The sequence below is a fragment of the Pituophis catenifer genome, unplaced genomic scaffold (assembly GCF_029215685.1).
Source record: "Pituophis catenifer annectens isolate HBS135680 unplaced genomic scaffold, rPitCat1.0.hap2 SCAF_1, whole genome shotgun sequence".
Taxonomy (NCBI): Eukaryota; Metazoa; Chordata; class Lepidosauria; order Squamata; family Colubridae; genus Pituophis; species Pituophis catenifer.
The window spans coordinates 125,034,674-125,095,621 of NW_027256881.1; the positions used below are offsets into that span (position 1 = coordinate 125,034,674).

At 35.9% G+C, this 60,948-nt stretch overlaps 2 protein-coding genes across 5 annotated transcripts in view; both read left to right on the forward strand.

Moving 5' to 3' along the window:
- The window catches only part of KLHL31 (kelch like family member 31), a 19,550-nt gene extending 17,830 nt beyond the window's left edge, over positions 1-1,720 (forward strand). Inside the window, exon 5 of one of the 2 annotated variants that reach the window (XM_070932938.1) lies at positions 824-1,720. Coding sequence is in view for 1 of the 2 variants with exons in the window: in XM_070932940.1 (XP_070789041.1) it covers positions 824-838 (15 nt within the window). In the remaining variant the exon portion in view is untranslated. The remainder of the gene's footprint in view (positions 1-823) is intronic. The other variant, XM_070932940.1, reaches the window with a different exon arrangement.
- A 26,634-nt stretch (positions 1,721-28,354) lies between these two features.
- GCLC (glutamate-cysteine ligase catalytic subunit) lies at positions 28,355-60,744 on the forward strand. 3 transcript variants are annotated; one of them, XM_070932942.1, is made up of 16 exons: positions 28,355-28,610; positions 37,229-37,341; positions 38,332-38,514; positions 44,613-44,726; positions 46,460-46,518; positions 46,608-46,744; positions 48,268-48,342; positions 49,231-49,347; positions 50,860-50,998; positions 51,383-51,495; positions 52,721-52,813; positions 53,632-53,736; positions 55,000-55,081; positions 55,198-55,301; positions 57,677-57,797; positions 59,094-60,744. In XM_070932942.1, exons 1-16 carry the CDS (start codon positions 28,461-28,463, stop codon positions 59,297-59,299), a joined length of 1,911 nt encoding a protein of 636 aa, XP_070789043.1. In that variant the 5' UTR covers positions 28,355-28,460; the 3' UTR covers positions 59,300-60,744. The 3 variants fall into 3 exon arrangements, with proteins under 3 accessions (XP_070789043.1, XP_070789044.1, XP_070789045.1); XM_070932944.1 differs by lacking the exon at positions 28,355-28,610 and adding an exon at positions 28,704-28,743; XM_070932943.1 differs by lacking the exon at positions 49,231-49,347.
- Positions 60,745-60,948: the final 204 nt, after the last annotated feature.

A 60,948-nucleotide genomic window follows, 5' to 3' on the forward strand; every position in this document is an offset into this window, starting at 1 on the left:
TGGCTGAACTCTTATTTTCTTAAGACTACATTGTTTTTATCAGTCCTAGATAACAAGAGTTCCTTTAAAAGTCATTGAAGCATCCTTAAGTAACTCTTGGAAAATGTTTTGATGAAGTTTACAAATGCACTAAGAAAAGAGCAATCTAGTTCTCTCTAGTTTTACAAAGGTTTACAAGTAGATGGAGAACGAGGTGTGCATTCAATCCCTCTCCTATTCTTATGTCAAACATTCAGCTTTGGGGGTTTTATGAAAGGTTGAACTTGCATTTGCTTTGAAGACAAGCACAGGTTCCTGGTTGTATAGAGAAATGTACTTCAGTTCAGCTAATTGAAAATGGAACCCTTTCTCAGATTTTCCAGCTGGGCGTTGCAAGCCCAGGTGCATAATCCCATTTTCTAGCTACTTTCAAGCCCTTATGCATTCAGGCAAACACGTGAAGAGTTTTTTCAAAGTCACCGGCTTTAGGAATTTTGTAATACTTCTATAGCAATCTATGCATGATTGCAGTTGTGAGTAATCCCATTGATTTCAATAGGAATTATAAATAGTGCACAATTTCTTACTTGCGAGCTAGACATTTCCAAATTTATGGTTTCCTAGCAAAATATTTCCAGGTGAAGACACTGGAACTAACGATAATGAAACAATTTAAATATTGCAGATATGCAGAAACATCACACTTTTTGCTAAGGGTTATTATAATTAGAGCTGTGCAGACTTTTGGATTTAATTCCAAAGAGCGAATTACAAGTGAGATTGCAAATGGAGCAGTTACCAGCAATTCTAAAGCAGTCGTGTTTTTCTCCCAAATCCACTGCAGAGAACAGAAGCATGACCCTGGGAAAAGATATCTACAGATAGACACTACATTATTCAAAGCACCTCTTCTAATATGTATCACTTCTGACACAAGTTCTCAACACTTATTACTAACTCATCTGTGCTACTACCGGAAGCCTGACTTATAGAAACTGGGCAAGTTAAGCTTTTCCAGGCATGAAGAATGAGGTTGTCTGTTTAAAGGAGGGATGTCAAACTTGCAGCCATTGGCTGGATGCATCATGCATTAGTCACGCCCACCCCTGGTTTAGCGAAGGAGGAAAAAAAGTTGTGATATGTCACGTGACAACGACGTGACGACCCAAGTTTGACACCCCTGGTTTAAAGGCAGGGAATGAAAGGAGCTTCTGTCTGTTAATTTGTATATAATAGGAAGCAGCTAACCAGCACACAAAAGATAGTAGGCCTTACACCAGGAATGGATCATATGCTGACTTTAGCTCGCATTTTTGCTTCCAGTGATATAAAAATGTTCAGTACTGTAACTGCAATTACTTAAGTTGCTCATCCCTGCCTTAATAACAGAGAAGCTTCAAAATATTGAACGAAGGTAATAAATACTGAAAATAAACAGGAATTACAAGACAATGTAATAATATTCACATGATTATATCCCTCCAGTCTTGAATGAACAAAGAAAAATGAATGTCAGGCAAAGGTACATGTTATGTGATAACAGAAAGAGAAAGAAGTAATTGTTACTGGAGATTGAAAATTATGCTAATAAACTTACTGAGGATTTCCTGACTTGTACTGTATTGGATTGCAGGAAAAGGCTTATATATTTGTTAATGAGAATGTGAATGAGAAAAATACAGTATTGTGTGTAATACTTTCTGGTAATCATCTATTCCACCACAGTTATGCAACCAAGTAATTATAACTACCTGTATTAAATACTTTTCTAGTTTGTGAGGCACAAAACCTAGCTTAAAGAAGTATGCTTATTAAAAATAAATAGAAAAAAAATCTAGAATGCAGAATGCAAAAGCTTAAAGGAATATTATTTTTTATAGAATGGAGTATAAATTCAGTGTAAGATTCCTACTTTCTGCTGTATAAAATAGAGCTGTGGAAATATATGATGCAGTGATTTGATTCAGAGATTCAGATGAATCTATGAGCTGAATTGGTTTATTCAAAACAACTATTTAGTTCAGTGCAAACAGTTCAAACAAATCAGGAATCTTTTAATCAATTAATACTAATTTGGATGGTTTTCTATTTTTTTTATATATTTTGAAAGAATATAAGAAAGAATATAAGAAAAAATATATAGCAGCAATATATAAAGATACTGAAAGCAGATTTTGTTCAATGGCATCCTTTCATATGAAAGTAATGATAAATCACTCCTACACAGGTAGTTCTCAACTTACGACCACAATTGAGCCCAATATTTTTGTTGCTAAAACAGACAGTTGTTAAGTGAGTTTTGCCCTATTTTACGATTTTTCTTGCCACAATTGTTAAGTAAATCACTGCAGTTCTTAAATTAATAATACGGTTGTTAAATGAATCTGGTTTCCCGATTGAGTTAGTAGGTCGCAAATGGTGATCTCATGACAAGGACCAGGCACTGCAACAGTCATAAGAGTCAGTTGCCAAGCATCTGAATTTTTATCACAACCATGGGGATGCCATAATGGTTTGTGAAAAATGGTCATAAGTCACTTTTTTTCAGTGCCATTGTAATTTTGAACGGTCACTAAATGAACTGTTGTAAATCAGAACTACCTGTATTTTACCAAGAAAAATACATGAATAGGCAAGATAAAGTGATTGATGATATAGTGTTAGATAATGAACCCCTCATATGAAATGGCACTTAACAAGCTATAGAAGAAGAATAGAGGATATTTTAGAGTATTTACGTTTATGATCTACCAGACTACCTGGCAAATTTTTGGAGAGTCTAGTTGCTGATGTTGCCATGCAGGGAAAGAAAACCAGAAGCTGTAAAAACAGAATCACAAAGGAACAAAGAATGTCAACACAGTGAGAAATAAATTGTTGGGTGGCATATATTTACTTAATGATAATAATGGATTGACACTTGATCTGAAAAAAAAATGGGCCCTGCACTTATAAGTGCTAAGAAGTAGAAAGAAAGAAATTAATAAACTATGCATACGCATCTTAAGCATCAGCAAATTGAAATTTCAGTCAAGAGATCATACTGTTTCCTATTCATGGCATCAAAACAAAACAAATCAAGAGCCTTGATAGTACAGTGGTTTAGTGCACCCTGTTATTAACACAGCTGCCTGCAATTTCTGCTGGTTCGAATCTCTCCAAGGCTCAAGGTTGACTCAGCCTTCCATCCTTTCTAAGGTAGGTGAAATGAGGACCCAGTTTGTGGGGGCAATAAGCTGACTTTGTATAAAATATACAAAAGAATGAAGGCTATTGCTTAACGCATTGTAAGCCGCCCTGAGTCTCCGGAGAAGGGCGGCATATAAATCAAATTAAAAAAAAAAAAAATTCATAGTTAGGAAAGATATAGCAAAGATATGGCTTGGGTATATATTTTTTCTTTTTTGTTTTTTAAATAATTTTTATTAAACAGTTTGTCTTTCAAAAACAACACAAAAAACAATCAGACACATATAAAAAAAACAAGTCAAAACATAACATATTGAACATTACATACCGTCAATGGTAATTTTACAGCATTCCATATCGACATATGTATTTTGCTTTTGTAGTTCTCTGTTCAATCATTTCTATTTACTTTTCAATAGTAGTATAATTGCATTATTCCAATGAATATATTCATACATTATAATATTCATTGTTCTTATCTACACATTTATATTCATTTATATTTACATCTCTTTATTTAATGTTATTCAGTTACTCCAATTTAAGTTTTATCAGTATTAAGTTAAACATTTTCTGTTCTGGTTTCTATTTTCAAGCCAAATGTACATTTTATTCCATGTTTCATAATAGTCCGAATCTTCTCTCTCTTTTAACTCCATAGTCATTTTATCCATCTCTGCGCATTCTAGAATTTTCCTAATTACTGTTTCGTCTGAGGGTACATTGTTTTGTTTCCAATTTTTTGCTAATGTGATTCTTGCTGCAGTGAGTATGTGTAGTATAATATATTGAAGGTTTTTGTTCATTTTCGGGTCCAGTATTCCAGCTTGGGTATATTTCAATCTATGACCAAACAATATCAATTAGTCTTCCCAGACAATCCTTTAATAATAATTGTTATCTAACTTCATGCTCCAACTATTGATGCAGAAAAAGAAGGAAATGATGGGCTTTTGGGTCAAATTCAACCCGAAATTGTCAGAACGTACAAACAAATAAGATGTGCTGTTTATGGTTAGAGTCTAGAATGCCAGAGCTGGAAATAGCAAGCAGGAAAATGTAACTGGACTGTGTGGCCTAGTTTTTCCACACAGCATGATTTACTACTTTTTGCTAATGATTTCTTCATTGCTAACAATGAATATCTTTTTAATTTAGACCACAAAGTAATGGCTTACCTGGACACTTCTTAGGAAAGAAGTCTTTCTTCATGGCAAATATTAATTGATATTATATAACCTTTTACTGTATTGTCAGTACAAATTTTCCTATTCCAGAAATTAGAATGCACTAACGTATCATTATGTAAAGGAACACTAGAGGCCAGTAATGAGATTAGAGCCGTCTATTGTTGCACTTGCAGATTTTGTTCCAGTGGTATGGCAAGGAATGTTCAGTTGCTATTAAATCAAACGAAAGTTAATCTTCTTCTGATATTAGGCTGTCACTGTGGTTATAATTAGAGCCTTTCAGAGACATACAGCGGTGAAAATTTCTGGAGAAAGTAGGAAAGCTAGACAAAAAATTCAGGAACGACATAAAAAGTATTTTAAAACTGAATGTTAGGACTAGGTTTGTGCCAGCAGGATGAAAAGAAAAAAATCCCGTAGGATTTAATTCCTTTCATCAAAATGACAAAATCAGCATCAAAGCATTGTACTGTACATTCAGACTCCGGTGGGCACGCACGCAATCCAGTAAGTGTGTGTGTGATACTTTTATAAGACTGACCCTCCTTCCTCTTTACGTACAGATACCACTGAAATGGCTCTGCAAGTTGCAATAGTACAGGTAGTCCTTAGCGAACAACCACAATTGAGCCCAAAATTTCTGTTATTAAGTGAGACATTTGTTAAGTGAGTTTTGTCCCATTTTACGATCTTTCTTGCCACAGTCATTAAGTGAAACACTGCTGTGGTTTAGTAACATGGTTGTTGAATGAATCCGGTTTTCCCCATTGACTTGCTTGTCGGAAAGTCACACAACATGATCTCATGACAATGACCAAGACACAACAACAGTCATAAACATGAACCAGTTGCCCAGCATCTGAATTTTGATCACGTGACCATGGGGATGCTGCAAAGGTCATAACTGTGAAAAACTGTCATAAGTCACATTATTCAGTGCTGTTGTAACTTTGAAGGGTCACTAAATGAACTGTTGTAAGTCGAGGACTACCTGTAGTATAATGTCACTTCTTGTAATTTTTATTATATTTTGTACCACTGTTTAGAGATTTTTTAAAAAAATGATGAACTATTGTTAAAGGACTTTTAAAGTCCTTATATTAAAATGGGGGGAAAGTGAATAAAATGGTAGGGGGACAGCTATGCATCTGTAACTATGTTGTTCATCACATTGCAATACAATAGTACTCAGTCCTTCTCTGTACCAAAATACCTATGAAAAACAGTAAACTTCTCTTTCACAATTTCTCTGTAGCAGTTCATTTCTCTTCCACCCAAATCTCTCTCAGCTGCCTTTACAAATGCTATCATTTTAAATCAATTGCACAAATTGATGTCCCCAAGGGTTACTGGCTTCCAGACAAGACTATGTCAAATTACTGGAAATGAGGAAAGTTGCAATAGGCACATCTACACAGAGATATGCTACTAATTTGTTAGTAAAGGATTAATTTTGCAAACTATTACAGGGAACTTTATGCATTAAAACAAGTATTTCCTTCAAAAGCCAAATACTGATACAAAAATATTTATTCATAAATTAGATTCAACCAGTTTTTAATGTGTAAAATTAGAAAATGAGTAACAAATTGTGTTTTGCAGTATACGTTACATATAAATCCAGAACTATGTGTTTTGTTGAGAATGTTCCATATAGTTAGCATATTCCCTAATAGTTCTTTGGAAGATCTATTGTGGTTGATAATGATGTTGCCAGTGTCAAGCCTTCTGCATCCCGATTTGTCAAAAGCTTTGTCAATGTTCACTAAGTCAGATTTATGGCCAATAGTTAACTTACTCTTTGCATATGGAATAATATCATTTAAAGCAGGCACATTCAACCGAAACCAACCTTTTGCCTTGCCTGGACCACCTAGCTCCCAGCAACCGGTAAGATCCCACAGAGTTGGTCTCCTCCGGGTCCCGTCAGCTAAACAATGCCAGCTGGTGGGCCCGTGGGGGAGGGCCTTCTCTGTGGCTGCCCCAGCTCTCTGGAGACAGTTACCTCCTGAGATCCGGACTACCCCCACCCTATTGGCCTTCCGGAAAGTGGTGAAGACCTGGCTTTTCCGGCAGGCCTGGGGCCGTTGATCTCGCTGTTGCAATCTTGCGAGATCCGGCCATGAATGGTGTGCATGGGCTTTTAATGTTTTTAAAATGTTTTTATAATGTTTTTTTAATAATTTTTCTATATTCATTGTTTGCATTATTTTTGCTGTAAGCCGCCCAGAGTCCCTTGGGAGTTGGGCGGCATAGAAATGTGATAAATTAAATTAAATTAAATTAAATTAAATTAAATTAAATTAAATTAAATTAAATTAAATTAAATTAAATTAAATTAAATTAAATTAAATTAAATTAAATTAAATTAAATTAAATTAAATTAAATTAAATTAAATTAAATTAAATTAAATTAAATTAAATTAAATTAAATTAAATTAAATTAAATTAAATTAAATTATAGACTTATAGATTTATATACCGCTTCACAGTGCTTTACAGTCCTCCCTAAGTGGTTAAATGCAATTTTAGCAATTGTGGGTGGAACAGGAATAGTTTTGATTCAAGATTTATATCTACAAATCCTTGAAGCCATTAAGCCTTATTTCTTATTTTAATAACGCATTAAGTATGCTCATTTGCTTTCATCCTCAAGCCATAATAAAAGCATTTCATCAAATTTGCATGTACTTGGGTCAAATACATTCAGGACTAAATTTTCTTGAACTTGTTGATTTTTTTCATGTTAATTAAATCTAAGTTTATTGAAAACATTTTGTTCATACACTGCTCCATGCGTTGAATAGGTTGTTTCTGTTGTTGTGCACCCAGATTGTAATATATGCTTTATCCAGACATGACTAAGACACTCAAATTTGATCTGGATACAGACCAGATGCTCACATGAAGCCTACCCAGAGGCACTTGTAGGGGTGAAATGCTACTGGTTCGCACCGGTTCAGGTAAACCGGTAGTAATAAATACCGGGCGAACCGGTATTTCTGACGATCAGCTGTCCTGCGCGATTTATGTTCTAAATTGCGTGGCACAGCTGTTCCCCCCTCGCTGTTCTACTTACCTTCGTAAGCCTCCTTTTTCTGCGCAAAGCGTACATTTGGCACGCATTGCGCATGCATGCACATGCAGCATGCATTTGTTGCGCACTGTGCATGCACGCATGCAGCATGCGTTTGGCGCGCACCGCATATGCAAGTGTAGCGAACTGGTGATAAACCTCGGAGGATTTCACCACTGGGCACTTGCTCTGGGCAGAGAGTTTCTGGCCTGTTGGCAGAGCTATTGAACTATTGAGAAGGGGGTGGATAAGTAACTTGTATAAGCCATGGTTTGTGATGGTACAAGCCAATAAAAAGAGAAGAAATGAGCCATACAGAAGTGGGATGGGAGGAGAGGGGGCAAATAATTCTATTCTTGCATTATTTGCCCCACAGCATTACCTCAAGAATTTCTCAGCCAAAATCCAGAACACTCATATTCTAGATTTTTTTCTCAGCCAGATTTCCAGATTTGGCTCTGCCCCACTCAACAACTAGAAAAAATATGTTTTATATATATGGAACAATAGATGATTTTTTCATTTTCTCCATAAGCTCAATTGTTTCCCATTTTTAAAATAAAACAATCTGCTGTTAAATATGGCTGTACCCATTCTTAGCAGTGTTAATGACTGTTGTCTTTCTTTCAGCTACTGTAATTTAATTTTTATAGATGCAACTATTTTTATTTGTACAATGATTCGATTCACCATCTAGAGTTATTTGTTGGTTAAATTGATTGATTGATTGATTAAAGGGGGCTTTATTCCCAGTTAAACAAATCTATTAAATCGTATTAAACTATGTTTTAAGCAAGGGGGGTTGAATATTTTTCCCAAATTTAATAAGGGGAAAATCAAGTATTTTCCAAATCCCCTCCAATACGCTCTTGGGGATCAGCTTGGGGAAACCTGATTTAGACCTATGTATGTGCCCTGCCATCATGATCTTGAAATTAGCAGGAGAGAAATTTATAGGGAAAAATATTCCCTCTAAATAACCCTCATATTATTTCTCCATAGCATCCTACAAGGTGAGGACTTGCTTGCATGTACATATTTTATCTGAGTCCCTCAGTTGCCACCAATTTTTGGTAAGTAAATTAAAATGAAAATTAGTAGCTTCAATTATGAAAAAGGCAGATAGGAGGAGGATAGATAAAGAAGAATCAACCTCTAGATAGGATTTAAGAAAAATGTGCCTTTTATTCTGAGCCCAGTGCTGTTTGCACTGATTTCCTCTAACCCGCCTGACATAGAGCCTCCAGTAAACTCCACAAGACTCAAGAGCTCTTGGTTCAGAGAAAAAAGTACACCAAGATTTTCCTATATACAGCTGTAACATAGCCTGTAATTTGATTCTAAATGGCATGTTCAAAAATATGCTAGGTACATTCTTAGTGAGTGAACAAATGCAAACAATTTTAAATAATAGGGCAATTATTTCTGTTTCCAAAACTTTCCTAAAGGCATTTGCAATCAGAAGTACAGCACAAGCAAAAGATTAATCCTTAATTACTGTGAACAAAGTTGCTGCATACCATCTTAGGAAAATTACATATACATGTACATTTTCCATGGGGAAATATCTGAAGTGGTTCCTCTCTCAACATTGTTATCTATCAAGATTCCTGTATGAAGGGATCCCCATTATCACCTCAAAGCTCTAAGAAAATTTTAAAATCTCAACAATCCTGTTTGAGTTGCATAGAAAGTGTCAGAATTGCCAATCACAAGGCAAGGAAATATTATTTCCGTTTTGTAATTTTTTGCTTTGTCATACTCACGTGGCACAAGATCATAAATTAATGACTCTGTATTGCACAATCAAGAGAAAAGATGACAATCATTCTCGTCTCAATGTCATATGAGGTAAGAAATATCATGTATCATTCTGCACAGCATATTTTTTCTGTTCTATTTGCGTACCATTTTAAACTTCTTGATCATTTTATGTGGACCTTTCTATAATAGTTCTGTAAAAGAGAAGCCACTACTAAGAAGTCTCTTAATTTTGTAAATGAACTATTGAAACCCCTCCCCCCCATCAGAGGTACAATGTCAGATTTTCAATGACTGTGATAGGAAACAAGGGTTTTTCTTGTTTTCTCCTTACAAAATGTCTAATTAACATCATTATTGGAACTACTACTCATTTACAGCCTTAGCTGCTTCAGAATTATATAGTCTTTTATTTACTGATTAGATTGCCAATATTAAGGTGAAAGTGGCAATACATAGGATCTAGTAGATACTAGATGTAGAATTTGATATTTGGAAAATTAAAAAACAGGTTGACAGAAGTCACGGTGAGTAGACATTGTACAGTATTATCGTTAGTGATCATGAATGAACTTTCAGAAACTGAGAAGCAGTTCCTGACAGTCCTGGTGAAATGATGTACAAAGGTCACAGAAAGTAAGAAGTGACAAACAACCAAAAAGGTCACAATGAGTTAGAAATCATAAGCAAATGAATAACCACCACTGGTGTTTTACTGCATAACTCCCAGTAAAAAGCATTTGTTCTTCTATTCTTGTTGAATAATATACTAGTGTATTAATTAGCATATTCGCATTTAAACAGAATTATTTTGACAGATTTATCCATAACATTAATTTGTTGTGACCATGCAACATAATGAACCACACATTAGGCATTCATATTATAACCCGATGTGTTGAGTGAATTCAGGCTGCATAGCTATACTTCATAATGTTGTAATAACCTCAAAAATGGGATGTGTAAACTATGTTCAGTTATGTTTCTCATGCAGACCTAGCCAGTATAGTTATGACCCATATCATAAATCCAAGTATTCTGTCCATGAATTTATATACATTGATTTTAAATAAAATGTTTAGCTATTCCAATACCTGGAATAGGTATTGATTAGCCACATGAAAGTAATCAAAGTTACCTTCTACCTACATTCTTAGTATCACCTTTGGTCTTACATTTAAATCAGTTGTTCTGTCAACTACGCAAAGTCAAACTGTTCTGAAATGATTATCATGTGGCATTGCCTAGAAAGTAATATAATTGAGAATATAAACTATTTAACCCAGTCCTAAGATTTCACTCATGGGACATGAAATATAAGATATAAGATAACATTGGATTTAAAAAGAAATAAACTTTTTTTTATATTCATCAATAGTGAAGTTTATTGTTGTGTAAGCCAGTTATATTAACTTTAAATCAAAATATCTGCCAATTCAAATATGTGTGTGTGTGTGTGTGTGTGTGTGTGTGTGTGTGTGTGTGTGTGTAGAGGAAGAGACCAAAAACACGCTGGCCTTCCTGGATGTGCTGGTCAACTGCAACCAAGACAGGAGTCTTGACACACGTGTGTATCGGAAAACCATGAACACGGACCATATTTTACATAATGAGAGCAATAACCCCATGGCACATAAAATCAGTTGTATTCGGGCATTGTTCAGTAAGATAGACACTCACTGTAGTAAACCAGCAGCTAAAGCCAAGGAGCCGGCATATCTTTATCAGATCTGCAAGCTCAACGGATATTCAATGGACTTTATCCGAAGGTGTGCTACATCTAGGGTTCAGCAGCCTATTGAAGGTGCCAGTGGAACTGCTATGTGGAGGGTGCTCCCATATGTACAGGGGGTATCCGAAACTGCTGCACGTATCCTCTCGGCACATGGAGTCAAAGTGGCGCATAAGCCGGACCAGACACTGAGAATGAGAGTGATGCACTCAAAGGAAGCATTACCCAAGGAGGAGACATTTTCACTAGTTTACCGCATCAACTGTAGTAATTGTGCAAGCAATTGCATAGGGGAAACAGCCAAGCGGTTACGGACCAGAGTACACGAACACGAACTGGCTGTCCGATGCAAGGAACAGCGCTCCCAGATCTGGACGCATATGAAGGAGCACAACCACACATTTGATTTTCAAGAAGCTGAGGTTATTGCCCAAGATAGGACTAAAGGAGGACGCCTACTAAAAGAAGCCTGGTTCTCCAATAACAATTCCATCAACAGGCATATCGACCTACCAGGCTTTGAGACACCAGGAAAGACCCTGCAGGATGAGCAGAAACAGTTTTCCATCAGTGAGCAGGGACCAATGGCACCCACCCCCCACCTCTGAGCATGCAGACTCAGCCTGTGAAGGCTGAGCAACCCGGTAGGGCTGTCTCAAACTGTAACAGATAGGATTAATGAGAAACGACCACAAAGTCACGGACAAGGCAGCAAATTGCAATAGTTGATAGGCTAACATCATCCTCCACTGATAAGCAAGCTAGGAGGGAGGAAACAGTAGGAATTAAGCCTCCATCATCCAGCATGATGACAGCAAAAACAACACAGCTAATTACAAGTGGGAGACAGCTGGAAGGGCCTATTACACATGCAATGGCCAAATTGATTAATGGCATATAAAGGCAGAGATCTCTGTAATGGTAGTTTAATACTCTGACAATGTCAGCAGATAGCTGACGAAAGCTTAGTAAAATATCCACCATCCTAAGAAACCCCAAAGACAAAATTGAGTTAGAAAATCAAGGAGTATATGAAATCCCATGCACCGCCTGCCCCACCACATACATCGGACAAACCAACAGAAGAATAAGTGCACGCATTGAAGAACACAAGAACTCAGTCAGAAAAGAGGAACCAACTTCTTCCCTGGTCCAACACCTCAAAGCCACAGGACATGATATTGACTTTAAAAAGACCAGAATTATCGCCAAAACTGAACACTTTAACAACAGAATAATCAGAGAAGCCATCGAGATAGAAAAACGTCCACACAGCATGAATAAACGAGATGATACCTCCCGCCTACCAGCCATTTGGAAACCCGCCCTTATTGACAAACAAGTCCCTAACACAAAGAATGACACCAGACCCGCACTCACGAGAGCCACACAGATGTAGCCACCACACATCCACGCAGAAAGCAGACTCGAACCCACACTGATGATGAAGCACGACCCCGGACCAGAAGCCAGACACAGCTGCATCATTAGCCACCTCAAACCCCTCCAATCCATACATGAAGCAGACTGACACCCACCATGAAGATATAGCACGGCCACGAACACGAAGCCAAACAACAACAACACAGTTCATGAGCTCAAATCCCCCTGCTACTCAGACTGACCCGAGCACAACCAAGCCCCCACCTAAACAGAACACACACCCAACCAATCAGAACACAGCCAACTCCCCATCCAATCAGAGCACAGCCAAACCCCCAACCAATCAGAACACACCTCTGCCCAATCAGAACGCAGCCAAGCTCCCACCCAATCAGTTCACACCCCCACTGGCAGTTAAAAGGAAGAAACAGCTGCGATCACACACATTGCTCCTAGAAGCACGAAGCCGAGAACACCAGCCTGACGATGACGAATGAGACTTCGTCGAAACGTTGCCAAGAAACCTCCAATTTTACGCGGGAGAAAACCCGAATAACCAAAGACATATATATATATATATATATACACACACACACACACACACACACACACACACACACACACACACACCCCGTATTTTTCAGAATATAAGACGCACCTTAGTTTTTGGGGAGGAAAACAAGAAAAAAGCTGATTGGCAGGTGGATGGCCTCCCAGAATACCCCCAATCAGCTGTTCCCAGAAGTGAATTTTAGCAACAGGTTCCTTGGTTGTGAGCTCGGTGCCTTGCTTTTTTTTTGCTTTTTTTTCTGCCTCTGAAACTTCTGAAACTCCATTTCAGAAAAAACTTTTTTTCCTGCCTCTGAAAGCCTTTGAAACAGAGCTTCAGGAAAAAAAGCCTCTGAAGCTCAGTTTGGGGGCTTCTTTTCTGAAGCTCTGTTTGGGGGCTTTGTTTTTTCTGAAGCTCTGTTTGGGGGCTTCTTTTCTGAAGCTTTGTTTCTGATGCTTTTTTCAGCCTCTGGAACCTCTGTTTGAGAAGCTGGGCCCGGCTACATTCGGAATATAAAACGCACCCAGATTTTCACCCTCTTTTTTTGGGGGGGAAAGGTGCGTCTTATACTCCAAAAAATATGGTATACACACACACACACACACACACACACACACACACACACACATTATCCTTAGTCATTACTAAGAGAAAAATTTAAAATGTGTTTCAGAAACAGACATTAATACATGTTGGGCATAAACTTACTTTAGCTAATTAGATTTTCTTGTGGATAAATTCTGTTCACTCTTATATATTTTTATTGTAAAAAAAAAGATTTTTAAAACACATAAAACATTGTAGCATAGAAATAAACTATAACTGCCAAAATGAATAGATATGAACATTAGCTATGAATAATACAAATATTTAGCATTCTATACTTCAGTCTGAAACGGCTTAAGTTATATCTACAGAAAATAAATATTTAATTATTATGTTTTCCATTGGATGTTACCAGAATTTTGGACAATGACCAGACACCTTTCAGTATTTGGTATTGAATGGTGATTTTTTTCCCCCATGATTTTTCAATGGGCAATACAGATTTCTCTCTGGCGTTACATATGGTAATGCAGTTGTTTTGACCACTGAGCATGTTTGTAATTTTGAGAAGGTATGAGGGGGACTACCATAACTTCAGAGTATAGGCTTCATACAAAATGACTACCACACAGAGGGTTGCTATTTGCAAAGTAAACATGCTATCTCCCCATAGAACAAATCTAATATTTATCTTCCCCTTCAACAATTTACTTAAATTAAAATTCCATATGCCTTTCATATCATAACTAGAACTATTTATGAAAGGAGTTATAATGAAAAACAATGCAAATTGAGTGAAGCAGTTTGGATGGATGGATGGATGGATGGATGGATAGATAGATAGATAGATAGATAGATAGATAGATAGATAGATAATGAAAACAATGTTAAGCCTACTACAGGATTTATATTACTAACTTCATCTTATTTCCTGCTTCAAGAAGGAACACAACAGTTCCATCAGTTTTCAGCAATAGCAGTCAGATGTTCTGGAAGCTGAGAAACTAGGTTCAGAGATTATTTTCCTCAAAATTTTATCTTCATGAATGAAAAAAATTGCACCAGTTAAAGAACTCTGTGTTAGCTACCAATACTATGAACAAATGCAAGATCTGCCATGCTCAATTAAAGCAGATTATCAGCACTAGTCAGTAGCAATGAGAAAAGGTACTCTTTTTGTTGGCATGTCTCATCCTCTTACTCACTTGTGTCAGTGCTAATGAAAACCACTTAGTTACTGTGGAAACAATATATTATTATTGAGACTCCTGTTTTGTTTACTGAGATACACAGTGATGTCTTTTAGGCTGGAATTAAAAACATGATGCTAAAGGCAAGGATTAATCATTGCATGATTTAGCAAGGTGGAAGTGCTGGAAGATTCTTCTACTCATTAAGTCATGCGTGCGATAGTAAAGAAAAACTTGACTTGAGTCATCATACTTTCCTACTCTGTTGTTATATACAGGATGCCAGGTGTGGTAACAGCAAGAAGCATATCACAACATTAGAAAGCTTTGATTTTAGGCAAAGTATAATTATTTATATACAGTGCTTTTGAGGTTTGTCAGCATTAGTATTCAAGTTATAGACCTCAAATGAGAATCAGGAGCATCAAAACCAAGTTCATAGTTTATTTTTTTGGTAATGTTTCTTTATAAATTAAAGGTGAGATACTCATGGATAGAAGTAGACTGAAATAAATTCTCAAATTGCACTAACATGATTCATCTTGCTTTAATGTTTCACAAACCTTTGTGATTTAGACTTTAGTGTTATGGTCTACAGAGTGAATTTTATCACCTTGGCTCTTTCAACAAATCATGAAATGAAACAAAGACTACCTATATTCTTTGTTTCTAAAACATTTAGAAAATGAAAGTCGTTGTATAGCCCAAATATTGCTCCCATTTCAAAGGTTACTAGAGTTTTGAAAATTTCAGCTATTGCTAATGATTGACTTATTTTCTACCAGGTTAATATCACTTTATCCTTTTGTGTTGTATAATCTGTGTTCTTGAAAACTTTTTAAAATGTTATAGGAAATTTAAAAAACTGCAATTAAAAGGCAGTCCTGAGCACTGTAACCTGCTTTACAACTGAAGTCAAATGCCCATAGTTGGTGTGCTCCAAATCTACTTTCTTCTATACTCCCATTTTCCAATACATTGACTTCTAGTTATTATTATTTTATAAGAAAGCCCCTCACCTGGCAAGGGTTTTTGAGCCTAAACTGAAGTCAGCCTGTAGTATTTTGAACTACTGTTACATACCCAGTGTCCTGGCAAGACATGTTTTTCTAAGATGATGATACTTCTACAGCAAGATCATGGCAGTTCTCTAGCAACTTGTGCTAATTTGAATATTGTTGTGGCTAGGGAAGTCCAATTGGCTATAAATGTTGGAGAGAAACCCACCCCGCATTTAAATAGAAGGTTTTAAAAACAACAACCGCAGAATCATCTTGGTTCCCAGGATACACTAATTAACTACAGAGTTTATGATGCAGTATGTAACTTGGTTCCATAAAACTGGGTTAGGAAAATGGTAAAATTAACTAGTGAACTACTTCACTGCAGGCCTATAAAGGTATGCAGCTGGGTTTTTTACTCTTCCATTTAAATATTGTGGTTTCAAGAAGACATCATTTTCCCTGCCCTCAAGCTAATCTGACATAGTAGGGAGGTTCCAAATTCCCTATAATTACAGGTAAATCAATGAGGCAATAATGAGCAGGAAGTTCATGGGTTGGATAAGATAAGAAGTCTGAAAACAAATTAGCACAGAAAACAAGAGCTAAAATGAATTGCTCTGTAAGAATGGTGGCTAGCTTTATGAATGGAATTGGTACCTTATTAAAAAAAAATCAAAGCTGTCCAGACCTGAGACATCTTGGAAAATATAGGCACAGATTCATCTCTTGTCTCATGGGAGGTGATGCAGATAAAGTAGAGCCTCTAATTCCTGAAGCCCAGAAGTGAGCAACCTGTGGCACTCCAGATATTGAATTACAACTTTCAACTGCCTTAACAACTGTGGCAAATAGTTCTGCCCCAGCCCATTTATTAACTGTAATCTACTTGTATAGACAGACAAGAGTAAACTTTGGCCCACAACAAGAATAGGAAGAAGGATAAACAATGGATAAGAGAAGGGTAGAAAAATTCCCAGCTGCTCCTCTTATTTTGGAGGCACTGCTAAGGTATCTGCCACACTTTCAAACTGCAACAGCGCTAGTAAGCTGCTTTAAGTGTCTATTGCAATTTAGAAAGACAAAAGAACTGTGAAAAAAACTTCCAGTTTTCAAGACAACACAATGAAAAAAGCATGTATGAATCTTTCAGATACAGTAAGTAAAGGGGCTCATATTTCCAGTCCTCCTCTTGTGACCACCTGCATGTTAACTAAATCAAAGAGTGTTTACTATCAGGTCAGGGTATATAGGATGTCAACATAAAATGTCTTAAAAATACACTCTTATCTGGTTCAAATTAATAAAGTCTCTATTTGCTTAAGTAACCACAAAGGGTGGAGTAAACCTAAACCATAACCCATAATTACCAACCATCTTTAGTTTTATCTTAGCATAATGTGTAAGTCCAGTTACTGTGATTTATTAAAAACCACAACTGCACAACACTGAGATGCAATGTGCAGTGTGTTCATATAAATATGAACACACTGAGCTTTATTCATATAACACAATTACAGAAACTGCAATGGCTGCCATATAAACTCAATTCAAGAATCCAACTTCTAGATACTTCCGGTTGGCACCGCAGGGATACAGAAGGAGAAATGGTGAGCTCCGTGGAGCTCCGCCAAAACCCTGTCTGCCAAGCTGCCGCCGACAGGTCTTCGGACCTCCCCTGTCTTGAAGGGACAGGGGGACAAGAAGGGACCCCTTGGGCAGCTGAGAGGAATGGGCAGGTTCATCGGGGCCGGAGGCTTTCCCTTCACGCCGGCGGAAGTGGAACGACAGCCATGGCGGCTGTCCTGAAACCATGGCAACCGGGAACAAAGATCGTGCTGGAGGAGAGGAGAAGAAGCAAGAAGTGGAGAGCAGAGCAGGGAGTTTGAAAGCCGGGTGAGTTGACTTCTGCCCAGGTGAGAACTGTCCATAAATTCTGGATTACAAAAAGTGTGCCCCAGCCTTAACAGCAGCTGAGAAACATCGGGGCAAAAAGACTCAAATGAATGGTGGAGAAAAGACCTGTTGAATCTTTTGAGAAAAGACAGTGTTAATTACAGACTTTTTGGAAATGACTTTATTACAGATTTGGATTTCTTTTTTTATTTTTCTGGCTATTTCTTGTGGCTAAACGAGATTGGATTATGTTTGAGAGAGAGGAAGGAGAAGAGGAAATAAATATGCTTTTAAAAGTAAAGATAAAAGACAAACGGAGATGGAAAAGATGGCTGCCAGCTGAAAAATGAAAGTGTAAATTCCAGACTGCTTGTTACTTGAAAGAGAAACTTTGTTGCTTGTTACTTAAAGTGGATTATTTTGAGAAAAATTTCAAGAGGCTTGACTTTGGACATATAATCTGTGTATTGGAAGATATTGAAGACCAGAAAGAAGAAATTAAATGGAATAATGAAAACTGATTTATTAAGCGTGGCAACAAGAGAAAAAGGGAAAGCAGATGGCCTTAGTCTTTGTAGATGCCCAGAAGGCATTTGACAATTTAAATTGGAATTTCATGATTAAACAAATTAAGATAATGGGATTTGGAGCAAATTTTGAAAAGATGATAAAAACTATTTATGACAACCAAAGGGCGAGCATCTTATTAAATGGAGACAGGACCAAAACATTCCAGATCAGAAAGGAATACGACAAGGTTGCCCCCTATCACCACTATTATTTATTTTGGCCTTAGAAGTTCTGCTACGGAAAATCAGGAATAATGGGGAAATTAAAGGATTAACACTCAGGAAAGAGGTATATAAAACGCAAGCATTTGCAGATGATTGGCCTTGATTTTGGAAAACCCATTAGAATCCGGACCAAAATTTTTAGAGGAGTTGGGTAAATACGGAGAAGTAGCAGGATTCAAATTGAATAAAACTAAAACCAAAATACTAACTAAGAATGTGACTGAGGTACAGAAGAAAGAGATAGAAGAAAAATTGGGATTACAGGTTGTTAAAAAAATAAAGTATCTAGGAATCTGGATAACTTCAAGGTGTTCATCTCTAAAGGAAGACAACTATATCCCCTTAACCAAGAAAATAAAACAAGATTTGGATAGATGGAAGAAAATACAATTGTCACTTCTAGGCAAAATAGCCTCGATTAAAATGAACATCCTCCCAAAATTATTGTATTTGTATCAAACGATACCTGTAAATCTGGATAAGAAATTCTTTTTAGATCTTAACAAAAACATTAAGAAATTTATATGGGGTGGGAAAAGACCAAGGATTTCACTTAAAATCTTACAAGGAAAAAGGGATTTAGGAGGATTTGGACTCCCGGATTTGGAAAGATATTACAGGGCAGCCAAGCTAGTACGGATAAGGGAGTGGGTCACTCTGGAAAATGAAAGGATTCTAACATTGGAAGGCCACGACCTACAGAAAGGGCGGCACGCATATTTATGGGACACAGAGAAGAAAAAGAAAACATATTTTCATAGGCATAAAATTAGAGATACTTTAATACAAACATGGACCGCAATTAAACAGCGATATTATAAAAAAGTCCCAAAGTGGCTCTCCACGATGGAGGCCCTAATTTATCCTAATAGATGGGGAATGAAGAAAATGTGTAGATACAAAGACATACTAGATGAAGGAGGAAATCTTAAGTCTAACGATGCCTTGAGAGATCAAGATATCAATTTAGACTGGTGGACTTATCTACAAATAAAGTCTAGATACCAGAAAGACAAGGAAGAATGTGGCTTAGAACTAGGATCTAGTGGATTCGATAAGGTTTTGATGGGAACAGAAAAAAAGATTTTGGCCAAACTATATAACTACCTACTAGATGAAGATAGAACAGAGGACACAATTAAAAACCAAATGGGAGCATGGGAGAAGAATATTGGACGCAGTATAAATTTTAACGAGTGGGAAGAGGCATGGAATAGGAATTATAAATTGACCAGAGCAGTGACTTATAAGGAAAACCAGTATAAAATGTTACACAGGTGGCATCTAGCCCCTGCTAGGCTAACAAAGATGTATCCAAATATTCACCCAAACTGTTGGAAATGTGGTCATGGGCAGGGCACCTTCTTCCAAATGTAGTGGGCATGCCCTGATGCAAAAAGGTATTGGAGCAAGATTTGGAGATGGTTAAAAGAAATAATTGGAGAAGATATTGAATTGACACTTGAAATATTTCTCCTGGGAATAGTAAAGAGGAATTATGGAAAGAAAAAGATTTATTTAATTATACATATCACCACTGCTGTGAGACTGGTATACGCACAATACTGGAAAGAGAAAGATCTGCCAACAGAAGAACATATAATTAGGAAAATACTGGAGTGCGCAGAGATGAGCAGTCAATTCAGAATTAACTTTATAGAACTTATAACTTTGAGGACATTGAAATGGAAAATAAATATACTCAGATAGATTGGAGAAGGAAAAAAAATGGAATATAAAGTAACAAGATAACAAAATACCATAGTTTGAATTAAATGGATGTAATGGTGTCTAGGAGTTTGATCTTTGAATAATTTTAGGAGATACTTTCCTTCTTCTCTGGGCTCTCTCTCAATTCTATTTTATTTTTATTTTTTCTTTCTTTTTTTTTCTTTCCTTTGTCCCTTTCCCCCTCTCAATTTTTTCTAATTCTCTTTTCAATTTCTTTTGTTATATTTCTATTCTCCTTCCTATTTGTATTGTTTTTTTCTTTTGTTTTTATCTTAACTATTATTAATATTGTTACTATTCTCTCTCTTTTTTCACTATTATTTTTATTTAAATTGATTTTATGAATATACAACAATTTGATTTGGAAAAAATGAGTATAAATGATTGAAAATTATGATTTTTGGATGTTTTAATACTTTTTTAAACTTGGAATTTTTAAGCTCTATTTATAGACCTAATAATTTAGAAGAAAATGTTCTCTAAGGTGCTGGATACTAAGAAGAATTAATTACAGATTTAATAATTATAGAAAATTGATTTTAAAGTGATTTAAAATGTTGATATTCACTGGAAATAAATATGGCACGGGAGAAAGGCTAGGAGAGAATAGGAGCTAAGATATTTGTCGATATACTTTTTTATTTTTAATCAGTTAAAAACATGGAGGACAATGGATTTAAAAATGAATATTTTTAAGGAAAATTTGTAAGGAGGAAAATATTCTTTGTTAAGATTATGGATATTAGTTGTCATTTAAAAGAGGTACAAACTCGATGTAATGGGTCTTAGAAATGAGGAATATATATGAAATATTGATTATTAAAATGACAAAGATTTGGAATGATGTCTATTTGGAAATAATTGTTTAAAATTTAGGGTGACATAGTAGAATGTTTAAAATCTAAATGTTTAGAATAAGATTTCTTTTTCTTTTCTTTTTTTTCTTTTTTTCCTTTTTTTTTTTTAAAGAGATAAATGGATAAAATTTGGAACAAAATTGGTTGAGGGAATGTATTTACTTTATACCAGATCAAATCCTTGCTCTAAAAAGATGTATTTTATGTTTCATGTTTTTTTTTTAAAAAAAAAACTTTTCGGAAAAAAAAAAGAATCCAACTTCTTAAAAACCTAAATACTGATAGTTTTGGATCCAGATAGCCCTCTGACCATTTCACCTTTTCAGAATTTAATCAGCAGATCCAGTAACATCTGGGAGATTGTTGTAGATCCTACCACTGAAGGAAATGTTCTGTTCCAAGACCCTGAACTCAAGCCTTCTCACAATGGCTTTGGAACAGTTTATCCCTTGATACCTAGAACTCCCCTTCCATACCACATTTTCAGAGAGGCATAAAAACATAGAACTTTGAAAAAGCATTTGCTATCCCAAATAGTGGCACATTAGACTAATTGTATTTTTTTTTACTTACAATCAAGGATCAGCTATATAAATAATCAAATAAAATGAGACAAGTAAAAAAGAAAATTTGGTCAGGTTGTCTTTGATGTTAACTGTTTCCTTGTTTTGACCACTGCAAGAATACATTTGGCTCCCATGTACATGACTGATTTTGTGCCATCAAGTCACAGTCAGCTCTTAGCAACCACATATATAGAAGTTCTCTGAAATTGGCCTTTCGGATCTTCCAATATGCCACTTGTAACTGTAACTGGTTGTCCCGTCTTTTCTTTCCTTCTACCAGTATTAGAACCTTCTCCAGAGAGCGAGATCTTTGTATAATACGTCCCATGGACAATTTGTGCTTGAATTACTATGAACTACTTTTCAGCCTGGGTATAAAACGTATCTATTCTCTCATGTGCACTTGGTAAAAAAAGGGGGGGGGATTATCATGTCCCTTCAAAGATTCTTATAAAAGTTACAATTAAAAAGGTCCCAGTGGATTGTTTTGTCTTCCATGGAATCATAAAATAAAGAAATATTGGTATACCTGCCAAATAATAATGCATATGGATGTTGTACCTGGCTTGAGAAATCCTTTTCTTGAGTTAGAGGAAATACTTGTAAGGGCAAATATCTTGTAGATTCCCAGAAGCCTGCATCTAGCATACTTTTGAAACTGAGTAAACTGAATACAGACTGGTATTTCACATCATCCAATGTTTGTAACACCAGCTTTTTTACTTGAACATAGTTCAAAGTTAATAGGGAATCTGTAGGCACCTCCAATGTTCTTAATTTCTACTTTACTGCCTTTGTTCATAGTGAGAGATAATTATCAGCTAAGATTAGCAGTAGCAAGCCTATCGAAAAAATTGAATATACAATCAGTAAGACACTAATAGTCTCCAAGACCCGTGTTCAATTTTGGGTACCCAAGAATTGAGGTTGAGCGATCCAGAGTGTGACAAATAAAAATCTTAAAAATTTAGTTTGTGTTGTCTCCAGAGTGTTTTCTTCATATATAGGCCACCCTGAGCTAGATAGTGTTTTAACATCAAGAAAACTTTAATTTCTGAGGGAGTAAAAAAAAAACACACCTATGGATAGCTAATGTAGATTTTCAGCCACTTGTTTTATATATACATAATGGGCTTTTCGGGATCCCATCATGAAATACTACTCCTAGATGTATAAAGCGGTATACATGTTCAATCTTGTTCTGTTCAATTATTCAGCTTTGTTGTTTTTCTTTGGCAAAAACCATGATTTCAGATTTCTGGTAATTGAGTATAGCAATGTACAATGATTCTCATTTTATGCTTAAACTCAATAGGTGTAGAAGAACTGCAGTTTCATCTTCATAGAGTAATATTGATCTAAATTTTTAAGTATGTGAAAATCTGGAGAGTCCAAAAATTCAACCATAGAGTTTAAAATTGAATAAAATGAATACCAAAATACATCCCAAAATACACACCCTTTCTCAATGGGCATGATGCTAGAGAAAATTCCTTGAGCAGTATATCTTACTTTGAGTGAAGCTCTCTGATTAAAAAACAACAAAATCTTAATAATAGTACCTAGAAGCTTAACCCGTAACAATGTCTGAGAGATGGAATCAAATGGTGCTCTCAAGTTGTAAAAAAAAACATAAAGAGCAGTCTGCGTTTTCAAGGTATGTTTCTCAATCAAATGAAGTAATGCAAAAACATGATCCACCCTTAAGCATCCAGTTCAGAAACTACTTTGATTACCGCTCATCAAGCCTTCAGATTTGATTTAATCAAATAATTGTTCGATTTAGGTGTTCTGCATATAATTTAGGCAAAGGTAAAGGTAAAGATTCCCCTCGCACATACGTGCTAGTCATTCCCAACTTTAGGGGGCGGTGCTCATCTCCATTTCTAAGCCGAAGAGCCATCACTGTCTGATCACAATTTCATGGACATGTGGCCGGCATGACTGAACACCGAAGGTGCACGGAATGCTGTTACCTTCCCACCAAGGTGGTTCCTATTTTGGTACTTGCATTTTTACATGCTTTTGAACTGCTAGGTTGGCAGAAGCTGGGGCAAGTAACAGGAGCTCACTCCGTTATGCAGCACTAGGGATTCGAACCACCCGAACTACTAATAATTTACTCATATAATTTACTTATACTAAATATAATTTAGTATATATAAATATATATATATATTTCTTTTTCTTTTTCGTAGGCTTTTATGTGCATATTCTTTCTAGCCAGGTTTTACCTACGTAAGCTAAGATGTTCTACAGCCCTGGTTCTGTGAAATCTCATTCACAAGTTTCTGGGCTTTTTGTTTCTTGCTGACAAACAGCAACTCTGTGCTGCTGTGTGCTATCTGAGTCTCCCAAAGAGCAGCACAGAGTTGCTGTTTGTCAGCAAGAAACAAAAAGCCCAGAAACTTGTGAATGAGATTTCACAGAACCAGGGCTGTAGAACATCTTAGCTTACGTAGGTAAAACCTGGCTAGAAAGAATATGCATATATATATAATTATATATATATATAATTTGCATATAATTTACTTATACTAAAATGCCTAATAACTTATCTGCCAGGTCCTCTTTGTTGCCTTCCTTATAAATTGGATCTGTTATTGCCAATCTTCAATCTTTGAGGGGATCAATATGCATAAAAGGGAAGACAAGAAAAGGTGCTCACCATCAGTTCAGTTTAGGAAGGATACAGTCTACCAGTGGCTTTTCCTGTTTGACACCTTCAGAGAACTGGTGGCCACCCATCAATCTATTTTTGTTACTAGTGGTTGCTCAGAATGGTGTGGTATATAAGTAATAATAAATAAATAAAAGTAGAATGTATATATGAACTCTACAGTTCATGTGGTAGCCAGAGAAAGCAATGCACAAGCTGTTTTATGATAGCACTCCTCACAAACTGTAACCTCATTTAGAGCTGTAGTATTATTCTAGTCATGTGAATACCAGACATGTCAGAGAATTGTTAACCTAAATACAAGGGAGCTTATCAGCATTAACAGTTCCCAGCGACTACTATTCTAAAATCCAAATCACAGAAAGATCCTCACCGGGAAGGGAAAGCAGTGCTGGCAGCTAACAAAAGCCTGTTATATAATGAATTTAGCAGACAAACAAAGGCGCAAACAGTGCAAATCCCAACCTTCAATATGTCCCCCGTATATCAGATGACAGTGAAAACATGTGTTGGGCCCATTTCCTTTTGTTCTTAGATTACTTGTGGCTCACAAGCTCTTGCACTATTCTAGACCACTGAAAGATTAAATTGGCCAAACGCCATGCCCAGAGAACCTGACTCTTCAAAATTAATCATTTCCTGAAACAGAGAACCCCCATCTTAGCTGTGAGTACAGAAAAAAAAAGAAAGAATATAATCTCTTTCTAATAGACACAGAATATGATGGCCAGAAAAATGATGTTAGTTACTTCTGAATTCAATTTCTCACTGATAGGATATGACAAAAATTATAACCAAAATAGCTGGGTTTTCATAGACACAAAGACTGGATTTATACTTGATGCTACACCATTAAGGGTTCTGTTTGTCTTTGGTTTAGAATGTTGCATGAAACTAGACATGTGGTTTAATAGATTAAATAAACTACAACTTGACAAAATATGTGAATTCAGCCAATGGGTTTAGTTGTACAGGTTTTGATACAGGTTTCATCCTAGTAATTGCTGGGTAAAATACACAGTATCAGAATACTCTGTGCAGCTATTAAAACTATACCATTCTGATGGGGGGGGCTATTTTGAGTTAAAAAACACATAATAATTGCTAATGGGAAATAATACTCCATTTCCCCCAAAATAAGACATTCCCTGATAATAAGCCCAATTGGGCTTTTGAGTGCATGGCAATAAGGCCAAGCGGTTATTTCAGGGTTCAAAAAAATATAAGACAGTGTCTTATTTTCAGGGAAACATGGTACTTCCAGATAGGCCAGTCATCATACCATCAATTTCCCGTATTACTGGAGTTTTATGAAGAATTCAGATTATTGTATCTTCAATTTTTCTTTTGTCTTTGATTGGTGATCTGGGAACCCTTTATTAAGTATATCCAATTCCCCTCCATAAAATTCATTAAAAAAAGAGAATAATCATATAATCAATCAATCTCTTTAAGTGACTTCATCAAACTAGATACATTCATATTTATAAACTGCTCATTATAGGTCCCAATGTTGGTCAATAGCTTAAAAGATTAAAAGAACCAGTTCTTCTAAAACCACCCCGTCATATTGTCTCGAGGTAAATCATATTATGACCTTCTAGTTTTGATTTGCCACCTTGCACGTTATAAGAAACAGTGTTATGGTGGTACAGTATAAATTCCACTTTTGCAGATGGAACGATGTATTTGGCACCTTCCTCCTCTTATTTTCCGTGTAACAACATCCATGAGGTGGATTGGGTTGAGACCTGAGTGACTGGCCCAAAGCCCCCCAGCTGCTTTCATGGCTAAATTGGGACTTAAACTCACAGTTTCCTGCTTTCTAGCTTTATACCTTAACCACTAGACCAAACTGGCTTAAATATACCAGCAAATGTGAAGAAGAAAACATGCTAATGGCTTCACTTAAGTATGTTGATTTGACCACAATTTCCTCAAACCAAAAGATTCATGAATTGAAATTAAGATCTACCTTAAGGCAATGAACTTTAATGCAATGAAGGTGACTTTAAGCATTCTGCAGATTCAGTGACTGTTGCTTCTGAGCAGTGGTAGAATTCACATTTTTTTACTACCAGTTCTGTGGGCGTGGCTTGGTGGGCATGGCTTGGTGGGCATGGCAGGAGGATACTGCAAAATCTCCATTCCCACCCCATTCCAGGAGAAGGATACTGCAAAATCCCCATTCTTTCCCCACTCTGGGGCCAACCATTATTTTAATGCAATCTGGTTAATCACACACAGAAGCACACTTCCAATTTGCAAAAGTGCAAAGGGCATGAATTTATTCTAGTACAGCAGCCTTTATAGTTTTAATTTTATTCTCAGAATAAAGAATATTCTCAGGTAATGTTGAAGAATCTTTGTGTATTGTCTGTTTTGTAGCATCTATTTCCCATCCTTTTTCCAGCAGTTTGTTGTTGACTTGGAGGCATTATTTATTTTGAATCCTCTTAAGGAAATTATTTGAAAAAGATTGTCACAATTTAAATAGTTCCTTCACACACACACACAAAGAGGAAGGGAGGGGTTGTATTTGGAGAATACAGGTAATTGGAACTTCCAAGTTACCTAACCTAGTTACCATCATTCACAATCTGATCTAGGAATCAGATTTTGTTTACAATTATACAAAGGGAGGGCAGCACTATCTTTCCCATATTTTGTTTTCTGAGAAAAAAAGGGAATTACCTGTATTCTCCAAATGGTCTTGTCAAGAGACTTTTTACATTTAGGGGAGGTAAAACAAAAAGGATATAAATTAAATCTTTTAGAAAGGCTTTACAATATGGGACCTTTATTGCAGCTGACTGTAAAATATAGCCTCAACTTTTGGGGGGGGGGGGTGTGAATCTATAGCCTTAAATAGAGTGGGGTCTGCTTGAAACTAAAATTACCCCTTTGGGTTACCTATTTGGATAAATTGGCTGTAGTCACTCCCTACCGTGACTACAGTTAAGCATGCCCTGAGAACTGTAAACATACCAGGTTGTAAGTCAACTTGAACATACGTATACATCTTGTGTGCACGTATACACACACACAATTGCATCATTATTGTTTGTTGCACATCATCCAGAAATTATTTAGACTGGGTTTGGCAGTTTTGTCTGCCTATCAAGGACCTGGGATGGGCAAGATACGGATTGTTTATTATGGCTTGTTGCAGTCACCCAGATGTCTAGACTGGGTTTGGCATCTCTGTCCACCTATGGGGTCCTTCCCAAGGACCTGGGATAGGCAGGTGTGGATGTTTGATGTAGTTACAAGCATCACCGAGTAAAGCTGCCTTTTGCAATTGACTGATGGTGAATTTGTCAATATCGGTGTTCAAGTGGTGCTCCAGTTGTTTTGGGATTGCTCCCAAGCCGCCTGTGACTAGTGGTACTACCTTTGTTTCTTTCCCCACAGTCGTCCTGTTTCTATTTGCAAATCTTCCCGCTGATGCTATTCTGGATGGTCCACATTCAGAAAGAACAATGGTATTTATGACCACCACCACCCGTCTTCTTTGAAACTGGCCGACGGAGTGTGCTTGTATGTGTGTGTGTGTGTGTGTGTGTGTGTGTGTGTGTGTGTGTGTTGGTGGTGGTGGTGGTGGTGATGGTGGTGGTGGGTATTGGTGTTAGACAAAACCCAGAAGAGCACCTGGCAAAAACCTAAGAACAGGTAACCTCAACCTCCCAACGCCGATTAGAAAGAACCCAAACGGAGGGTGGGGGGAGAGGCGCTGGAGCCAGAAAGTGCTGAGTCACCGCATGACGCGACGTCTGTCCTTAGTACCTCTTCCTTCCCCTCGGCGCGCGCGAACCAGAAATCGCGCGCGCGCGCGAAAGAGAGAGAGAGAGAGAGAGAGAGAGAGAGAGCGCCTATTCTCCGCCCTTGCTCCTCGGTCACGTGTCACGCGATTCCTCTCCCGGGACGGTCAGAACCATAGCGGAGAGGCGGCTGCCGGCGCCCTCAGCCTTCTCGGGTTTCCCTTAAAAGTATCCGAGCGCGCGAAGCCAAGGCGGAGGGTCTCCTCATCCCTCGTTTGGTGTCCGGCCGCTGGCAAAGCGGAGGTTTGGGAAGGCGGCCGGAGCGCCTTTTTTCCCACCCCCACTTCCTTTGCTCAGCCACCTGCCCCCCCCTACGCCTAGCTGCGAGTGGATTCTCCTTGCGTGTTTCCCGCCGCCTGAAGTAGGGTTTTTTTTTTTTTTGTTTTTTTTTTGATCGGGGCTCGTGGCCCGCGCTGCTCTTCGGAGTTGTCACGGCAGCGGCCGCAGCTTGTCTCTTCCGCGCTCCTCCTCTCGCGCTCTCCCCGCGCTCCCCGCGCCTCCTCTTCCCCCGCAGAGCCATGGGGCTCCTGTCGCAAGGCTCGCCGCTCAGCTGGGAGAAGACGCAGCGGCACGCGGAGCACGTGCGCAAACACGGCATCCAGCAGTTCCTGCACATCTACCGGGCCGTCGGGGAGAGGCACAAGGACGTGCTCAAGTGGGGTGACGAGGTGAGCGGCCCACCCCCACGGAGAAGGGAAAGGGGACCCTTCGGAGAGCCGGCCTGGCTGATGGAGGGATCCTTCGGCTGCGTTGGGAAAGTCTCCCGGTTGAGATAGGCCGCCATTCCCCCTGTCTTTTCAGGTAGAAGGTCGGTGCTGGAAGAAGGGGAGGCTTCTGGCTCTGCGCCTTGCGAAATGGAGGGGACAGGAGGCTGGCGGGGAGGGGGGGGAGATTTAGTTAAATCGGAGTTTCCTTAAACGGAGCTCTTAGGTATGAGCCTTAGAAAACAGACAGGCAGCCGTCAAATCCCTTCCCTGTCGCTGACCTATCTGAGGCTGGGTTCACAAGCCAGCATCTCCCCTTTCTGTACCATTAACTGGAATGAATGAATATATATATATATAGAGAGAGATATAGATATAGATATAGATATACACACACACACATACACATACATATAAATACATACATACATACATACATATATACATACATACATATATATTCCAGTTAATGGTAATGTAATGTAAATATATATATTTACAGACTGTACAATCCGAAGCTGGTGGGAAAGTAAATGTTTATCCTCCGTTCTGTTTTCGATTGCTTTTGCCCCGGACTTGGCTTGATCTTCAACATTCTTAGGAAAATTCCTTACATAGAAAAAAGCAATTAGTATTAGCTTATGGACTCCTGTCTTTTATGCTATTTTAACAGTTATAAATTGCTCCGTTTACTTTTTCTTGCCAATATCGGACTGCCTTAAAGCAGAGACCTTGCGTTTTTATGTTAGTTAGTAGTATAAGTAGCAACTTATACCTGGAAATTTTACTTTGGAATATATGTTTGGATACCAGAAGGATCAGATTACAGATGCGCATGTATGAATGAATCTCTTCATCTGTAGGCAGTTTTATATTTATACTTCATTGCGCTCCATCCTATTAACAATTAATGCCCTGTTAGTATTATTGATTGATTGATTGATTGATTGATTGATTGGACTTATATGCCGCCCTTTCTCCACAAGGACTCAGGGTGGCTCACAACAACAACAAGTCAAATTAAAATTCAAACAATAAAAGAATCTAAAATTCCCATTAAAACCCCTTCAGGCCAGGCCAGCCTGTATGCTGTGTATTACTATAGTAAGGAAAGCCAAACAGCTGTTTCTCTGAGGCCTCTATAATCTAGGTTCTGTGTTTGATATATATGTGCCTTATAATGAAAATCCAGTAGTATCTTAACAGATTATTGGGGTAGAGGTCTCACTTTTTAAATTTAAAGTCTTTATATATTGCTCAAGAGCTGGGGATATTCTCAGAGCAATTGGCGTTACTGTACTTACTTGAGGCATCAAACACTAAAGTTGAGTTGGGTCAGGGGAAGGATACTGTTTGAAAACAGTGGTGTTCAAAATTCTCTTAATCAGTTAATTTTCCGGAATTGAATGGATTCATCAATTTTGTTTTATCTATGAAATGTATAAGCCATTTGTTTCCAGACACTCTAGCCTGTGATATAACATAGTTAATCCAGAAAGCAGGATATCGACAACCTGCAAAGCATATTATTTCTTCATGTTTCATATGTTTTAAGGAATTTTCAACTGCTTTTTCTCTATATGTTTGCAGTCTGCCCAAAAAATTTTAGTAGGGAATTTATTTAACAATTTTGATATGATTTGCAAAAAACACATAAATAACTATATTTCCCATTGAAAATGACTGAGGTAAATGAAGCTAGAAAAAAACATTTAGTGTGAATTGAATTGGTCATTGATTTTATTGCTTGACAATGTAATTGAAGCTCAATTGTAAACCATTTCTAAATTCTCTGTAAAGTTTTTACCTAAAACTTAGAGCTGTGCGTAGATTAAGCAAAATAACAGCATGAACTAATTGCTGACATCTTTTTGTATATAATCTATGTCCAAAGAATAGAAAATGAGTTTGTGAAAATGAGGCTTTCTAAGAATGAAAACTTTGTGCTTGAATTATGTTTATGTAATATTCATAATATATGAAAATAACAATTTGGCTCATCAAATTCTCTTAAAAAGGTACTGACTTGAAGACAAACTTTCAGATACATTACCAATACACTTTGATAGTGACTTTTAAATACAATCTTGGGCAAAGCCTACTTGAATTTTTTATCCAAATTAATACCTAAGAGGAGTTTTGAAACTCTTTTTCTTGAGATCGTTTTTCCTTTCATCCTCAAAGATTCTTAACTGTCAATTTACAAACTCCGAAATTGAAATATATGTTGTGTGGTAATACTGAGGAAAGCTTATTTTTTACAATTCAATCAGTCTGAAAATATTCCAAGATTATATTACATACAAAAATAAATCTTAGAATCATTTCCAAGGATTTAGATTATGTATGCTTTAAAAAATAATCCATACAATTTTGTACGTTAGAGCTATGATAATTGCTCTATGCATTGTAAAAAAAAGATTTCATAAGACAACTCCAGACTTGTGATGCCCAGGGGCATGGTACATCACAAACACTGAAGATGAATGCCTGTAAAAAGTTTTTACATTAAAAAAAAATAGCTGTAAATATCTTTGCAATAAAGATAAATCAGATAATTAAACTACAAATCTCACATTTAACAATATTGATGGGTTCAATTTTAGGTAGATTGCATTCATAGATATGTATTCAGAAAAAGGAAAAAATGCACTACGTTACTGATTCCCATACTTCATTAGTATAAACTTAATTGCTAGTAGTTCTTTTAAATATTATCATCTATAGATATCAGGAACAGAATCTGTGACCATATATTTGCAAAGCATATGCTCCACCAGCCAGCTATAACCTTTCATCAAGATTGATAGCTTTGTGCATTTGCTGTAGGTATAGAATTGTATAACTCTTGTATGCTTATTTTCAATTCCAGGAAATCAAGTTGCCAATAAAAGAATCTTGAAAAGTTATATATAAAATGCATAGACATTAGTTTTAGAAAATAGCAAATTCTCACCAGGAGTAAGAAATAGTGACCATATTTTATTGCTTCTCTTAGTTTTCCTGCCTGGAACAAAATAAACTCTGAAACTTCCATTTGTGATTTGCTAAGCAATACATCTGTCTTGTTTCTCTTGTAACAAGCCTGGATTATTAAGGAATGAAATATCAAGAGAAAAAAATACCTAGCTTATGACTTTTGTATATTAAGAGAGTTAGGAATCCAGATATAATATTAAGATAGTAAATATTACCAAATCAGATCTGAAAAAAACTGGTTGACCATTAAATGGTTTATCACTTTGTTCATGTCTAGTGATTATCCAGATTTTTACAGATCATGTCTGGTAGTTGTAATTAAATGCCAAGGGAGAGTTCCTGGTTTGTTAGCTGCTCTGCTGTCAGGAGGAGCAATTTTGAAGGGTTATGTTTGAACAGATTCCTTATATACATCCTAACTTGTCTCACCAAGAGACAGATCTTTCAGATTGTTAAAACATGTATTTTAGCCTGAAGACAGAAATAAAAGGATGTATCAGTTTTTGTAATCAGAGTTAACAATATTGTACAGGTCTTAACTTGATTAAAACTATCAAAACTAACTTGAGTGTAATCAAATTTCTAGCTTCTGCGATAGAAAAGTGGCCTAGGTCTCCTAATTTCCTATGCTTATATCTGCTATATTCAAAATACACTAAATTGAAAGTTAAAATCTCTTAGGGATAAATTTGAAGTCTGCACAGATTATGTTCATCCCAGTTACTCAGAAATAGGCCCCAGTGTTTTTGGTAGAGCTGACCCCTAGGAAAGTGTATTGGATTGCAGTCCTCGGGTAAACCACTAAGACTTGTTTTTAATTGTGACAGGATCTAATTTTAATAAAATAAATAAGAAAATTACAAAGACAAATTTTAATTTGTAGGGCAGTATGAGTTAAGTTTCAAAACAAAAATAAACTACTGACACACATTCTGCTTTTAATATATTTTTTACCTTTAATAAATAGTATTCAAGTTGTACTTGGTACAAATTATAACTTTTGTTAAAAGACATCTGATTTAGGTCCCTCTGATATTAAAATGTATTTAAATGATAGGGGCTTACTTAACTGGTAGAAAATAGAAGTCTATTCTCCTATTAATGCTTTTTAATATAACATACCATATATTGTGATTTTAAGATACAAAAACCCCAGTATTTTTGTGTTTTATTTTATTTAAAAGAAAATGCAGATCTATACAAAAATCATAAATAGGAAAGAAAGAAACCTGGAGTTAAATTTTAAGATTTATGGAAATAGGTGGACGTACATACACATACACATATTCTTACACTAGTATAAAAGATAAATCAGCTTTGATTGTTGAAACTGTATGTAGAGATAGATAGACAGATAGACATAGATAGATAGATAGATAGATAGATAGATAGATAGATGATAGATAGATAGATGATAGAAAGAAAGAGAAAGAAAGAAAAAAGAAAAGAAAGAAAGAAAGAAAGAAAGAAAGAAAGAAAGAAAGAAAGAAAGAAAGAAAGAAAGAAATTATTTTATTGGCCAAGTGCAATTGGACACACAAGGAATTTGTCTTTGGTGCATATGCTCTCAGTGTACATAAAAAGAAAAGACACATTCGTCAAGAATCATAAGGTACAACACTTAATGATAGTCATAGGGTACAAATAAGCAATCGAATCATACTAGGAAACAATATAAATCATAAGGATACAGCAACAAGTTACAGTCATACGGTCATAAGTTGGAGGAGATGGGTGATAGGAACGATGAGAAAATTAATAGTAATACAGACTTAGTTAATAGTTTGACAGTGTTGAGGGAATTATTTGTTTAGCAGAGTGATGGCGTTTGGGAAAAAACTATTCTTGTGTCTAGTTGTTCTGGTGTGCAGTGCTCTATAGCTTCGTTTTGAGGATAGGAGTTGAAACAATATATGTCCAGGATGCGAGGGATCTGTAAATATTTTCACAGCCCTCTTTTTGACTTGTGCAGTATACAGGTCCTCAATGGAAGGCAGGTTGGTAGTAATTGTTTTTTCTGCACTTCTAATTATCCTCTGAAGTCTGTGTCTGTCTTGTTGGGTTGCAGAACCAAACCAGACAGTTATAGAGGTGCAGATGACAGACTCAATAATTCCTCTATATGGTAAAGTTGTTAAAGTTCTTATACTTTTATACATATCCAAGTAAATGACACAAATGATATTTTTCTATATTGCTCTTTTATAATAAAATGGGTTTACTGGTAGAATAATAATCTGAGTGGTATCATTAGATTCCGTCTGTAGTTTAAAAAAATTCTTCTTTGTTATGCTTGAAATTTTTGCTTTTGTTAATCATTAGTTTGCTGTACTGTACTGTGGGAAAATAATAACAATGCCATTTCTTGGTATTAAGATTACTGATTTCTCTTCCGCTATATAAACTTCTACTAGATTAGATGCATCGTGTTTGCTTTTTAAAACAAGACAAATTTGTGTTAGAGATCTGAAATTCAAGATTAATGTGAAACCTATTCTAAGGGGTGGGGGGAAGAAGTTTTAGGATCTTTTGCTGGTAGTACTCTCTCTGATCTACAAATTGATACTAAATGCGATAAACACACCAAGGACCCCTGATAAACACTCTGCATAATCAAACTTTCAGCAAGCTGAAAAGACAAACTAACTGCTTCACCACAATCAAGTTTTGTTATCATTATCTGCCAATATGAAGAAAATGTAAGACCTTTATTTAACTAGAATTTGTGTCCTATTTGTCTTTTGGCTTGCTTCATACGTAGCTTCATTATTATGTTGACAAAACACTGTCTATTGACACTAGAAAGTTGATCGTGCATCACCTTTGCAGAAATGCTGCCTAAGGAATTGTTTGCTGAAATATTTGTATTTTAAAAAGTCAATAGTTAACCTAAAGTTACCCTGTTTCCCCCCAAAATAAGACATCCCTTGATAATAAGCCCAATCGGGCTTTTGAGCGCATGGCAATAAGGCCAAGCACTTATTTCAAGGTTCAAAAAAATATAAGACAGGGTCTTATTTTCGGGAAAACACAATATATCGTATTGCTCTTCTTTCTATAATTCATCCCACCTAATCAATCATCAAAACCTCTAAGTCAAAAATTCTTTTTTTTTATTTTTATGCAAAAAGTCAACGAAGCTTCCAGTCTTCATTAGATAAACATATATGTATTTTCTCTAATCAAAGAAATTTATTTATATTTCATATTTATTAAGTTAATTTATCCATTTCAGCAAAATTTGTCAACTTCACCAACCATTCTTCTATAGTGAATGGTTCTATATCCAACTTTCTGCATATAGTCATCTCACTGCTATGATCATATATTGAAATAATCTTCCATGGCTTTTTTTCTGTTTATTCATGTTTATTTATAATCTTAAAAGGAAAAGTTCTGGCTTCCATTGAATTTTCTGTATATATCTGGATTCATTTTTTTTATTAGCTTTTTACAAGTCTATGATAAAACATCCATTCATATTATTCACATTTCCAGCATAGATTTAAGCTCCTCTGTACATTCCAGATAATTTTTCTGGCATCACTTTATTTTTTAAAAAATCTCTTTTATATCATAACACAGTGTAAAGTTCTATCCTTTCAATCACATGTTTTTCCATTATTCCATCTGTATACATCTGTATTATAAACAAACTTCTTAGCCCATTTTATCATACATTCTTTAACTTCTTCCTATGTTTCAAATTTCAGCAAAAGTTTGTACTTTTATAAATTATATATTCATGATCAGTACACAAATGTATTTCAAATTCTGACTTTTTTCCTTTGTTGAATGCCTCCAGCTAAGCAATGATTTGCTGGAAATGCTTTAATTTAGATGCCTGCACTGATCAGGGAATTGGATTTAATGTCTTACAAAGTCCCTTCAAAATCAATGGTTCTGTATTTTAGTGTTTTATCCAATAATAAACTAATGTTGGGTTTCTAAGATCTTTCATTTTTATGGTACTTTGCAGATTTTCAGATATTATGAATTCTATTTTGTTTGTGTCTGCACTGGTGAAAGTCAGAAGTTACTTGTTTTTTGTGGTTAGTTTCCTTATTGACTGCATCCTCAATTGGCTTTTCCCTCCCGCCCCAATCCTTATTCAAATTCAAAATATACATTATTTATTCTAATAAAACTTAGTGAATGTATTATTATTTTCAAGTAGTAATTAAACAGGCTATGTCCTGAGAAAAATAAAAATCCTAGTTTCAGATGATCTGGGAATAACATTCTAGGTAAAGCAAGCAGTATTTGCAGATTACTGGCAATAAAAATTGTTAACATGTACATTATTAATATTCATAATGCTGTGTTTTTCTTCCATTCTGTTTGCTGAACAGAAACAAAAGGAAACATGAGGATTTGTAAGTAGCTTTAATAGCAGCCCATACATTATAACAATAGTTAGGTGACTAGAAGTAACCATCTTTTTCACTTAATTTCCTTTTGTAAATCTCTGTTTTGTGCTACCAAAATTGATACAGCTAGACCTTAAAAGTTACAGAAACAAGCTGAAAAGTTAATGTACATTAGTTTTTATAAAAAAGCTTAAGATTTTTAACTGAATAATTCACCAACCACATTAATGCTTCTCCTTTCTTCCCTGCTTTTTTGGAAGAAGTGCTTTTAGAAGCAGTGGCTTTCTACTGAGTGAGCAAAGCAACGGAATGCCTCTCTTGCTATAATCAAATATAAGTTCTTTGCTTTATTCAAAATGCCTGGGATCATTTTCTCAACATTTTGCTAAAATGCAATCAAAATATTTCAGTTAGATTTTTCAGAAGTGATGTATACAGTTCTGTTTTGAATTTGGGCAAGGTGACTGGATGTGGCTGCTAGGATTGACTTGAATAGCAGCTAAATTCAATTTGTTCAATTTGGTACAGAATAAATGTCCTGTTATTCTGCACAAGGTCCACGTTGTAAATAAATTGCATGTTGGAAAGGTCGATAAGAGTATAGCTTTGTCATTCCCATGAAGTCAGCAAAAAAAACAGTCTTGAGTCAGCAAGTTTGATATAAAATTGTACTGAAAGGTATATAGTTTATATTTCCTAAGACATTTTATATTGTTAAATATAATATACATACATTTTTAATAGCCTCGTTTAAACTCTTGATTCAAAAAAGTATTAGGATGGATTTTCATTTGGATGTTTGCTATGTTTGTAATGCTGGATACTATAGTTTTCTATCATTCTCTTTAGTTGCCTTCTATGTTGTGAGTAGCTGCAGTCTTAAAAGTGAAAATTTGTGACAACAAAAACTTGAGATAAATTTAAGTAGAATGGATTGAAAGAGAACCTTAGGCAGGCTTTCATCCTTGATCAAAACCATGCTGAGGAAATCACTGTGCAACTGCTGAGTAAATATTATGCTTTACTGATACATTGTGGGCAAAAAGGACTTGCAAAATTTGCAGTTTGACATGCAAAAATAAAAGATGTATTTTTAAATATCCCCATTTAGAAAACATTACCATGAAGTCTGCTTTTAAAAATTATAATTCCTCAGGTCACCAGTTTGTGAACTTAAGTGTTTTTCTGTTTTGTGAGCTAAAAATTATATTTTGAACTTCTGTTGCCTTTTAGGTGGAATATATGTTGGTAGCTTTTGACCATAAAAATAAGAGAGCACGGCTGTTATTAACTGGAGAAGAAGTACTTCATACTTTACAAGAAAAAGGTGAAAGAATAAATCCAAAGTAAGTATCATCAGCTCATAAAAATACATGCTGAAATTTAGCCAGGTTATTAATTAGCATGTATTTCAATCTCTGTCTATTACAAGTCACTTTTGGCTCCTGCCTGGACAGGTCCATGGAGTTTTTACAGCAATGTTTTTGGAAGTAATTTGCCATTGCCATGAGTGACTGGCCCCAAAGTTATCCAGCTTACAAATACAGGCCAAAATTTGCAGTCTCTCAGTTGTAACTGGTTTCTTTAACCACTTCACCAAATTGGCTCTCGTTTTCTAAACAATGGGAAATGTATTTTCATAAATAATACGTGTTTGCATGTACCCTAAAAGATCAGTGCTTTCAATTTGCAGCAACACAGTGGCAAATGTTTCTAATTTAATTATTTAATTAAGTAATATTTAATTATTAAAATGATTAATATTGTATTTGAGAAATGGCAAAATACAATTCGTATTTTATGCCAGCTATATTTTTAAATATCTTCATTTGTTTTGTTGACCGAAAGATTAATTACGCATGGTATAGTGCTGTTGTACTTACACTATTGCATTTTTTCTTCCAAAAAGTTGGAATCCCTATTAATCATAAAACACATTCTAAGACAGAGTTCCCCAATGTTTCCGGCTTTGCGGACTGGCGGGGGGAGAGGGAATGTTTCAGCATGTGCACAGCTCCATTTGTGTAAGTGGTGTGCATGCCCTCCTGCTGCTCATGCAAATGGAGTGTGCACGCACACGCTTGCCTGCTACTTACACAAGTGTGGGTGGGTGCTTGCCGGCCATTTCCACAGCCTGGTTTCAATCGCCTCATGGCTCACTGGTTGGGGATCCCTGTTCTAAGTAAATTAAGGTACTAGATTAAGCCATCCCCATCCTGAGTCAAGGTTTTTACCTTTGTTTGCATGGTTCAGAGTTAAAAGCTAAATTACAATTGCATGCTATGTAAGTATACGTTATTGTAGAAGATACTTTCAGTTTTCATTTGATTTTTCAGCCATCCAACATTATGGAGGCCAGAGTATGGAAGCTACATGATCGAAGGGACTCCTGGGCAGCCATATGGAGGAACAATGTCTGAATTTAACACTGTACAGGACAACATGAGGAAGCGGCGCCAGGAAGCTGCTTCAGTACTAAAAAAAGATGAAGCTGTTTGCACTGTCACATCATTTCCAAGGTTAGATTCTGTTTTTCTAATAGTTTGAAAATATAGTGGTTTCAGATGGCTGTGACTCAGAAAAAAGTTGCAATATTAAAGCTATTTTAAAAAGAGGAAGATTCACCATAAAGTATTTCCCATTTAGAGCCACTGCTACTTAGTTATAGCTGCAGCAGTGCTTAAAAGTTTGTGAACCTGTTTGAATTTTCAATATTTCTGCATAAATATAACCTAAAACATGATCTGTTCTCCACACAAGTCCTGAAATTTGATAAAGAGAATCCAATTAAGCAAATTAATCAAAATATTACATTTGTTTGTTTATTCCTGACTAAAATGATCCAGGCAAATCAAAAGGTTATTGAAAGAGCGTTCTGTGGATGGATCTAACCAAAATATAATGTTTTCACTTCAATGAAAACTGTTCTTTGACAAAAGGCAAAGACTGCATTCCAGTGTAAGAACCTTATCTCATCTGAGCAACATGCTGATGACAAAATAAATAGTCCTCAACTTATAACTGTAATTGACCCTGGAATTTCTCTGTTAAAAGTCAGACACCAGCAAGGTGGATGTGGGGTACTGGTATGGACTGGTGGTATTAAAGATGAGCTAGTTGGATCTTTTCGGTTTGAAGATGGACTCAAAATCATCTCCCAAACTTACTGCCAGTTTTTACAAGACACTTTCTTCAAGCAGTGGTACAGGAAAAATTCTGCATCTTTCCAGAAGACCACGATTTTTATGCAGGACAATGCTCCATTGCATGCATCGAAGTACTCCACTGTGTGGCATGCCAGTAAAGTTCCTAAAGATGAAAGAATAATGTCATGGCCCCCTTCCCCACCTGACCTAAACCCTATTGAGAACTTGTGGGCCCTTCTTAAACAGGAGATTTACGGTAACGGAAAACAGTACACTTCTCTGAACAGGCTGTGTTCTGGACAGGCTTTGGGAGGCTGTGGTTGCTACTGCACAAAAAGCTGATCGTCAACAGATAAAGAAAGTGACAAATTCCATGAATGGAAGATTTATGACTGTTATTAAAAAGAAGGGTGGTTATATTGGTCACTGATTTTTTTTTTTTTTTTGAAATGTCAGAAATGTTTATTTGTAAATTTTGAGTTGTTTATTATTTTCACTTTAACAAATTAAAATAAATGAATGAGATGGGGAAATTTTTGTTTTTCATTTAGTTGCATAATAATTCTGCACACTAATAGTTGCCCAATAATTGTGCACACATAGATATTCTCCTAAGAAAGCCAAAACCTCACTTTTACTTTCTTAAATATTCAGGTTTGAGGTTTATTAACATTTTGGGTCGACTGAGAGCACTGTAGTTGTTCAATAATAAAATTAATCCTCAAAAATATAACTTGCCTAATAATTGTGCACACAGGGTATATATGCCAGCATTCCATGTTAAGAGTGTCCAGCTAGATGTGTTTAGGAAACTCAGAGATAGGAAATTGACTTTTTTCTGCTACTTCTTCCTAGCAGCTAGTAATCAAATCATGCCATCTGTGATTGTAGAGATAGCAAGTAACATCAAGACTAAAAGTCATTCATACTACAATCCTCCATGAGTTTGGTCAGCCTCCTTTTAAATTCATTAAAATTGGTGGCGATCATCATGTGTGATGGTTTCAAATTTCTTTACAAAAAGTATACTTCAGTGGAGTATTATGTAAATTTTAACTTTAGCAATTTTTTAGATTTGATCTGGAGTTGTTTTGATTGAATCAGATTTCAAATGATTTGATGATTTCAATCAATTTGGAAAATGGAATAAACTTGATTCAGTGCTTTGAATATAAATGTCAAATAACTTCATTTTTTCAAATTTTATTAGAGTTGATCCATACATTCTAATGTTTAGTTTAATGAGTGATGTTTAATACAATAATACATTTAATACCCTAGAACAGTGGTTCTCAACCTCACAAACCCCTGGGGGTCTGCGATGTCACAGGGTCTGTGAAGGTTTGAAGAAATGTTATGATTTAAATCTTGAGTTAACCCTTAACCACGGACATACTTTTTCAGCTGCGCTATTACAGACATGAGGTCATAATGACCACTCTAGCTGCTGGCCTTAGTTCAGGTAATTGTACTACAATATTGTGACTAGTGGTTCTGGATCTATTGCTTCCAAAAGGTGCAGAAGACCATTTGAATTCGTTCTTGCCATATAAATTATTGCATGACGTGGATTGTACCTGGTCATCAATTTCATCTAGAGCTTCATCATCATTGATGTCAGAATCGGCAGCGGCAATGAGTTCCTCATCGTCCATTACAATTTTTTTTTTATTGAAAAGTTTTTTAAAAATTTACACATATTTTCCCTTCCCTCCTCCCCCCTCCTACCCCAACCCTCCCCCCCCCCCGGACTTCCCAGAGCAAATACAGGATATAGCATTTAACAAACATATTAAAAAGAAACATAAGCTAACTATCTATAGATTTATCTCCCTTTTGCACTTTAACTCTCCTTGTTCATATCTGAATATAACTATTTAAACCAATTATTGCTTGAAAGTAATCAATCCAACTTCGTTCTTGTCCGTTCTTCAATAATAAGCAAGTCTTCTTTCTTCCAGCATTACACAATCAGAGCCCAATTACAATTAACCATCACATTTCCAACCCTTACATATATTAACACATTAACAAAATATTTTAATCGATCTCAAATAAATTATATTATAAAAACCTTATTTTTACTTTTTACCCCATAAACTTATATTGATTCTTCCTGGAAACATTCCTTACTTAATAGCTTTGCATAAACTTATTCATCTTATTCTCTACAAATCCACTGCGTATAATCAAATAACATCTTCACTATTTGATATCTATAAAAAATATTGTAAAAACCTTCCCTCAACCCTTGCACCACTTATATTTTCCTTATAACCCACAAGTTTATATTTATTCTTCAACAAAACATTCTTTAATATAATATTAATGTAATTTAAAACAAAGTATAAAAATTTAAGTAATATCCTTCTTCTAACCCATAAACTTATATTAAATGATCTGCACTGTCCATAACTTTTACATCCCCAATATTTTTTTTTTAACCCATAAGCTTATATAAATTTTTCAACAAAGCATTCCTTGAAATATAACTTTAGTGTTAATATACTTCAGGACAAAAGTGAAAGTTTGGTCAGTGGCCCATAACAATTCAAACATAACATTACTTATAACTTTTCAAGACAAATCATGTCCCTAAATATAAGTAAATCATTCATTTTCACTATAACATAACTTTTCAAAACAAATCATATCCCTAAATATGGGTATAGTCATTCATTTTCACTATTACTATTCTCCCCAAGCAAAAGGATTGTAATTTTTCCTGACTTTTTTGCGAACCTTCTTCTTCAGTCTTATTCCTCCGCCTTTTATTTTTATAAGTTCTTGAATTTTCAGCTGAAGTTGCTGTACCTTACAATCTTGTTCTCTTCACAAAGTAGTTCCTTTCAGTAAACACACCTCTTTATTTATTTATTTATTTATTTATTTATTTATTTAATTTGTATACCGCCCTTCTCCCAGAAGGGACTCAGGGCGGTGAACAGCCAAAATTAAAAAACATACAAATGCAAAAGTTAAGATAATTAAAAGAATTAAATCATTGGCTACCCAAATTTAAAACCCCAAATCCATAAAATTTAAAATCCCAATTAAAAAACCATTTAGGCTAGGCCGGCTTGATGAAATAAAAACGTCTTCAGGGCTTTACGGAAGGTCCGGAGGTCCGGGATCAATCGTATTCCAGGAGGCAGCTCATTCCACAGGGTGGGTGCCCCCACAGAGAAGGCTCGCCCCCTGGGGGCCGCCAGCCGACATTGCCTGACCGACGGCACCCCGAGGAGGCCCTCTCTGTGAGAGCGTATTGGCCGGTGGGAGGTTATCGGTAGCAGCAGGCGGTCTCGCAAATACCCTGGCCCTAAGCCATGGAGCGCTTTAAAGATGAGAACCAACACCTTAAAGCGCACCCGGAAGACCACCGGGAGCCAATGCAGCTCGCGCAGGAGAGGTGTTACGTGGGAGTGCCACGTCGCTCCCATAATCACCCGCGCGGCCGCATTCTGCACCAGCTGGAGCCTCCGGGTGCTCCTCAGGGGGAGCCCCATGTAGAGAGGGTTACAGTAGTCCAGGCGTGACGTAACCAAGGCATGAGTGACTGTGCACAAGGAGTCCCGATCCAGAAAGGGGCGCAACTGGCGTATCAGGCGAACCTGATAAAAAGCCCCCCTGGCCACGGCCGTCATATGCTCTTCTAAAGACAGCCGTGTGTCCAGGAGGACGCCCAAGTTGCGAGCCCCCTCTGTGGGGGTCAGTGACTCACCCCCAATAGCCAGAGATGGCTATTTTAACTGCGATTGAGAGTCCATTTTTGTAAAAAAGTTGTAAAATTCCACTTCGAATCTTCCTTCTTGTATTAGAAATCCCAACGCCTCCTGACAATTTTCCAGTTGACTGTATCAAAGCCTCTGGAGAAATCTCTCTCAATATTTCCTGGTTATACTCCTTCAAACCTCTCAGCCTTTCCTTCTTAATTTGAAAAACATCCATTCCATTTTCCAAAGGCACATTAAACTGGATTGTTTCTTCCACCTCTTCATTCAGCAACTCACTATTATATGGCAACTGAAATACCGATACAGTATCTTCACTTGTATCTTTGTTTCGAATTTGAGTAAAATCCTTCTTGAAAAACCCTTCTATTCTTTCCACTATCACGGAGTTAAATGATTCTAAAATTTCTTTAAAGAGATCCACAATCAGTATTTGTGTATTTACTGATGTTTCTAATAGTGAGCCTTCATCACTTTCAAAAAAGCCAGCTGGGTGTTAACAGCTTTATCGAGAGTTAACTTTCACTTTCACACCTTTTCAAGCACAAGCGCCATTTTCTTCACTCCTTTAAGCAACTTCAAAAAGTGGCAACTTAAGCGTGGAATTAAGGGTTTGTTACTTGTGATTGTCTGCTCTCCTGTCTTCACTCCGTCTGCATAGATAATCAACTTAGATCTCAGTAAAGATTGCAGAAGTGGTCGCGACGTTTTTTTCTGCTTAAAGCAGAAGCGCCCTGGATCTCGGAGTTTCACCGGACTTCCTGGGGAGCTCTCACCCTCCAAGCCCCCAAAACTATTTCAGGGGCTTTCGGGGAGCTCTACCCCCATCCGATTACTCTCCTTTCCCTCTTCTCCCGGGGGAAAGGTTTTCCAGCCACCGGACAGCTGATTTGTGCTGTCAGGGTGGTTTTACAAGATCGCAGGGCTGGCGTTCCGAGAGAGAGTGTCCAGCAACGTCGGCGGTGCCACCAGAAGTCGTCCATTACAAAATTTTTGTTGCAATCCGATTCCACTTTATTCAGATCACTCTCTGCTTTTTCATACCATGTTAGAACAGTTTCTTTGAAATTTGGATCATCAAATCACACTCTATTTGGCAGAAAATGTGGCCCTGACATAAAAAAAACATAAGTTAACAAAGATCTGCAGTCAAAATGACCGCAACTCAAATTTAAATGTCACTACACCAAATTTAAATGTCAAACACCAAGTAACTCACGCAAGTACGATGCTGCATACATTCTTACTGGCGGGAAAACAAAAGTTATGTGCAACCAGAACAGTCCCATTTCTAAAAATAGGGATGTTCCGAACATTTTGGAAAACTGTTGCGGTCACTATGACCACGGGTCTGTGGTTATGTGTTAAGTCTTGGGGGTCCGTGGCCATCGTCTGTGGCCACAAAAGGTCTTTTGAGGAGGTCTGTGGTAAAGAAAATTGAAAACCACTGCACTAGAAAGCTTTCTACTTAGAAACATATTTGGTAAATTTCTTACCTGTTTTGGATCAGGGTTTTTTTTGGCAGAAACAAGATTAACCTATTTTAATTGGTTAGATAAAATGTACATTTACTGAGTGCCTGCAGCTGTTTTAATTACTGTCTATAGAAGAGTTGTGCCAAACACATAACTACTATTCTTAATAAACTTTGGTTTTTACTTTTGTTCTGGAATATTTCTAATATAACTTTATTAAATGAATGTTTGTCAACTAGAGATCTCGATTTGATTGAATTTGTAGATTAGGTTGTCCAGGATTTACGATACCAGAGTATCATCCAACACCTATTGAGACGGGAGCCTCAAAGTCTCTTTTCTTCCCAGATGAGGCTATAAACAAACATCCCAGGTTTAGGTAAGTTTTGAATAGGAATACAGATGTATTCAAAATGTAGATGATGTGAAGATATGCTAATTCATAATAATAATCCAAATTTAAATTTGGTATGAGGTTCACCACTCATGTTGAATGTAGTTATTCTTTCTATAGATACTATTTTAGTTTTATCAATGCTTTTAATAAGCTGACAAAACTCCCATCCTTTATAACATTAATTCCACAGGCAATGCTATTTAAGAAGAGATTCAGAGCTAGCTTGTCTACTCAAAGTTCAAACCATTGCAGCCAGAGTGGATTTGATTTAAATCGAGTTGATTTAAATCATGATTTAAATCACTAGTAAAAACGCCTGATTTAAATCAATTCGATTTAAATCATAATTTTTAAAGAGTGACTGTCATCTCTGTCCCACAACAGCTCCTTCTCTGACCTGCTGTTGACTCACCAAAGTCCCAATATTGCAGAATATACAGCCTCATGCTACATAACTAAGCTCCATTTCATGCTGAATAAACTAAATTATTAATGTATCTTAAGTAGAAAACTATCCGTTTTTTTATTTTTTTAAGAAAATCATCAATTTTTATCCACCCTGATTGCAGCAACTCTGCAGTCATGTGATCAAAATTTTGGTATTTGACAGTGTAATCAACCAATTTCATTGTATACATGATGTACAATGACAATAAAGGTTATACTATACTTAAGATTGCAGAAGCGCTGCAATTCCTTCCCCACCATAGGCTAGAAGGCCTCAGCCACCTTAGCCTCCCTATCTCCACCCCAACTCATGGGAGGCCTGCCCCACTATGTCTAATTGAGTTACTTTTCACTGCAGCTGCTGACAGATGTGTGCAGCCAATGGAAGGCATATGTAAAAGCTGACAAAGGCAATGTTCCTCAAATCTAGAGAGGCAACTGCTTTATCAAGGCTGACCAGAAACAGGAATTTCACTGGCTGACTTCTTACTCCTGGCCAATTTTGAGAAAGATTGCTTCTATATTGCAGAGAAGGATTCTGTCCATAATAGCAAAGACAATCTTTCTCAAGGCTGGCCTGGAATAGCTCTACAAACAGTCCAATGTATTCTGCTTACTCTCTTGTAATTCCTTTCTCTCTAATCTCTACTCCGCAAGGCAGGGGAAAGCAGATCAGACAAATTGCATACCGAAATAGTTTGTTTTTTATCTTTTGTTCCCTCTAGAACAAAAAAATTCATTGAAAAAAGTGACATGACCATTTTTCACACTTATGACCATTGCAGCATCCCCTTGATCACATGATCAAAATTCAGATCCTTAGCAACTGACTCATATTTATTACAGTTTCAGTGTCCCGGGGTCATGTGATCATACCTTTTGCAACCTTAAAAGCAAAGTCAATAGGAAGCCAGATTCACTTAACTATTACTAACTTAATAACTTCAGTGATTCACTTAATAACTGTGGCAAGTCATAAAATGGGGCAAAATACATTTAACAAATGTTTCACTTAGTAACAGAAATGTTGGACTCAGTGATCGTAAATTGAGGACTACCTGTAATTCCTTGCAATATAGACAAATAAGTAAGCTATCTTCTGACATTATTTCTCATAACACTCTGTATCAAGATAGTGTTGATGCTTCATATAATTCACTGAATACAAATAATTTTTAATCAGTGTAGTAGGTTAGAAAACCCATAAACCAAATATTAATCTAAAAAGTTAAGGCAACATCTCAGATTTTTTTTACATTTTTTTTTAGTACTTTAACGAGAAATATTCGACATAGAAGAGGCGAAAAAGTAATTATAAATGTACCAGGTAAGTGAAAAAAGCAATTCACTGTTAATTTTTTTTTAATTAACCTTTGAGAACCAAGAGTTTAACCTTTTATCAAATGTCTTATTCAGTATTTAAAGACAAGAATACTCCATCGCCGTTTAAAGAAACATTTCCTAGTGATGATGGTGAAGCAGTAAGAGCAGCTAAACCCGATCATGTATATATGGATGCCATGGGATTTGGCATGGGCAATTGTTGCCTTCAGGTAAACTCACTGAAATAAGTACACTGTTAAGTATTTTTACTGCTGTCTTTTGGCTTTGTGTTGTTTTCATAACAGCTATTTGAATTTTTCAGTTACGTTTTCTGTAGCCAGATTTTATATATTACAGGCATGTATTTTTCCCTGCTGTTCATTGCACAGCTAGGCATCTTTTTTCCTCCTTTCCAGAAATATTCAAGCACCATGCCAAGCTGTGGTAATTGTTAATGTTTTGTAAGCAACTGATAGATTAGTAGTAGACAGCAAATAATACAAGATTAGTAATTTTCTACAAGTTTATTGTCTAATAGACACACAAGGAGGAAAAGTGAGGGATAACTAAAACAGTCATAACAAAGGAGATGGAAAAATAATAGCGTAGCGGAGGAGATTCGAAAAATTGCATTGAATAATTTGAGTGACTGAATTCTTAAAACATCTGAAGGCAGCGAGTTGCAAAAATAAGGTACCGCAAAGCAAATAAATAAAACAATTAAATAATTAAATGTAATAGTATTTAAAAATATTGGAATGAAAGAAAAGTAGAGGGTTGTACAATGTAATGCAAAATAAAAGGTCATGAGAAGCACTGGTGTATTTAAAACTGCACATCAAAATTGTAAAATAAATTTTCAAGTGAAAGATTGATACAAAAATGACACATCCTGTTATTTATGGTGAGGGAGAATAAGGTGCCTGGTGTGAAAAATGAATATCAGTATCATTAGATGAGTTAAAGGAAAAAGGAATGACATATAAGACAGTTAGAACTTGCAAAATATGTGAAAATGTTCAATATATGGCTAAAAAAAGGCAATATTTTGCTCTTTAAATTTGAATACAAGTAGTCCTCTGCCTGCAAGTGTTTGTTTAGTCACCATTCAAAGCTACAACAGCACTAAAAAAAGTGCCTTACGACCAGTTCTTGCACTTATGTCTGTTGCAGCATCCCCATGGTTAGGTGATCAAAATTGGGGTGCTTAGCAACTGTCATGTATTTACAACGGTTGCACCACTCCAGGGTGATGTGATTGCCATTTGCGACCTTCTCAACCAGCAGAATGAATGGTAGAAGCCACATTTGTTTAATAACAGACCACTTGTTTAATAACCAAACCACTTAACAGCTGCAGTGGTTTGCTTAACAACCATGGTAAAATTGGACATGACTCACTTAACAACCACTTTGCTTAGCAATGGAAATTCTGGTCCCAGTTTTCACAAGTTGAGGTCTACCTGTATTCAAATTGTCATAAATCAATTTGTGATTTGGAACTGAACTCTTGAGTGAGTCTGCATAGGTACTTTAGTTTTGGAGGTAGTGTTTGTAACGCCTAGTAGCAATGAGATTCTGGAAGGAAGAAAAAGGGGACTTAATTCCCACTGTATGATCCCAGGTCTGCAGGAAAGAAACAGTCTTGCAGTTAGAAATTCAGTGGAGCCATTTTTTATAATTTCTGGAAAGTGCAATAACATTGATATTCACTTTTAACATAAATCATGATAGATTTTTATTTATTATATAGGTAACATTCCAGGCCTGCAGCATTTTTGAAGCAAGATACCTTTATGATCAGCTAGCCACAATCTGTCCCATTGTGGTGAGTGAAATCATTTTATTGTTGAATACATTTTTATTCAGAGACACACTTTATTATATTTAAATGAGGACCCAGATTGTTGGGGGCAATATGCTATTTAGTATACTGTCGATGGTTGTAAGCCGCCCAGAGTCATCGGAGAGTGGGCAGCATAGAAATATGATTAATAAAATAAATATATATATATATAAAAACTTTTAAAACTCTTTTAAAAAAGATTAAAAAGCATGTTCATTGAGGCAACCCTCAAAACAATCGGTATAAGATTTGTAAATTAGTGGTGATAGTTTATGTTCAGTAAGCTAAAATTTCCCATCCTTGATGAATTATATGGAAAGAATAAAAGAGATCAGAGAAATTTGCAAGCTGTTGCTTAGGGGCTGGAGGAGAAAATACAGCAAGAGGTAGTGCAATATTTGTTGCCATGCCCATGTAGCACATTTTACCTTGACATAATCTTATATCCTCAAAATACTGTCCGCATAAGAATAACAGAATTTGGAAAGGACTTTGGAGGTCTTCTAGCCCAACTGCCTGCCCAAGCAGGAGATCCTATACTATTTCAGACAAATGGCTGTCCAGTTTCTTCTTAAAAGCCTGCAGTGATGGAGCATCCACAACTTCTGGAGGCAAGCCATTCCATTGATTAATTAATGGTTAATTGTTCTCATTGTCAGGAGTTTTCCAGTTAGAAAAAGAAACTAGAGTAGAAGAGTGGAGTGCAAATGGAGTCTGCTTGGCTAGTAAAACAATTTGTAGTATTGTAAATAAAGGTGATTTGATGAAGACGAGCAGAGCATCTTGTATTTCAGGATCATACTTGCTTAGCTTTATATGGTATTGCATTGATAATTCATTACAATACGTTCTCTCCGATTATTCTTTTAGATGGCTTTAAGTGCTGCAGCTCCTTTTTACAGAGGCTATGTGACAGATATTGATTGCCGTTGGGGAGTTATATCTGCATCAGTAGATGACAGAACAAGAGAGGAGAGGGGTCTAGAGGTATGTGAGACCTCTCAAATGTAGATCAGTTGTATCACTAGTATATATTCTTGGTTACAAAATTGCAAACCCATTTATTAAAAATGCTTTGATCATTCTCTTAGTATGATCTTCATATAAAATGTCCTGTGTTTTTACATTCTTCTGGTATTTCTTTTAATTTCCTAGAGGCAGAATCACTGATACAATTTTTTTGTCAATTTTTTTTTTAATAAATGTACAAAAATGTGCATGTGATTAATCTTGTTCTGAAATTGGATTGAGCAAGAGAAATGAAAAATAGAAATATATAACAACTGAAATTATCTAAGGAATAGCATTCTCTTTGCATCAGGGGGTTGTATTTTGCTTTTCTTAAGAGGAGGACATTCAGCAGCTGTGAGCAAAGCAGTTAAGAGTTTGTAAGAGTAGTTAGCCTAAGTCAGGAGTGTTAAACTGGTGGCCCACGGACCGGATACGTCACACATAGGCCATGCCCACCCCAGCTCTGTGAAGGGAAAAAATGTCACGATACATCAAGTGACAGCAATGTGACGCGGCTAGTTTGACACCCATGGCCTAGGTATTCATGCTCTCACACAAAAATATTTCTTCCTAAACTTACCTTTCATTCCTTGAAAACTTTCCATAATTTTAAGCATTTTGCTCATTAAGCATTTTTTTGTTATTTAAATCTATTTGAATGTAGAAAGTGAAGACATTTTTATATCTACTTTTCTTGACAATGCTAAAGGAAATGGTTTCCCAGTGCCTACTTTTGAAATACGTTTTGGCTTTCCCACCCCAATTGACAGTCTTGGTATTTCTGTAATGAATACCAAAGTCAAACCTTTTTTGCCTTCTAAGATGGATGAAGTTAATCAGATTAGGCCATCAAAAATTGAGAAATTGGAATACAGAGGTATTAAAACTGTTTCAGCTTTATGTATTCTGATAATTTTTTTTTAGATTAGATTTTGACGTGCTCTTTGTGTACAACTATTCTCATCAGATTTCTAATCAGGTTCTGAGTATGAAATAAAAAGTATTTATGTATATAAATATTCATATTTACCATGTATAATTATTGCCAATAGCAGGAGATAAAGTTAGTAAAATTAACCCAGATTTTGTTGAATTTTAGTACTTGCCTCTGATGTTTCATTATTCTAACTATATCTCTAACCTTTTCTAGCATGGCGATCGAGGAACTCTTATTGATTCATATCTTGTTAGATTGTTTAAGGTTTTCCTTCATTGAGGTTTATTATCTCCCTCTCTTTACATTTTTTCTTTACTAGATTTTACTTTTCGTATAATGGATTTGTATCATTTAATCATTTTATACTGTTCGTTAATTATTGTTAAACACTCCTGCCCCTCTTTATATGAATAGTCCATATTATTAAATAGTTAAATTATTGAAAAATATGTATGCAGTTTTGGTTACAATGCTACATTGACTCAGTGTTATAGTATCTCTTGCAGATAATGACAATAGGTACTAGACATTTTTCTTCTTAAATTACATAGCCATTGAAGAACAACCGTTTCAGAATCAATAAATCCAGATACGATTCCATAGACAGTTATCTCTCAGAATGCGGTGAAAAGTACAATGACATTGATTTGACAATAGATAAAGAAATCTATGAGCATCTAGTAAAAGAGGGTAAGTATTTAAATCAGTGTGACAACGAGGCTCCAAGCCTTTGTCTTGTTTTTTTTCTCCCTTAATCAGACACAATCCTTAGAAAGGACTACTTGTGATTAATTTAAACAAGCTGTTCTTGAAGTATCACACAAAGCAGCATTAGATGTGCTAGTTAATTTTCTGCCGTGATCCCTCATCTTGAAAGCAGTTTTTTTCTTGATTGAAAGAATGAGTCAACTATCACATTTCTTATCAAACTCAAAATATTTCATTCATGTGTTTGTGGTGACTGCTTCATCTCTCCTCAGCTCTATTGAGTTACTGCAAGCAAATAAATGTGCACATTGTATTTAATAAACTTGCTTTTTTAACAATGGATATCTCAATTTCTTGGTTTTGTAGGCATTGATCATCTTTTGGCACAACACATTGCTCACTTATTTATTCGTGACCCTTTGACACTGTTTGAAGAAAAAATTCACCTGGATGATGCAAATGAATCTGATCATTTTGAGGTTATATTGTTATACTAGTTTATATTAAAAAGTTGTACATAGTTTGTTTAATATACCATTTCTTTAATAAAAAGGATCAAAACTACAGCAGCACTTAATTATGCCAAATAATTATTTGCTGCATACGTGTTTCTTCAGTATTTCTTAAATGACAACTTGCAAGTATGTATTTCATTGCATATTTGAATACAGATAAAAATTCTGTGTTTATTCATATCAGTAATGTGACAAAAATGTTCAATACTTAACTCAGTTTTAAGAGTATAGGTCAGTGTATAATTTAGGGAGTGTGATATGAGTTGACTCCATACAAAAATGTTGGAAATAAACGTTGAAAACTGTATACTTGTTGGAAACATTGGTCTGCCCAGGTCTACCAAATTCTAATTAAGTATCTGTTGTGGAAAATCAAAAACAATGAGTACAGAAGTACAGAATCTTCCTGTTATTTCTGCTCATCCTATGATTGGACAGGGTTGGCATGATCCAATTTCTATCAGTACAGATAGCATGAATCTCACCTAATAAAAGCAAACAAAATCTGAGAATATATTTACATAAAGCTAGCCCTCACTTACCGACTACTTGTTCAGCAACTGTTCAAAGTTGCAACAGTACTGAAGTGATACTTAAGACCATTCCTAGCTGTTGCACCACCCTCGCAGTCTCATGATCATAATTCAGGTGCTTGGCAGCAAGTTTACAGTGGTTGTGGCATCCTGCAGTTACATAATCACAGTTTGCAACCTTTCCTGTTGGCTTCCCCCAAGCAAAGATAATGGGGAAGCCAGGAGGAAGGCTATGAGTTGCTCCAGTAAATTCTCCCTGTGCTTGCACGCACCCCACATCCTCCATCCCTGGACTTCCTGAGCTTGCGCCATACTGCGGCATCTTCCTCCCAAAATCTTTGTATGGCCTACATTGCGCCTCTTTGCTGGGACTCCCTCCACTTCCCACTTAACATCCGAGGCATCTTGAGTTACAACAAAAACTGGGTCTGCTTGGGATCCCAGTCCCAATTGCAGTCATAACTCAAGGACTACAATCTGTATAGTATTCTAAATATTTTCAGTACAAAGTCTCTCATGCTTTGTTAGTGCAATTGATGCAGTTTTGCAGCTTATTGTTTTATCATGAGTTCTCAAAAGTATTAAAGTCTTACTTGCTATGATGACCACATAGAGTTACAGTTATAGCCTAATAATACCTATTTTGTCTCCTGTAGAATATTCAGTCAACAAATTGGCAGACAATGAGATTTAAGCCTCCTCCTCCAAATTCAGATATTGGATGGAGAGTTGAGTTCAGACCAATGGAGGTAAGGACTAAACATGCTCAGTGGTTTATGTTATGAATGAAAACTGAAATACATATTTCAGTACATTTGCAACTTTTTGCTCATGCTTTCTATTTTGACATTTCCATGATACACATTTAAGTATCTTGATAAGTTATGCAGTTTACTACCGCTACAAACAGTGATTGCCTGCCATAGATTCTAAGCCTGGGATAGTCTTAATTTCAACTGAAATTATAATCAAATCAGAAAGAATCACAAATTTCATATCATTCCTTAATCATGTTTTCTCTGTATAACGCTGCATTAATTCTGAAATAACTATTTTAAAATATTGATGTGCAAGTGTTATTTTGGCTGTATCAGAAGTTAATATTGGTGATAATTGGCAATTTTGGAATTCTCAAAAGAGAACATGTAACAGCAGAATTCTATAGAACAGTGATTCTCAACCTTTTCTTCACCATGGACCTTTAAATACCTTTTGTGACCATGGACCATGGCTACAGACCCCCAAGACTTAACTCAAGATTTAAATTGTAACATTTCTTCAAGCCTTCCCTGTGATGACATCGCAGCCCTTCAGAGGTCCAGGGACCACAGGTTGAGAACCACTGCTATACAAGAATATCTAACCATACCATTAGTTGGTTTCTGGAATTCTATTTTTGGAAAACTTGCACAAAAAGGTATAATCTTGATAATATTTAGCAAAAGATTCTAAGTCTGATATCTCACAGTCTTTATCAGAATCTATGATGTAATCTTTCTGTACTATGTTTGGGATATGTACAACATACATACATTAACAATTCTAAAAAATACTTTTCAATTTCTAGGTCCAGTTAACAGACTTCGAAAACTCAGCATATGTTGTGTTTGTTGTACTGTTAACTCGAGTCATTCTCTCATACAAATTGGATTTTCTCATTCCTTTGTCAAAGGTAAGAGTGTTTGTATAATATTTATTTTTCTTCTGTGCTGTCAAATCATTAGTCTTAAAGAATTTTACAACACAATCAACAAAAGCATATATATGAATGAAGGCAAATATACATGTCCTGGGATAATGTTGCAGAATCCAATCGGGGGTGGTCACCCGGACCAGAGTTTTAGTCTTCTGAGCTTTTGGACTTGGCAACACAAGGAAACAACAGCCAACAACTTAACAGCCTGCTATCAACACCCCAATTAACAATAAAAAGTCACACACAACCAGGCACCATATAAATACTGAGCATATAATACCCAAAGCACACATTCTTGTGAGAGAGAAGTTCTGGTTGAGGATAAACTCCAGCACAAGTCCAAAACCTGGAAAATTAAACCTCTAGTCCCAGTGACCAACCCAGATTGGATCCTGCAAATGCATCTAGAACAGTTAAAAAATTCCTTGGTATATATCAATAAATTAAAGCAACCAAAGTTATAATAATGCAAAGATGACTTATAATAGTAATAATGAAAAATAAATCACAACAAAACCAAACAAAATAACACAAATAAATATAAATTCTGCTATTTAAAAAATGTTAAAGATAGTAGCAACAAACTGTTCAACTCAAATGTTCTTTGGAAAAAAAATTATGTTCTAGCATGTTAGAAGACATAGGAGAGAATACTCCACAAGGCCAGAGCTACAATTGTTAAGCACTGTCTCCTGCTAAATTGCAAACTTTAGTAGCAAGAAATTGTTCTTATTCGCTCAATTGTTTATACGGGTAGTCCTTGCTTTATTACAGTGATTGGGATCCAAATTTCTGTCACAAAGTGATGATGTTAAAACCTTTGTTCTGTGTGATTAATCTAAAATTCATAAAATTTGCTTTAAATGGGATTTTCTTAATTATTGTGCATTTAATTCAGTGAGGGAATAGCTGAAAGTTGACTAAATTGTTTCGAGGTTTAGGCACATGGAAAAATCATACTTAGCATGTTAGCATAAGATAGCATGTTTGAAGATAGATAAGATAGCAGTCATTCCATAAGACAATATCAGTTTAGAACTCCAGATAATCATAGAATTCTGGTTAAACCTAATTTTTGTTTTACATAATTATATTTAGTAACTATACAAATCTATGCAAACCAATGCTATGCCCTAAAGTGCAATTTCTAAAATCTTCTGACTAGAAAGTTAACTACAATTTATTTCCATTTTAGCAAGAAACCCAGTGTAACATTTTCTCCTATTCCCCCTTTCTTAGGTGGATGAAAACATGAAAGTAGCTCAGAAACGAGATGCTGTCCGGCAGGGCATGTTTTATTTTAGAAAAGACATTTCTAAAGGTATGCTGTTTATTTTCTGGTTGATTTTATTAACATTTGAATATAAAATAAATGTAAAACAAATTGGCTTCTTTGGATGCTTGTGTTCTTCACTCAATCTGATTTCTTTTTAAAAGGTGGCAATGCAGTAGTGGATGGATGTGGTGCAACTCAAAATGGTACAGAAACAGATGTAGAAGAATATACGTTAATGAGCATAGATACAATAATTAATGGAAAGGTAAGATCAGCAATTCATGAAGTTTGCCATATTTTATAGATTTGATGAAGAGTTAGATTAAGAATCAGGGTTGTGATCTAAAGTTAAGCGAGTACAAAATTCTGATTTTAGTCTTTCCTTAGCTGAGGATAGCAATCATAAGAAAATGACTTATCTTGATTTGGCCTTTAAGAGATCTTGAACTAATTGTTATTTTAATGTGTTAATTTCAGAAATGAACTGAGGCGGGAAGGAATAATTTTAAATGACTATCCTGGAATCTAGAGAGTAAATACAGCTGTATATACTTACACATTCTTTTAAGCCTATGAAGTCTAGATATAAAAAAGGACATTATTGAGAAAAAAGAATTAGGAGGGGAAAAAACTACACAAAGAAACAAGAAACAAAATTTGTGAACCCTTTTGAATTTTTGACTATTACAAATAGTTTGTAAACTTTTCCAGCCTGGTGATCATCTACAACTATTTTCAGAGGACCTCAAAAATCTCCTTTGTTCCAGCCATGTCACACTTTCACATACCTGTGTTGTGAAGATCAGATTTTGGTAGTGAATACCCAAAATTTGATTCTTGAAATAACGGCTGGACTTTTCACATTCACACCTGATTGAAATACCTGGCTCTAATTTTCTCTTCAAATGAAGTGATAATTCTAGAGGTGCCATACTTTCCCTCACAAATATGTAGTTTTTGGCTCATTTTCCTCAGAAATAAATGAACAAGTATAAAGTTTCTGTTTAATTGGGGGGGGGGGGTGTTAATCTAGTTTTAGGACTTATGTGGGGAACAGATAATGTTTTAGGCAGTATTTGTGCAGAACCTGAAAATTCATAAAGGTTCACAAACTGTTAAGCACCATTGTACATAGGAAATATTCCAAATAAACCAGTAACATCGGTTTAGTAGCCCTTGGTTGTTATCTATGCTGGACCTCAATAAAGCTTGAAGGGAAATCAAGCAGAGAATTTTAGATCTTAATATATAAAAGGACTGGTTTAATATTTCAGACTTCTGCTACAATAATCTCATTGCTCACCTTTTACCATCCCCTAATATTTTTGTAATATCCAGGTGCTGTCCTATAAGGCATACTTACCCTGATATTCCACCTTGATAGTGGAATATCAGGAAGATATAATAATATGTCCTACCAAGAGCACTTGTGTATATATTTAGACATTAAAATTGAAACAGTTGAATTGGAATTCCAGAAATGCTCTTTCTTGGAAGATGGACCTAATCTCTCCTCCAATCATAAATTACTGGACTGACCCCAACAGGCAATTCTGCATTTCCTGTTAAATTATCTTCTTTTAGGAAGAAAGGTCTTCCTAAAAGTGACCAAATTCTATACTAGCAGAAGAGGTTAGAAACAAATGGATCTGAACATAACTTAGGCTTGCACAATTTCTGCTTTAAAAGGGACTTTTATGGTAGATATTTTGTATTCTAGCTCTCTTTGGTTTACTATTGTGTATAAATTTAAAAGCTACCTAATTATTCTGGTGACTTATTATCTACTTAAACAAGGTATAGGTTTACAAAACATATTCATAGTTTTTTTTTTGCAGAGGTGATGATTGACAGTGATGATTTGAGCTGCAGCTTAGATAGTGTTATGTAAATGTCCCTTCTTCGACCTTTAATACTATTCTCACTATTTCATACAATGAGAATAAGTGAAAAGCAGACTCTTTTGAGAGACTAGGTGTTGCTTTGCTTCTTTTCTGATGCCCAGTAGCCAACCAGAAAATTATTCAGCAGCTGATCTAAGTTTCCTTGGACCCTGCTATTCAATAATAAGGACACTGATTATATGTCTCTAATTATGTCATAGTCTTCATCATCATTTTAGCCATTGTCTATCCACTGCAGGATGAAGGCCTCTTCCACATGTTTCCAACCCATACGGTCTTGAGCTTCCAAAGGCAGCCTGATTTACCCCGGTGATTCTTGCACCCTCTGCCTTCGGGCAGGTTTTCCAGCTGCCATGGGTAGTTGCCCTAGGGCCTTTGGGGAATGAGGGCCGGTTTTGAAGTTGTATTGGCATAAGGAAGGAATAGATCATAATTTGCCATGCCGGTCCAGTGTGGGTTGGCAGATGTGATTGGTGTTAGTCAGCGGTATCTATCATGATCTCCCCTATGACATGGGAGACATGTCATAGTATTAAGCATTATATGGAAAAGTCTTTATTTAAAAGATACATTCAATGAAAAACATAATCTATTTTATAGGCCTACCAGTGTTAGTTTTCATATCCTTTAGAGGGCACTCTTGTGCCATATCAAAAGACAAGGGTTTGTTATAATATTGAAGTGAAAAAATAAATATTTTAGCATTTTTATTTCAATATTGGTTTAATTTTTGTAGGAAGGAGTATTTCCAGGATTAATTCCAATTTTAAACTCTTACCTTGAAAATATGGAAGTGGATGTGGATACAAGATGCAGCATTCTAAACTATCTGAAACTAATAAAAAAAAGAGCATCAGGTATGAATAGACATTTGATGTTATAGGCAGTTCTCGATTACAGCCTTTTCGTTTAGTGAAGGTGCAAAGTTATAACAGCACTGAAAAAAGTGGTCTATGACCATTTTATGATCATTGCAGCATCTCCATGGTCACATGATCAAAATTCAGACACTTGGTAACTGGTTCATATTATGACTGTTGCAGTGGCCCAGGATCATGTGATCACTTTTTACGAACTTCTGACAAGCAAAATCAGCAGGAAGCCAGATTCATTTAACAACTGTGTTAGTAATTTAACAAGCAGTGTCACTTAACAACTGTGGCAAGAAAGGTCATAAAATGGGGCAAAATTCTCTTAACAACTGTTTCGCTTAGCAACAGAAATTTTGGTCTCAATTATTCATTCATTCATTCATTCATTCATTCATTTATTAGTTCGATTTATATGCCGCCCTTCTCCGGAGACTCAGGGTGGCTTACAATGCTTTAAGCAATAGCCTTCATACTTTTGTATATACCTGCTTAGTAGGGCTTTTTGGCCCCCTTCTATTTTATACAAAGTCAGCTTATTGCCCCCACAAACCGGGTCCTCATTTTACCTACCTCGGAAGGATGGAAGGCTGAGTCAACCTTGAACCTGGTGAGAATTGAACTCGCAGTAATTGCAGGCAGCTGGCAGCTAAATGCTACTTTAACAGCAGTTTTAGTCTGCTGCGCCACCAAGGCTCTTTGGTCTTAAGTCAATTATGGTCTTAAATCAAGGATTATCTGTATATGGGTTGTCGAGTAGGGAAAAAATGGTGTTCTAGAGATAGAATATCTAAAGCCCCAAGTCTGGAGTTTACATATTTCTGGTTTAATTTATTCCATCTCTTGTGTATCGGCTCCTATTTACAAATAAATACTTGATTTTCCCCTAAAAGCCTAATGATAACTTTGTTGTCTTTATTAACATTTTGTCCATTATTTTATTATTTTGTCCTTTATTTTATTTATTTTGTCCATTATTTTATTTACAAAAATAATACCCTTGACAAAAGTATAGGTAATACTCAGAAATTCTTGTTATTGTTGTTTCTTTCATTGACAGATCTGTGGTGAAAAAGTATTCAACTCATTGAGTTTACAATATAGTATAGTAACCTAATGTTTTACTCTTAGCACCATTGAATACTCCTTGTATGTAATACGGAAATTTAAGGTGACATTTTAATGAAGGCTAATACTTAAGAGAAAGTAAATGGAAAGTTATATAATTCATATGGGGAGATAATGAAGTGAATTTTAATGCATATCATATGACTTGTCCACTAGGCGAATTAATGACAGCTGCTAGATGGATGCGAGAATTTGTTGCAAACCATCCAGAATACAAGCATGATAGTGTGATCTCAGAAGAGATGAATTACAGCCTGATGTGGAAATGCAACCAAATTGCACAAGAGCAAGTTGAATGTCCCGAGCTGCTTGGAGTGGGTTTAAATAAACTAAAGTACAGTGGAATTAAAGCCGCTTCTTAATGAAAAGTTTTAATTTGATATGTAATCTGTAAAATATCTAAAGGAACACTAGTCACACTACTGCAGTTTCATAATGTGAAGATCAGATGGTTTTATTACATTATACAATGGCCAATCTCAGCTTTCTCTTAAAACTTCCTACAGTAGGTACATTCTTCTATTTAAGGTTTATACTATGTACATGTAAATAATATATATTTTTGATTTAATACCGGTGTATTTTAGTATCATACTAAAAGTCATTGTGAAACCAACTTATACCTTTTTACATACTTACGGTAATCTGGAAAAATGTACTGTTTATCGAACAGCTTTGTAAATGTAACATATTGATTCTTGTATATTATCTGCATTCCAGAGCTGAATGTTTATTCTGACCATTGTTGTCTGGAATGCAGTGAATAACCTACTGTATTTTTTTTTAAATCAGAATCTGATTCATACTTTCCTGTTCTGCAGTACAAAAATGATGCAATCTTAATCTTGCTGAAATTAGTGCTAGAAAACTTAACTGACATCTATAAAACTACATTTGTAGTCATAACTAAATTCACAGGTTTGGATTTAAGTAGATCTTGGTCCCAGTCCTAGTAGGATTAATAAAAATACTTCCTCTTAAATAACTTGGGTGTAAATTAATACGTTCTTGTTGCTGGAAGCTCCTATCACTTCCAGTCAGTAACGTTTTGCATTATGTGTTCTTAATTTCAGATTTCAAACTCTGGGAAAAAGACATGACCATGTAGATTAGCAATCTGAGATGCAAATTTATTCTGAATTAAAATCCACATGCTTTTGAATCAAAGTGCCCTTTTTAAAAAATTATTTTAGCTCCAATGTGTTTTTTTTTATATACGATTCTATTGACATGATACAGGATTTGACAAAGCACTCAGACCAGACTTCCCTTCCACTTTTTGATATGTGAGGTAGCTGGTCCAATATGTGAAGAGGTCAAGTTATTTTTACTTATTTTAAAAGAAACGTTGCTAAATCTGAAGCCTCAATGTAGCAGTTTGGATTTTAAAAAATAAACCAAATGTGGCAAAACAACCAGCAGAACATGTACAAGCCTTTTACACTTCTTGTGTGATATACATGTACTCTTCAAATTTTTCCCTACTATATAACTATGGAAAGAGAAATAATGAAAATGTATGAATGTTTACGAATCAGGAATCAGAAGTATATAGGAACTGTTAGAAAAATACAGCCAGTTTCTACTGTTGTCCATAAAAAAAAAAAGATTTAACCCAAAGGTTTTTAATACTTAATGATGACAGAGTAGTGAGTAACTTTGCAGCAGCTTGTGGAATTGAAATCTGCAGTTAAACTATGCTATGTATAAGAAAGTATTTTTTATTTGATCGTCCTAAACAGCTCATAACTCGATTTCCCATGCTCTGCTTCTTATAAGAGACAGCAATAAAATTCTTCCCCTCGTGTTTTCTTTATAGTATGCATCATTTTCATGTATCCCCATACTAGATATTTTTAATGAGAGTTTAAGTTTAGCATTTGAAGGCGGAGTCTTAGATCTTCCAGTGCCCCAACACAACCATTTGTCTGCAGTAGAAGCCAAGAACTATTTCTTCTCCCAGATTGTAATTCTAACAAACTTTGTACATCCGGAGTAAAATGAAGGTTCT

Excerpts from the sequence above, each read along its gene's own strand:
- GCLC (XM_070932942.1), top strand. The coding sequence starts at position 28,461 with ATGGGGCTCCTGTCGCAAGGCTCGCCGCTCAGCTGGGAGAAGACGCAG. Across the intron at positions 38,515-44,612 it reads ACTGTCACATCATTTCCAAG|ATTAGGTTGTCCAGGATTTA; the intron begins GTTAGATTCTGT and ends TTGAATTTGTAG. Across the intron at positions 57,798-59,093 it reads AATAAAAAAAAGAGCATCAG|GCGAATTAATGACAGCTGCT; the intron begins GTATGAATAGAC and ends CTTGTCCACTAG.